Source organism: Lepidochelys kempii, chromosome 5 (assembly GCF_965140265.1).
Source record: "Lepidochelys kempii isolate rLepKem1 chromosome 5, rLepKem1.hap2, whole genome shotgun sequence".
NCBI lineage: Eukaryota > Metazoa > Chordata > Testudines > Cheloniidae > Lepidochelys > Lepidochelys kempii.
The window spans coordinates 118382932-118455020 of NC_133260.1; positions in this window are offsets into that span (position 1 = coordinate 118382932).

The following is a 72089-nucleotide window of genomic DNA, read 5'->3' on the forward strand; positions in this document are numbered from 1 at the left end:
TTTAGGGTAAATGGAATTGTACTTTCAATAAGCCACCATTTGTTATACAGGTGCACAACCTGGGTGTGACACTAGATCTTGGACTGCCCTTGGATGTCAGGAGATAGTAATTGTTTTTCATGCAGGCCTGGTGACAAGAGTGTGACCCTTCCTCACCAACATGGACTTTGGCAGAATTACCCAGGCCTTTCCAAGATTTCATTACTGGAATGCTGTAGGAGCTACATATTGAAACAATTCAGTAACAAGGCAGTAGAGAATGTGGTGGCCTACTGGAGTTTCACACCAAGAGGAAATAACACCAGTTCTCAGGGAAAAGCACAGGCTATCAATGATTTCTGGGTGTAATTCTACGTATTGGTTTCAATCTATATAGCCTGAAATAGTTTGAGACCTGGTTACCTGACTGAGCACCTCTTTCCCCAAGCCATACTGTTGCAGTTATGGTGCATCAGTTCTCCTGATTATTACAGCTAGCTCTTTAATGCCTAGATTCAGCAAACCATTCCTGTTCAGCAAATTACTTATGCGTAGGCTTAACTTTAAGCATGTGCTTAAATTACATTGACTTTAATAGGACCTAAGCACATGCTTATGTCTTTTGCAGAACCAGGGCCTCAGGATTGAAAAGAGAAAGCCACTCTGGAAATACACTTCTGATTGATTTATTCTATTGCCAAATAATATCACCACTTGATTGTTTTATCTACTGTCTTGGTACCTTTGCGTTCTTCCTGGAAATATATGTATGTGTGTATGGAGACAGAGACTGAGAGATAGCTATAGATATAAAAACAGGAACTCATTGCTATTCAATGAAATTCCCCCTACAGGATCAAAGGAATTTTAATACTTCAGTATTGGAAGTAGCAGCAGCCTCTGAGACACATTGCCAATAATATCTCCAAGAATACACCACCATTATTTTTCCTTTAAACTATAACCCTCCAAATTCTTCCACAATTTTATTTTCAACTGTTAACTTCCCTATTTGTAGAAAGTCTAGAGAATATCAAGTCAAAGGATTTACTGAAAGTTACTCTTGCTGTATATAGCAATGGTGAAAAATCATCAGAGATAATTTACACTTTTTAAAAATTGTAAAGGTTACATGGATATTACATACAAAAGTTCAGAAATTTAAAAGATAATCATAAACATGTGCTTTTCAAATATTAGCTGCAAAAGGGCAACTTCAGTTCCAAGGCCAATCTCATTAGCAAGAAAGAAAATGAGCAGTAAGATGAAGAGTTTTTCCTTGTGTTGTAACAAGAGGTCAATGAGGGGCCAGCTTCAACATTTTCCTCATCTACAATGTAAAGGCAGCACGAAGTGAAATCAGACCTTGTCTCAGTTTAAATTCTATTATCTCTAACATTAACATATTTATTTGACGTTAGAGACAGCAGACCCATGGGAGAGCATGCAAAGTGTTTTATTTCCACTTGACTATTTCAGCAATACATTTATATGGCCCCTATTACCATAGTATTTAAGCACCTCACAAGCTTAAATGTATTTATCTTCACAATAACCTTGTGAGGTAGGGAAGAATTATCCCCACGAAGATCTGAGACACAGAGAGAGTAAGAGAATTGCCAAAAGATCACACAGAATATATGCGGCAAGACAGCAAACTGAACCTGGGTCTCCAGAATCTCAGAGTAGCATCCTAACCAAAGTAACATCCTGCCTTTCTCTTCCTTTGGCTAAGCCTTGTCTGTCCTTTGGGACTGACTGCAGAAAGGGTCCGGTTAGACTAGAAGGATGGGTGTGTGTGTGTGTCTGTGTCTGTGTCTGACTAGGAATTGGAGGAAGTACAGATTAATCTGAAACATAAAAGGAAAAGTGGTCCCTTACAGAAGCCCTGGTACTGGTATTATCAGAGTTAAGGTTTGGTTGATTTTTTCCATTACAAACCTCTTTCCTTCAAACCTTGTAATAATGTTGCTCTCCAATTACGGCTGAAAATTTGGTCTATACATTACCAAATCAACCCCAGATTTTTCTTTAAAAAAAAAAAAACACTGGAAAAATTCTTATTTTTTGAAATAAGAAGGTGGCAAGGGATTTGATTTAGAAACAGTCTAAGGCAGGGGTGGACAAACTTTTTGGCCTGAGGGCAACATCTGGGAATAGAAATTGTATGGCGGGCCATGAATGCTCACAGAATTGGGGTTGGAGTGTGGGAGGGGGTGAGGGTGAGGGTGAGGGTGAGGGCTCTGGTTGGAGCTGCGGGCTCCGGACTGGGGACAGAAATGAGGAGCTCAGGGTGCAGGAGGGGGCTCCGGGCTGGGGCTGGGGATGAGGAGTTTGGGGTATAGGCAGGTGCTCTGAGCTGGGACAAAGGCAGATCAGGGCTGGGGCAGGGGGTTGGAGCACAGGGGGAGGCTCAGATATGCAGGCTCCGGAGGGTGCTTACCTCAAGTGGCTCCCAGAAGCAGTGGTATGTCCCTTCTCCGGCTCCTATGCGGAGGCGTGGCCAGGCAGCTCTGCATGCTGTCCCACCTACAGGCACTGCCCCTGAAGCTCCCATTGGCTGTGGTTCCCAGCCAATGGGAGCTGCAGGGGCAACACTTGGGGTGGGGATAGCATGAAGAGTGGAGTCCTCAGGTGCCCCTATGCATAGGAACTGGAAGGGGGCCATGCCACTGCTTCCGGGAACCATGTGGAGCATCCCCCGACCCGGCTCTGCAGCAGGAGCTTGAGGGCCAGATGAAAATGGCTGGTGGGCCAGACCCGTGGTCTAAGGGGCAAAATGTAAAGATCACTGAATACAAACAAAAATTAAACACTATTCGATGTCTAAATCATCTACATCAAATTCCTCCACTTTTTTCCAACTATAATACACCATTTACGTACCTCAAGTGTGGGAGTGAGAAACCGCGTTGCTGAAAATATGAGGTTGAGAATTCCAAACAGGGGAGTCAGACATGCAATTTTAAATGGAAGACTTGTTTGTAGATCTGCAAGACTGCTTGGAAAAACCCATCTTACTTGCTCCTATGCTAGTTGGAATGCACACTTTAGTTCTATAGGATGTTAGAGGGTAGACAGCCAAAATGAACATCCATGAGAGAGCATAAGGGGAGAAGCAGAGAGGGAAGCTGTTGAAGGACTGTAAAGATTTAGACCAAGATAACGGATATAACAATATGAGAAAGAGAAGAAAAATACAAAGATAAGGATTGAGAAGTATAAAGGAGATGGAGATGGGGACAGCAGAGCAGCTCACAACAGGAGTTTGCCTGGGACTGGTAAGTATCCGAGTGTGTGTTTGTTTGCTTGCTGAGGAAGTATCCGAGCGTGTGTTTGCTGGGAGGGCAGTGTGAGAGCCTGAGTGAGTGTCTGATTGGCTGCTAGCCTGCAGGGGGCGGGCATTAGAGTGCCTGTTTGTTTGCGTCAGGGAAGCCTGGCTGTTTAAAAATAGCCAGAGCTTCGCGAACCAGCTGAGGGGCGGTGAACCAGCTGAGCAGCGGGGGACAGCAGAGCAGCTCACAGCAGGAGTTTGCCTGGGAGTTCGCCTGGAGTGAGCCCAGTGAGGCTTATGTCTTGCAAACTGCTCTGAGGAAGCTCATAGTAGGAAGGTGATATGGAAGGGGGGGGTTCAGCTGTTGTGACCTGCACTGGATGTGCCATGTTTGTCTTTCTTCCACAGGACAGAAGCGACTTTTTCTGTACAAAGTGCAAGCTGGTCTCCATATTGGAAGAGAAGATTGAAGGTCTGGAGCAACAGATAACGACCCTGCATTGCATACGAGAAACTGAGGATTTTCTGGACAAAACTCAGGATTGGCTTCTAGGGGCACAAAGCTCTAAAGATATAGAGCAGGTTGCACAGAGGAGCCAAGAGGCCAGTGAAGAAGCTTGGCAACATGTGACCTCCAGAAGAGGTAAGCGGAATGTCCGGGTTCCAGTAACACAGACACAGGTAACTAACCGCTTTCATGTTCTCTCCACAGGTACCGTTGCGGAGAGTGGACCAGATGATATGTCTGGGGCGAGAAAGCAGAAGGAGACTCCGCTGGTTGGAAGGCATGAGATGCGATGTCCTGAGGTTGAAGGTTCCACGACCACCACTCCCAAGAGGAGAAGGCGGGTGGTGGTGGTCGGGGGCTCTCTCCTCCGGGGGACTGAGTCATCTATCTGCCGCCCTGACCGGGAAAACCGAGAAGTCTGCTGCTTGCCAGGGGCGAAGATTCGCGATGTGACGGAAAGACTGCCGAGACTCATCAAGCCCTCGGATCGATACCCCTTCCTGCTTCTCCATGTGGGCACCAATGATACTGCCAAGAATGACCTTGAGCGGATCACTGTGGACTACGTGGCTCTGGGAAGAAGGATAAAGGAGTTGGAGGCGCAAGTGGTGTTCTCGTCCATCCTCCCCGTGGAAGGAAAAGGCCTGGGTAGGGACCGTCGAATCGTGGAAGTCAACGAATGGCTACGCAGGTGGTGTCGGAGAGAAGGCTTTGGATTCTTTGACCATGGGATGGTGTTCCATGAAGGAGGAGTGCTGGGCAGAGACGGGCTCCATCTTACGAAGAGAGGGAAGAGCATCTTTGCCAGCAGGCTGGCTAACCTAGTGAGGAGGGCTTTAAACTAGGTTCACGGGGGGAAGGAGACCAAAGCCCTGAGGTAAGGAGGAAAGCGGGATACCGGGAGGAAGCTCAGGCAGGAATGTCTGTGAGGGGAGGGCTCCTGCCTCATACTGAGAATGAGGGGCAATCAACAGGTTATCTCAAGTGCTTATATACAAATGCACAAAGCCTTGGAAACAAGCAGGGAGAACTGGAGGTCCTGGTGATGTCAAGGAACTATGATGTGATTGGAATAACAGAGACTTGGTGGGATAACTCACATGACTGGAGTACTGTCATGGATGGTTATAAACTGTTTAGGAAGGACAGGCAGGGCAGAAAAGGTGGGGGAGTAGCACTGTATGTAAGGGAGCAGTATGACTGCTCAGAGCTCCGGTACGAAACTAGAGAAAAACCTGAGTGTCTCTGGATTAAGTTTAGAAGTGTGTGCAACAAGAGTGATGTAGTGGTGGGAGTCTGCTATAGACCACCAGACCAGGGGGATGAGGTAGATGAGGCTTTCTTCCGGCAGCTCACGGAACTACTAGATCGCATGCCCTGATTCTCATGGGTGACTTTAATTTTCCTGATATCTGCTGGGAGAGCAATACAGCGGTGCATAGACAATCCAGGAAGTTTTTGGAAAGCGTAGGGGACAATTTCCTGGCGCAAGTGCTGGAGGAACCAACTAGGGGGGGAGCTTTTCTTGACCTGCTGCTCACAAACCGGGTAGAATTAGTGGGGGAAGCAAAAGTGGATGGGAATCTGGGAGGCAGTGACCATGAGTTGGTTGAGTTCAGGATCCTGACGCAGGGAAAAAAGGTAAGCAGCAGGATACGGACCCTGGACTTCAGGAAAGCAGACTTCGACTCCCTCAGGGAATGGATGGCCAGGATCCCCTGGGGGACTAACATGAAGGGGAAAGGAGTCCAGGAGAGCTGGCTGTATTTCAAGGAATCCCTGTTGAGGTTACAGGGACAAACCATCCCAATGAGTCGAAAGAATAGTAAATATGGCAGGCGACCAGCTTGGCTTAATGGTGAAATCCTAGCGGATCTTAAACATAAAAAAGAACCTTACAAGAAGTGGAAGGTTGGACATATGACCAGGGAAGAGTATAAAAATATTGCTCGGGCATGTAGGAATGATATCAGGAGGGCCAAATCGCACCTGGAGCTGCAGCTAGCGAGAGATGTCAAGAGTAACAAGAAAGGTTTCTTCAGGTATGTTGGCAACAAGAAGAAAGCCAAGGAAAGTGTGGGCCCCTTACTGAATGAGGGAGGCAACCTAGTGACAGAGGCTGTGGAAAAAGCTAATGTACTCAATGCTTTTTTTGCCTCTGTCTTCACGAACAAGGTCAGCTCCCAGACTGCTGCGCTGGGCATCACAACATGGGGAATAGATGGCCAGCCCTCTGTGGAGAAAGAGGTGGTTAGGGACTATTTAGAAAAACTGGACGTGCACAAGTCCATGGGGCCGGACGAGTTGCATCCGAGAGTGCTGAAGGAATTGGCGGCTGTGATTGCAGAGCCATTGGCCATTATCTTTGAAAACTCGTGGCGAACGGGGGAAGTCCCAGATGAATGGAAAAAGGCTAATGTGGTGTCAATCTTTAAAAAAGGGAAGAAGGAGGATCCTGGGAACTACAGGCCAGTCAGCCTCACCTCAGTCCCTGGAAAAATCATGGAGCAGGTCCTCAAAGAATCAATCCTGAAGCACTTGCATGAGAGGAAAGTGATCAGGAACAGCCAGCATGGATTCACCAAGGGAAGGTCATGCCTGACTAATCTAATTGCCTTTTATGATGAGATTACTGGTTCTGTGGATGAAGGGAAAGCAGTGGATGTATTGTTTCTTGACTTTAGCAAAGCTTTTGACACGGTCTCCCACAGTATTCTTGTCAGCAAGTTAAGGAAGTATGGGCTGGATGAATGCACTATAAGGTGGGTAGAAAGCTGGCTAGATTGTCGGGCTCAACGGGTAGTGATCAATGGCTCCATGTCTAGTTGGCAGCCGGTATCAAGTGGAGTGCCCCAAGGGTCGGTCCTGGGGCCGGTTTTGTTCAATATCTTCATAAATGATCTGGAGGATGGTGTGGATTGCACTCTCAGCAAATTTGCGGAGGATACTAAACTGGGAGGAGTGGTAGAAACGCTGGAGGGGAGGGATAGGATACAGAAGGACCTAGACAAATTGGAGGATTGGGCCAAAAGAAATCTGATGAGGTTCAATGAGGATAAGTGCAGGGTCCTGCACTTAGGATGGAAGAATCCAATGCACCGCTACTGACTAGGGACCGAATGGCTAGGCAGCAGTTCTGCGGAAAAGGACCTCGGGGTGACAGTGGACGAGAAGCTGGATATGAGTCAGCAGTGTGCCCTTGTTGCCAAGAAGGCCAATGGCATTTTGGGATGTATAAGTAGGGGCATAGCGAGCAGATCGAGGGATGTGATCATTCCCCTCTATTCGACATTGGTGAGGCCTCATCTGGAGTACTGTGTCCAGTTTTGGGCCCCACACTACAAGAAGGATGTGGAAAAATTGGAGAGAGTCCAGCGAAGGGCAACAAAAATGATTAGGGGTCTAGAACACATGACTTATGAGGAGATGCTGAGGGAGCTGGGATTGTTTAGCCTGCAGAAGAGAAGAATGAGGGGGGATTTGATAGCTGCTTTCAACTACCTGAAAGGGGGTTCCAAAGAGGATGGCTCTAGACTGTTCTCAATGGTAGCAGATGACAGAACGAGGAGTAATGGTCTCAAGTTGCAGTGGGGGAGGTTTAGATTGGATATTAGGAAAAACTTTTTCACTAAGAGGGTGGTGAAACACTGGAATGCGTTACCTAGGGAGGCGGTAGAATCTCCTTCCTTAGAAGTTTTTAAGGTCAGGCTTGACAAAGCCCTGGCTGGGATGATTTAACTGGGAATTGGTCCTGCTTCGAGCAGGGGGTTGGACTATATGACCTTCAGGGGTCCCTTCCAACCCTGATATTCTATGATTCTATGGTAAGAATAGACAGAGGATAACAGAGATAGCCAGAGAAATATCATAAGAAAGACAAAGAGCAGTGGGCATTAAGCATAATCAAGGTCTATACAACCAAACCTGAGGGCTTGTCTTCGCTACCGGTGTAAGTTCACCAGAGTTACGCTACTCTAGTTATGTTTTTCATGTAGCGTAGTCGACGTAGCTTCGGTCGACTTAGCACCGTGCCTTCGCTGCGCCACGTTGATAGGAGACGCTCTCCAGTCGACTTCCCTTACTCTTTTCGGGGAGCTGGAATATCGTGGTTGACCGGAGAGCGCTCTGTGGTCTTCACTAGATCTGCTAAATCGACCCCTGCTGCATCAATTGCAACAGTGTTGATCTCCCCATAGTGAACACAAGCCCTGAGTAACAAAAGTATGAGAAAGGAAGGCAAAAAAACTGGATGAACCATAGCAATGAGGATCACCACAAAACTCAAGCATCACCAAACAAACTGGAGTCATTGTGATCCAGGTTCAAGCCAGGATTTCTGCTAGCTGCACCCTCCTCTTCAAAAAGACCTTTCCGCCGTAAACATGTCACTCCCAACACTGATGCCTCCCTCTGCTCAAACACACCAACCAAGCAGTTTTTACCCCCAAAAGAGAAAAGTGCCATAGAATCCATAAAGTCCCACTAGGGACATCATTATTGTTATGATTTGACACAACAGAAACAGATGCTAGGATGATGGACGGCAGTATAATACCCTAAGGCAGGTAGGTAGTGAAGACAGTGGCAGGGGCCTTGTGTGTGGAAGGTCTACCCAGGAGGAAGGTTGCAATGGTGGTGGAAAGCAGACATAGCCTTCCCTTCACCAGGAGTGCTGCAGAGAGCCAGAGCTCCATGAGAAGCAAGTGTGCTGGCTGTAAGGAGCATGTGAACAAGGCATGGTGATTTAGCTAGACTTCACAGCATCTTCTGCCATCAGGGCTCCTGTCATAAATATAAAGGGAAGGGTAAACCCCTTTGAAATCCCTCCTGGCCAGGGGAAAGCTCCTCTCACCTGTAAAGGGTTAAGAAGCTAAAGGTAACCTCGCTGGCATCTGACCAAAATGACCAATGAGGAGACAAGATACTTTCAAAAGCTGGGAGGAGGGAGAGAAACAAAGGGTCTGTGTGTCTGTCTATATGCTGGTTTCTGCCAGGGATAGATCAGGAATGGAGTCTTAGAACTTTTAGTAAGTAATCTAGCTAGGTATGTGTTAGATTATGATTTCTTTAAATGGCTGAGAAAAGAATTGTGCTGAATAGAATAACTATTTCTGTCTGTGTATCTTTTTTGTAACTTAAGGTTTTGCCTAGAGGGGTTCTCTATGTTTTGAATCTAATTACCCTGTAAGGTATCTACCATCCTGATTTTACAGGGGGGATTTCTTTACTTCTATTTACTTCTATTTTTATTAAAAGTCTTCTTGTAAGGAACTGAATGCTTTTTCATTGTTCTCAGATCCAAGGGTTTGGGTCTGTGGTCACCTATGCAAATTGGTGAGGCTTTTTATCCAACATTTCCCAGGAAAGGGGGGGGGGTGCAAGTGTTGGGAGGATTGTTCATTGTTCTTAAGATCCAAGGGTCTGGGTCTGTGGTCACCTAGGCAAATTGGTGAGGCTTTTTACCAAACCTTGTCCAGGAAGTGGGGTGCAAGGTTTTGGGAAGTATTTTGGGGGGAAAGACGCGTCCAAACAGCTCTTCCCCAGTAACCAGTATTAGTTTGGTGGTGGTAGCGGCCAATCCAAGGACAAAGGGTGGAATATTTTGTCCCTTGGGGAAGTTTTGACCTAAGCTGGTAAAGATAAGCTTAGGAGGTTTTTCATGCAGGTCCCCACATCTGTACCCTAGAGTTCAGAGTGGGGGAGGAACCTTGACAGCTCCTAATAAATTTGGCTTTCCCCAGAAGAAACCCCCATTTATTTTAGGATTATGGAAACAGGATATTTTTTTAGATTAAGGCACTGGAGTGAAATTCAGGGCCTGTGAATTCAGTTTCCAGCTGTGACTCTTAGGCACCCCAATATTCACCACTGTCATGTAATTAGGATATGTTTTGCATAAAGTATGCCTTGTAAAGTATCATTCTAAGAGTCTTGGTCTTCTAGACATTAATATCTTGTTAGATTGTATGTGCTACCATTGTATGTGAAGTTATGAAGTTTGGCTATAATGTATGTGTTACTGAAACATGTTCTGAGGTTGAAAACACCCACAAGCAGCCTTTCAGGTACAACAATAAAAAGGCCAAACAATGTCAATGGCTTACTGAGGACATGCACACAAGCACAAGCATTGCCCCAGGAACTGGGTACAACAGAAACCTCTCAGAGATAGCACCACACAATGGGAAATGTTTGTCCCAGCTCACAGAAAAAGAGCTTTCCAGCAAGTGGGAAGGAGATACAAAAGGGGGAAAGGACATCATGATGGTACCTCACCCTCCTAACTACAACACACCTGAAAACCCTTGAGGAATAAAGAGTGAATTGTGGGAAGTGATGGTCCCAGGCTAGAGGGATTTCTAGTCTGTGTATGAAAACTGGGAAACCCAACCTGCAAAGCGAAGGCAGCTTGTGCCTTAAGAATCTGCCAGCCTGTTTATCACTCAGGGTGAGAATTTGCGAATTCATATCCTACCTATCTAGTATGTTAAGGTCAGTTTGCATTTTTGTTTATTTAGTAGGTAATCTGTTTTGATCTGTTTGCTATCACTTATAATCACTTTAAAAATCTAACTTTTTGTAGTTAATAAACTTATTTTATGTTTTAATGCAAATCTGTGTGTGTTTGATTAAGGTGTCTGGGGAAAATCTCAGCTTGGTTGACACAAATGTGCATGGTCCTCTTCACATTGAGGGAGAGGCGGACCGGGGGTTAAACCTGTATACTGGCCAGATTTGACCAGGGCAGGATGGTACTACTCGGAGGTCCTAGGCTGGTGGTTAGAGAGCCTGCATGTAACTGCAGCAGGGTATGTCCCTACCTGTGTGAATGCTGGGGAAACTGCAAGCTTGGAAGGCTTTCAGCTTGTCACAGCAACACAGTTTGAGAGGGAGCCCAGCCTGGGGGGTCAGAGGGCTCAGTGGTACCCCCGTTCTAGGTGGCACACCAGGGGAACCCATTACACTGGCTTTGCCATAGACTTCTTGTGTCACCTTAGCACAGTCACAAACTCTTTGTGCCTCAGTTCCTAATGTCTACAATGAAATAACAGTGTGCCTTATTCTCCTGTTTTTGTCCGTCTTTCCTATGTAGATTCTGATGTGTTTGGAGCAGGACTCCTCTTTCTGTGCATCTGTCCAGCACCCAACATAGGAGGGTCCTCAATCAGAGCCTCTAGGTACTACTGTAATACAAACAATTAATTTTATACCACAGCAGTCACTGTAGTATCCAAGAATGAATGGTGGTACCACCACCATTTGTCTTGCCTGATGGTGATTTTCCTCTGAAGCAATACCAGTCTGGGTGTCTCTAGCCCACAACAACTGATCAATACAATAAACGCTAAACACTAAAACAAGGACGTTCTCAGTGATGCGTCACAGACTTTTTAATATAGCAGAATTACTTTCCAGAGATACAAACTTTTCCAACCAAAGCCCTCCGAACTTTCCATTGGCTTTCCCTAATACACCCACATGGTATCATCAACCTTAAAAAAGTACCATGTCCCAGTTAGATCTAAAATGAGGAGCAACTGGGGGAGAGGGGGAATCACCACCCTATCATATTCCTTAGCTTGTATAAACTATGAAGTGCTCCAAGCCAAGATACAACTGACATAGGACAAGTGTGTGAGAGAAGAATATTGCAAGGTTCTTTTGAAAGTGTTGGTTTCTTTTAAGAAGCATGGAGAGGCTTATGAGGAAATTGAGGTGAGGACGGAACATAAAAAAAGAATAACAATGTACTGAAGAATACACTCACATGTGCACATAACAGAGTTTTCACATATGCTCACCTACATCTATCTAACATCCTTAAATCATCAAAAGGTTTGCTTGATGAAGGGTTTAAGTTCTGCAAGGTTTGGCCCTTTTGTCATTCTTCCTGTTTCACTTCTTAATAATAAAAGGAATTACCAATCATGTCTTGTGATAAAAGGGAACAACTCCCCAGGTTATAATTCTAATTCTAATTAAGGAGGAATATCAATAGGGTGGCAGCTTGTCACAGCATAATAGTCTCCAGCAGTTACATACAAAAAAATGGTAAATGACTTTGCATTTAAAAGCTGCATGTCAATTAAGTGCTCAGGAAAGTTACTCATGAAAGGAAAGGAGCAACGGCCTGGGAGAGACTGAAATAAGTATATTTTTACTGCCACACCAAAACCGGAGTTTGCTAATTCAATATCTGTTTATATTCCATATATGGATGCTGTTCCCTTGCACCATTAGGTGGTCTTCCCCTCACAAGAAAGTCATCCTCATGCCACCAAGACACACTGCAATGGACCACTTTGTAAAAGCTGCTTCTCAGTCCTCAGAGAAACGGGAAGCTTCCTCAAGGCCAAGCATCTAAGATGTGTGTGGTGGGGGTGATGTTCAAAGGCATCAGAGTGGAAACTAAGGACCATGCTGTGGCTGGTCCCAGTGTGGATACAAAAGCGGTTGGGGCCAGGGGGACAGAAGGATGGAAGAAGCCTTTCCTCATTGGTACTTCAGTCTCCAGAAGGTAGCCAAGCCATAGCCCCTTCCACACACTGGTGATCAGATAATGCTCAGACCCCTCCTCTTAAATAGTACCACATCCATTGCACTTTGTCACAGTTTCAGGGCAACCGTACCTGTATTACCCCCTCAGGGGCACACACTTCAGGCTCCCAGCTGTTCCCTCTCTTGTGTGAAGCATCTCACTTCCTCCGGACCAGTGTTAAGGCTCCCTGGATTATATTGTCATATTGTCAGCAAGCCAAATTGCCTAAACAGGCCAGTGCCTGCACTTTGCTTTCGCTCCAAAGGCCGTGTATGAGCAATGTATTACCCACTGTTAGAAGGAGCCATGTGGTAACTTACAAGCACCTTTATTCTTATGGCAAAAGCACTACAGAGAAAACATTAAAACAATTAACCTCCTATAATCATGGTAACAGCTCACCAGAGTTAACCCATCAGCCTTGTGGTTAAATCCTTCCAACTCTTCAGAGCTGGGCTCTCAAGGCAGCAGCCACAGAGCTTCCTGCAGTGGGGGGAGGTTTCTGGAGGTGGAAGTGGGTCTGATCTCCCCGAGAGCAGCCATACAGTGGAAGAACAAGTCCTATCCCTCCCCAGCCTAGCCACTAGCAGCTGGAGCCTGGTGAATGGTAGGAGCCCCTGGCTGGGGTGCCCCCAACCTTGCCCTTTTCCTCTCCAATATCTAGATTTCATGGGGGAGGTCTGATTTCACGGTCCGTAATGGGTTTTTCACAGCCATAGATTTGATATGGCCCTATACATAACCATTCATTTAAAATAATGGAACCTAAAGATGCTGCATGGTGTTGCAATATCTGTCACATCTCCCCCACTAGAGAGGCTACATATAGTCCTGGCCCACAATACATAAAAAACACTTAACATCATCAGGTCTTTCAAGGATATTGCAGGAAATTGCCGTATATGTCACACACTTATCAGAAACTCTGGAGGGAAGCTTCATGGAGTTTTCTCTAGGGCACTGCAACTCTGTATCAACCTCTACTTAGGCTGGACTATACCTTAATGGTACAATTTCACTCCAATTATTGAGATAAAGTACTGATCCTTTGACAATGACCTATAATATGGATTTTATTTCTGTGCTATCAAATGATAGAGTAGATGTAATCTTTTTATCTGATGGATATTTTATAGGTTATAGTGACATTTGCTCATCCTATCATTACTGATTTTGCTACTGTCTAAAATAATGTATTTTGAGTTATACCTAGATTTTATGTTTAAATGAAAAAGAGTCCTTGCAATCCGATGTAGGCAAGTAACTTGGAATGAATCATTTATATTACAAAATTTCATCTCTCTTTTAAAGAATTGTCTGCCAGCAGATTGAATAACAAGTAAATTTCAGAAAGCTGCAAAGTTATTTTACAAATAATTTCTGCTACTACTTCTGGATCTGTAGGTTACTTTCTATTAGTTCATTGTGAGCCTTTGCTAATTGACATTTGAGCTTATCAGGTAGTTCCGACTGGACAACAAGATCACATGGAACTCTCTCAATGTACTATTAATCAATTTTAAACAAATTTTGAATTAATAGTGAAGTATTTGCACTAAACATTAGGTTTTTTTCCCTGGACATCTTCAGAAAGCCTCCAGCTCAGCAAATGTGTAAGTGCCTTGCTGAATTAGCAGCTAAAGTGAACACAAAATGGCACATTTTTTTTTTTTTAAAGATAAACAGTTTTCCACAAACCTTATCACCACATGCCCAGTTCTAGTTCAAATCCAATCTAATTCATTGGGTGGGGATTTGTGTTCGGGAAATATAAATAACTCTTGAGAATGTGTGCAATATTATCGCGGTGTTTACAATTGATGGGCCTGCTGCCACACCACTATTTTAGTGTAAGTGTCATGGCTACTCAGTGTTGTGGTACACCAAGCCTTTGAAGGTATTCCATGCAGAGCCAGGGGTAGTATGCCTTGGAGTTAAAGCACTGAATATGCTTCATTTGCCAAGCCCTATAGGTGCTAGGATGGAGGGGTCCTAATATAAGCTAGGAACGCATCAACTAGAAGTAACGGAGGAGGAAAAGGACCTTGGAGTATTGGTTGATCATAGGATGACTATGAGCTGCCAATGTGATATGGCTGTGAAAAAAGCTAATGTCGTCTTGGGATGCATCAGGAGAGGTATTTCCAGTAGGGATAAGGAGGTTTTAGTACCGTTATATAAGGCACTGGTGAGACCTCACCTGGAATACTGTGTGCAGTTCTGGTCTCCCATGTTTAAGAAGGATGAATTCGAACTGGAACAGGTACAGAGAAGGGCTACTAGGATGATCCGAGGAATGGAAAACTTGTCTTATGAAAGGAGACTCAGGGAGCTTGGCTTGTTTAGCCTAACTAAAAGAAGGTTGAGGGGAGATATGATTGCTCTCTATAAATATATCAGAGGGATAAATACCAGAGAGGGAGAGGAATTATTTAAACTCAGTACCAATGTGGACACAAGAACAAAAGGATATAAACTGGCCACTAGGAAATTTAGATTAGAAATTAGACGAAGGTTTCTAACCATCAGAGGAGTGAAGTTTTGGAATAGCCTTCCGAGGGAAGTAGTGGGGGCAAAAGATCTATCTTGCTTTAAGATTAAACTCGATAAGTTTATGGAGGAGATGGTATGATGGGATAACATGGTTTTGGTAATTAAATATTCATGGTAAATAGGCCCAATGGCCTGTGATGGGTTTTTAGATGGGGTAAGATCCAAGTTACCCGGGAAAGAATTTTCTGTAGTATCTGGCTGATGAATCTTGCCCATATGCTCAGGGTTTAGCTGATCGCCATATTTGGGGTCGGGAAGGAATTTTCCTCCAGGGCAGATTGGAAGGCCCTGGAGGTTTTTCGCCTTCCTCTGTAGCATGGGGCACGGGTCACTTGCTGGAGGATTCTCTGCTCCTTGAGGTCTTCAAACTACAATTTGAGGACTTCAATAGCACAGATATAGGTGTGAGGTCTTTTTTAGGAGTGGTGGGTGAAATTCTGTGGCCTACATTGTGCAGGAGGTCAGACTAGATGATCATAATGGTCCCTTCTGACTTAAATATCTATGAATCTATGAATCTATTCCTTCAGTTTAGCCATATGTCTGAATTTTTTTTTTTTTTTAATTTAGGACTGGCAGGAAAGCTGCCTGTTGCAAATACTCTAGTTAATCAGTAACAATTCTAGCTAAGGCATAATGATTCTTAGTTCAATCTCAGGGTCTAGTCCCTTTTAGCTATTGCCTGAGGTGGTCACTCGCTGTTTTCCTGGGCATGGTGTGTCTCCGTGAGGGCCCCTCTGCATTGTTCCCTTCCTCCGGCCTGCTTCACAGCTTAGTCCCCAAAGGTCTAGGGCACTTTGTCTGCTATAGCCTTCTTCGGGTGGCTGTAGGTTTGCCAACTTTGTAATATTTAAAAACCAGACACTCCAGCAGGACTGCCAGAAACAACCCCCCCCCCATCCGCACCCTCTCTCTGAGGAACCACCTCTGGCCTTTCCCCCAAGGCCACACTCCTGCCCTGCCCCTTCCCTGAGTCACCCCCCCCCCCATTTGCTCCTCTTTCCCTCCTCTCCCTGCATGGGTTAGGAGGGACTTGCCTGCAGGGCTGGGACCTGCAACTGCCCAATGCAGGTAAGAGATGGCCCTGGCTGAGTAGGGGCTCTCTGCCTCTCCTGCCCGCAGTTGCTTTAAGAACTTAGTTATCCCCTGGTTCTGTGTTATGAGAGTCTTTCACACCCTTCTCTGTTCAGCCCTCTGGGTGCAGGGCCTAGTCTCTAGTGCTTCCCCACAAGTTTGGCACAGACCCGAATCTGGTTGCAATGCCTGTTCCCTTGTGTGGCTTGCCCCAGGGTTCCTCAACCATTTCCCCTGCAATCTGCTTCCCTGTGCTGCTCCCAGGGCCTTCCCCCAGAAAGAGTTTTTTCCTGGACCATGATCTTTCATAGATGTTCCATCCCCCGCCCCCTTAGCTAGGGCAGACCGATACCCCCCTCATGTCCCCCCATAAGTCCATAGGTCAGTGGGGAGAGGGTTAATGGAAAGGGTGGCTTTCCTCTGATCAGACTCACCACTCTAGGCCCCAGTTCAGTGAAGCACTTTGGCACATACTTAATTTTAAAACCCGTGAGTAGCTCTTCTGAAGTCCATGAGCTTCAAGTTGGACATGCACTTAAGTGCTTTGCTAAACTGGAGCTTTAGCTCTGGAAGTATGGAACTACTCACATAAGTAAGAGCTCATCAGAACGAGCAAGGGTTGTACAATCTAGTCCCTAGTGTCATTTTATAAAAGAGTATTGTCTTCTTAAATACATGAACTCGACTCCACCTGGCTAGAATGGATTAGGTTTTTTAGGCTCTTACCAGTGAATAATGGACAGCCGTACAAACTCCCGATTCTCTGGCACACATTCCATAAGGTATGCTAGACAATGCCATTACAACAGGGTCAAAGTAAGCATCCTGCTTTGTGCTGTGCTGAGAGTTATTACTACTGTTCACTTGTAATTTAGACTCTGGTCATCAGTCGTAGCTGGCTCACTATTATCCATTGTCACACTCAGATCTGAGAGTTTCTCTCAAGCAACTTTTGCTTATTTTGAACACTCCATTTCCAGCCCTAGCAGTGGATGAGCTTTGTTATTTTGTATTAATTAATCAATGTCACAGGAGGACTAAAGTGGTACATCCTTAAATGTTAATACATATTACATTCATCAATCACTATGAATACCATGTTCCCTTCTGTGTACACAGAGGAGTTCTGCCTGTTGTGTGCTTTCCCCACAGCATCTCCTGTATCCTTAGGGAAGTCCCTTCACAGAGATGCCATAGGTTCCAGCTTTGTGAAAATTAAAAGGAGAGCTGGGGACAGGAGAGTGGGAGATGGGGCACCAGCTTAGTTCCTCTGGGTCCTTCCTTCTTCACCTTTAGGAAAACACAGCAGAAGTTATGGCAGCTTCAGACAGTATTTACTGTGTGTCACCTTCTTCATGCTACAGAATTCTCCCTCGAGGGTCTTTTTTTTTTAGCAGTCAGCTGAGGTTGAAGTATGGTTTTTGCAGGAGCGATGCTTGGAAGGGGTGTCAAGAATGGGCAGAGCATGGCAGCAGAGCAAAGAGCCATCTCCGAGGAAGTCCCTCGCATGCTGCAGGTTTCAGGAGATGCAAGTATTAAAAGGGGAAGAGCACCTGGCTTGTGTAAGGAGCAAACCACTCCCATTCCCCTCTCTCCCAGCCCCCAAAGCAAATTTAGATAAAACTCCATGAGTTAAACTGGTGGAGTTTCTCTCTCCTACACAGAAATAGGAGAACAGGGCAACATGGGTCCCAAAATTACAAAAATAGAGCCTGTAAATTACAATGCAGCATACAGAAAATATTCTGGATCATTAGAGCCTTTTTTATAGCACTTAGTTTCCATTAACTCTCAATTGTTTCGTTATCTCACTGTCATTTTTTAAAACCTCTAAACATTATAATATTCAAGCTGCTTTTCTGGCCCTCATTTTCAATGTTTATTTGTGCAGAATGTACTGGAATTTTCAGCTGAAAAATATCACAAAGCTCCCTCAACAGAGGGCTTTTAAAGGGAGATAGAAAATTGACTAATCCTCACTAACCACACCTATTAAGAGAGACTGGCCAGTGAAGTACATCACTCTCTTCTTTTACAAAGAGGGAGAAAATTTGATGATGTACAGGACTCCAAAATATATTATAACATTTCAGAGAAATGTTGGGGGAAAACTTAATAGTGTTTGGTTTCTTTATACACTTGTCATGCCTTTCTTGACTACTGTTTATTTTCTAGTCCAAGGTGATGGTGATATACAGCTGAGTGTCATTTGTGTTCTGTGACATTTCAGACCATGCTGGTCCAACAGGTCCCTCTAGTGGTTTCATAGACATGTTGAACAGGATAGGGGAGACAGGGGGACTCCACACTTAAGTCCTCACTTGAGGTCTGCTAGAAATGAGAATATCATACACTTATGCTCTTCCATCTCTGGACCTCTCCATGACCCTCTGGATTGTCCCCAAGATGAATGGTTGAAGCCATCCTAGAGAGACCCCACTGATCACCTCCCCGCTCAGAATATGAGACATAATGCATATGTTCCGTATACTAGATCACACAAAATTGAGACATTTATCCTCAGTGTAATTCCACTGCATTAGTTACTGAATTTTGGACCCTTATCTATATCGTTGCTGAGGTCACTTCAAACAATTAGTGATGTGGGAGACATATTGGTCATCTTGTCCATTCCCTTGCTCATGAGGGTCTGCTGGTGAGAATTCCAAAAGTGCCTCAGTGATTTATGAGCACAACTCCCATTGACTTTCAATGAGAATCACATCACGTGTTCAAAAGCACTGTGTTGCTTACAGTTCCAGTTCAAAAAAGTATTTTAGCACAAGATAAAGTAGCTTTGACTTCAATGGGACATACATATATGTTTAAATAGCTGCTGAGCAGGTACTACCCAAGAAGGTACTACCTTTAATACACTTAAATAGAAACATTTTAAAAACGTATATTATAACATGTTTGCCATAGAAATAGAATATATAGAGGACCTGCTTACACCAAATTGGCATAAACAGAATATAGTACCTCAAAAACATACATGCTCAGATGACCCCATGTATCATGGAATCTTCTCACCTTTACTTAGTTATTTGATTTTTTTTAAAAAAAAACCTAAAGATCTTTCTGCTTCTCATTTGGAAGTCTTCCTCCCCACTCCTGCTGCTTTACAGGATATAGAAGCCAACAGCAAATATCAAGGAGTACCAAAAGGATTATTTCAAAATAATTAGGTTTGCAGTCAATACCTGTGGTAGATTTTCACACCAGTTTTTAAATCTTAAGTAATGCAGTTTCTAAATTATTCCAAGGCACTTAGCCATTTTAGCTGATTTCTGACAACATATAAAATAGTAAGTAAAGACAAAATTCTGAAAATGTGCATTTGCTCCACAATGGTTCCTCCCCTTGATCTTACATGTATATGGAAAAAAGCCCAATAAAGAAGCAAAATATAACCAGGTGATTAGTGTTTTGCTGATATTTTATATAAGAAACAAGGAGTTGGCTGTGAAACAGCACAGGGAAAAATTAGGCTTAAAAATGCCAATATTTTAACATTTCTCAGAGATGACATATTTCAGAAGGACAATCGCTTTTTAAACTGTACAACATTTTTCTGAATGTGTCTCCTCCATATATTGTTTTACTGACTTGAGATATTAGAAATAAGAGGCTGAAATTGTGTGTGCTCTTTGGACAAATAACAATGAGTATATATTTATTCACCTTTTAACATATAAACATCATCTATGCTGGATTTTAGGTATCCATCACATATAATTAAGAATACTATGCAATCTAATTAAGACAAAAAAGACCAGTAGCAAGCCAGTAACTCTCCTCCACACAAAAGAAGCCAGTTCACAAATCTAAAACTTGTCCACTTCATCTCCTGCAAAACACTGATCCACTTAAGTAAAGTGGAAGAACATCTCTACCGAAACCTCACAAACGTCAACACTTCCAAAATGACTGCACGAATAAAATACGCGTTTTGGTGTCTTATAGGTAAGGTTGCAATTTAGTCACGGAGGTCACAGAAGTCACAGATTGTGATTTCCAAAGATCTCCGTGACTTCAGCTAGCCCCAGCTGGGAGCTGTAGGGTTCCCTACTACAGGCTGCAGCAGGCAGACCTCTCGCTGCTCCCCACCATCGTGGGTAGCAGCGGAAGGAGCTCCGGAGCTCTCCGCCACCGCGGGCAGCAGGGGGTACCCCCGACATTCAGAGACCCCAGTGGAGGGGGACCCGGGAGCTCCCAGTCCATCCGCAGCTGCCCAGGGTCCTTATTTTATCATGGATATTTTTAGCCAAAGTCAGGGACAGGTCACGGCTTCCATTAATTTTTCACTATTGCCCATGACCTGTCCATGACTTTGACTAAAAATATCTGTGACAAAATCTTTGCCTTACTTATAGGTCAATCTGGGGTCCGATCCTGCAAACATTCAGGCATTTGTGTATCTTTACTCGTGATTAGACTGCAATTGTACTACTGATATAAGTAAAGCTATATGCATGGTTAATTGTTTGCAGGATTGAGGACTAGGCCAGTTGTGGACCAAAGGAAGGAGCAAGTTCCAAAGGCAGGGGCCTTCAGGAACAATGTTCTTCTAACAGTTCATTCCCTACAGGATTCCAGTTTGGCTGCCTTCTCCCTGATTGCAAACAGTGCCACAGATGCACATCTCATGAAGCACACATTAAACATACCAAAAAAAAAAAAAAGCACTATAGAATACTGTAGTTGCAATTACTCTTGTGAAGGGTGTGATTGTCTTAAGACGTACAATAGATATGCTCACCTACAGGTAGGACAAGGGTTCTGCTACGAGTCATCACTACATTACAGCTATGGGAATAATACCATGTTCTTCACTGCAATACTTTTTTTTAGAGGTAGTGTCTCCATTCATCATGGATTGGTTTTTGTTTTGAATGGTGGCTGTTTTGTGGATCGGTGAAGAGAAATTAGTATTTTATTTCTGGGTCGGATAGATTCTACTCCCATCAGACATTGCAGTGAGCGAGAGGAAGTCTATACGGGAAACGTGTCCTGCTTGCTGACCTATTATTTTTCACAATGACAGTGGTAACATTTTTATTTTGAAGACGCCGATTGGTACTGACATTCTAAGTGGCATTACAATAAGCCTCACTATAATACGCACTCACTTTTTTAAAGTTATATCTTTAAAAAAAAAAAATGCAATTCAGCCAGGCCTGTGGGATCTTGATTGTAAAGCAGAAGCTGGAGTACTTCAAAGTGATAAAAGGAAAAAATAATGTTATGAAGTTGCAGGCAGGAAAGAGCGTCCGTGTTTGTCTTTAAATGTATTTGTCAATTAAATTCTGAGACAGCCATCCCTTATGCTAGGCTTTGCACATTTATCAGAGTCATTCTTATGCTGTCAGTGTGGGAATCACCTTTCATACATAACCCAAAACACAATTCAAGTACATTGTATTCAATATAAAAAAACCCTCCTGTGTGAGTTAGATTGGGCCATAGGCATGTAATAATCAAACTGCGTTAAGATTTATTTTGCTCACATTATGAATGTGGGAAAAAATATGAAATAGGGATTGAACTTCTGTTCGGAAGGGCCATGAAAGAGTTAGAATAGCTCCACAACAACAGCTTGGAATATAGTTTTGTTCTTTTCACACTCTCAATTATTTTCGAAGGGTATGTCGACACTATCCTCCAGATTGGCGGGCAGCGATCGATCCAGCGGGGGCCAATTTATCATGTCTAGTCTAGACACGATAAATCGACCCCCGAGGGCTCTCCCATTGACTCCTGTACTCCACCGCCGCGAGAGGCACATGCAGAGTCGACAGGGGAGTGGCAGCAGTCGACTCACCGTGGTGAAGACATCACGGTAAGTCAATCTAAGTATGTCGGCTTCAGCTATGTTATTCATGTAGCTGAAGCTGCACAACTTAGATCGATCCCCCCTCACCACCAGTATAGACCAGGGCAAAGTCTAGTTTCAACAGTCATTTTTTTTCCCTTTGAAAGGTGGTATTTTTCTTAGCTTGGCTTCCTGGGACAGAACATAAGTGCCTTATTATTGAATTCCTTTTCTTTTAGTTTATTTGTCTGCCAGCTGACCATGAGAGATTATAGATATACATTATTTTTCCCTACATTATTGCGACACAAACAAAAGTTTTTTTGACACTTGTTCAAATGAATACAGGATGACAATTGATTAGGTTTTCATTGCTCCTTTTGAAGCACAGTTAATTTTCAGTCTGGAATGTTCCTCCCCCCTCACCTTGGGTACAGGTGCCATTGTTGGTTGAACATATTCCTGGAGGTTTCGTCAGATGACAATCTTTAATTAACAATGGATCTTTAATTCCAGGAGAGTCCAGGACAATCCCAGAGGGTTGGCAACCCTGCCTTTGGGAGACAATTTCCTTCATTATGCTAAAACACTGTAATTCTCAACAAATTAAATCAATCCAATGGCATGGTCACATCTGCGCATATGCTGACAAACAAACAAACTACGTGTGTGTCATGTAGGTCGCAGAAAGTCATAGAATCTGTGACTTTCCATGACATCTGTGACTTCTGTAGTGGCTGGCGTGGTTGACCCCAGGCTGACCCAGCAGCTGCTCAGGTGGCCCCGGGGACAGCCACAGCAGTGAGCCGCTGGGGCGGCCCTGCAGACTGCCACACTGGTTGCTGATGGAGCATCTCCGGGGCCATCCACACCGGCTGCTGCATGGCAGTCCCGGGGACCACCTGAGCAGCGGCCAATGCGGCTAGCCCCCCCAGACTGCCCGAGCAGTGGTTCCAAGGGTAGCCACAGCAGCCTCTGGCCCCAGCAGCAGCCCCTAGCCTGCCCCCCCAAAGTAGTACCCACCCCTTAAGATAGTCACAGGTATTTTTAGTAAAAGTCATGGACAGATCATGGGCTGTGAATTTTTGTTATTGCCCATGACTTTTACTAAAAATACCCGTGACTAAATTGTAGCCTTACTTAATAGCAAAGTGCAACAATTAGGATTAATATTAATGTACACACACTTCTGTCCTCTTACAAGATGTATCACACCACTGTAACAATGCCTCACGTGATCCAGCAACAGAAAACATCCATTGCCTCAATTTCTAATGCAACTAGGCCACTGTGGTGCTTTAGACCTGTTCAAAAGCTGAAGTCCTCTCTTTCTGGGGATAAAACAAAAGTCCAGTTGAACAGTCTTCCAACCCCTTTCCAGGCTCAGTAGCTCCCATCCAGCCCTTTGCATGCACTAAGGTCCACTTCCTTAGCCCTCCTGACTTGGGTTCTAAACATATATTTTCCCATTGTTTCAGGCATTTCTATATCAACTCATTAGGTGGTGATACAGGGCTCAGGTATCTTGCACAATCTGGCAGGCCCTTTGTGCATTCTCACCTCTCACCTAGATGGTCAAGGTCCTGCTGAGCTGCAGGAAGGCTGCACGCATTCTGCCTGCAGTTTTGTCTTTTAACTACTGTGGCACTTTCTGAGCAGGCAGCCATGTGTGCGCTCTCTCTCTTGCTCCAGTCCCTGCCATGGCCCCAAACAAGTTGTCAGGTGGTGGCACTAGCATGGGAGGAAGAGGAGGAAGAAGAGGAGCTGCACCACCGCAAGGTAACAATACCAGTTCCAGGCTCCCTCACCCCCACTGGTCTGCCTAAGCCAGCTGCATCCAACACCACAAATCTTCTGTGCTACAGTAAATGACTTCCTTTGAGCTGGTTTTTACATTAGCTCTTAACACCCTCCCCATTCCCCCAGGCCCTGTCATCCTCTTCGTCCTTGCTCACCCCAGATCAAAACCATGAAATAAAGGATCATGGATTCACGCAGTTCACTCCGAGTGGTACCTCAGTTTGGTACCATGTAGGAATGGTGTTTAGGAGATACCACCACAGTTTTCCTGCACTCTGAAGGCCAGAGGCAAGCTTTAGGATCAATCTAAGGCCCATCAAGGGAAGCCATTGGCTTAAAGCACAGTCTCCCAAACAGCTGAGCAATGGTGGTCAGGTCTGCTCTGTTAATTGGTGTGAGCTCAGGTAGCTTCTTCCCTGGCTCTAGAAGCTGCTGCTCCTGCCTCTACTAAAGGCTGGTTGCAGACTCAGGTTGATGTCACTTCTACTCATGCCACAAAACCAATATTTTCTTCACAAAATATGTGATAGCTTAGAAACGTTCTTGTAATGAAAGCTGAGATTCTGACGCTCTCACACAACTCAGAATTGGGTTTCTACACCTGTTATGTCTGTTATGCCTGCCTGTTATGCCTAGGCCTTAATCTGTTCCTGTCCATGTGCATATCCGAAACCCACTGAAGGAGAAGAAAGGCTGTACAGCAGTACAGCCGGGTGATAAACAGTTTTTCCTTCCCACAAAAATTTGAGATTTCTAAAAGGTTCCCTGTCCTGAATTGGGTGAAAGTCAAAATTTTCATGAACCAAAAGGTATTTTTTTAATTAGGGTCAAACACCATATTTCATTTTGATTTTTTTTTTAAATATACTAATTAGCTTTGGATTATTTTTGTGTAAAGTTATTTTGAATGGGAAAACCAGAATTTTCATTTGGAAAATATCAAAATGGGATGTTTCAACAATTAAAAAGCTTTTTGAAAAAAGGTTGAGATGAGAAATTCATCAAAACCAACCTTTCTTACTGCGAGTTTCAGTTTTGACAAATCAGCATTTTGGGGTGGAAAAACATGGTGTTGGAAAGATCCCAACGGGCTCAGCCAAGCCTGCACCAGCAGAGTTGACATATTGGAATACATCTGCTGCAAGTGGTGTCACATTATGAGATCTCCAGTTCGGCAAAGCAACACCTTTTTATTATTTTTCAAAGTAAAGCCCTGTTCTGAAGTATAATAGTAATTCAAGATGGTCCATTAGGCATCCAGTTTACATTTAAATCTGGGATTCATATCTGAGGCTGAACTAGACTAGCATTCCCATTCTAGGATAGTAAATTCTTATGGGCTTATGATATATCATTTTGACCTAAGTGTCAGACATCTGATGGGATCAACCTCCCCGGCGAGAGTGACTCTTGTGAGGACAGTTATTCCTAGGAGATTCCACTGCATGCAAAATATAACCAGGAAGTAAGTTTTCTTCAAGGGTCGAATATGACTCAGAACCAAAAGTGTAGAATCCAAATTATTTGGATGAATTTAGCAGGTAGATCCAAATTTTCCAATATTTATGTTAAGTGGATCCTTATGTGTAGATTTCCAGGCTTTCCAAAATTGAATTAACACGCAAAAAACCCTCTCTCCATTGCTTTTCTGAGGCATGTCTCAAAAATGCTACTGTTACATCTTCACTCCAGGTCAACGAAGTTCCCCCAGCCTCATCTCCTGGGAATGAAATGTTAATGCTAATAAAAAAGTTGATGCAAGGAAGCTATTATTGTCATTTTCTGTTGGCCGCTAAACTAATTATGATTCTGAAGATCTAATGCAATGTAATTGGCACAATAGATTTTTTTTTGTTTCCCAAATATTTTGCCAGTCTTATGTGAGCACATTCACCTAATGATGCCGTATAGGAAAACAAATGTTTCATGTTGAGATGAATCAGATTGGTTTGACCCAAAGTACATATTGCTAACATAAAACCACTGATCATCTGAGCTTTCTCAGCCCTGGTCTACACTACAGGGGGGATCGATCTAAGTTACACAACTTCAGCTACGTGAACAATGTAGCTGAAGTTGACGTACTTAGATCGACTTACCGTGGTGTCTTCACCGTGGTGAGTCGACTGCTGCCACTCCCCTGTCGACTCTGCCTGTGCCTCTCGCGGCGGTGGAGTACAGGAGTAGACGGGAGAGCGCTTGGGGATCAATTTATCGCATCTAGACTAGATGCGATAAATCAATCCCCGCTGGATCGATCACTGCCTGCCAATCCGGCAGGTAGTGAAGACATACCCTTAGAGAACTTGTGAAAAATGGAAGAGAGATGGTAAAATGGGTTAGCTATTTGCACGTACCAAATGGGATCTATGAATATTGCTCCATTTTAAGAATATCTGTTCAACTTTCATTGCAAATTCTGCTTCGGAAAGTTAATGAACTAATCTAGCTCAACTCTTACTTTTGTCTCTTGTGTACCGTATAACATATATCATGCTTTTCACAAAACATTGCTGCATAGAGAAATTTGCTAGACAAAAAGCAAGATACACAGTGCTTCCAATTTCCATTCTGTTTATTGAATGAAATCTGTTCTATTTAGAACAAGGATTTTTTTTTAAATATAAAAACAACAAAACTTGAGAGGCTTTTCTCTCCATATTTAGATTATTTCTTGGATGCTGTGATATTGTACAGTGCCATCTACCTCTGAGAATACCCTGAACAACTGTAGCGACAATCTTACATTTCCCCAAATCACATTTACTGCAATATTTAAGAAGTTTTCATCTAACTGAACACATGCTGGAGCAAATTTAATAAAACCGTTCTTGTAAATGCTTCAGTGGGTAGATGGGAAACAAATCAGACATCCAGGGATGATAACATCATTCTGGAAGGGTTCTCGAGGCTAGGGAGACGTTTGCAAGATGCTTTGACTGCCAAGGAGCACAGCCATAATCATTTTAAGGAAAGCTATAGTTAAAGCAACACTATTTGCAAAGGCTCAATGGTGACCAGAGTCAAGTGATATTGATAAGTCTGCTCCTCCCCATCACCAGTGGCCATCATACTAGCTTCTCCCAAGGCATACCGGCTGGGATACAGCTTTTATAATGTGTTATGCTGATGCCACTATCACTAATGCATACTCAGGAGGGGTTTCCTCCTCTTTTCCTCATGTGTTTCCTCACCCTACTAATGTTATTCACAACTAGCTTCTAAGGACAGCAGGCCAAATCATCCTCACACTGCACTGACTTCTTGTCTACCTTGGCAGTAATGTCATTTAAAACCCCCTCACTGAGGCTCAGTTGAAGATACCAAAGCCTACGTTACCAAGCATGAACTGTAGCATGACTGAGACACAGTTAAGGGAGTTGTGTTTAGATGCATGGCATTTTAGTCATGCAAGGGTGAACAACTCAAGTTGCACAGGACGGCTTGACTGCCAAGAGCAGAGAGGGGCAGAGGAGAGATACAGACTGCATATACCCACCAAAGATGGCCATGGAATGGGATGGCACTGCGTATGATGTACCTTCCCCTCCCCCTCCGCCCTCCAATCCCCATCCTCCCTGTCTTGTGCCTCTCTGTGACAATGCCATGTTCTTGAAGCTTCAATGGTTTTGGAGGGCAAGTGACCTGGAGCATGGGAATCAGGGTTCAAGTACTAAATGTGACTTCATCCCCTGCAGATTTTCCTGTGAAAGTTAAAGTTGATGCTGCTCTTTTCACCATTAAACTCCTGTTCTGCACCTTTTAGTTTCCTTCTGACAGGGAAGTAGAGCACAGATGCAGGCAGCTAATCAGTGGCAGAATATCACATGAAGGAGCCACTTTTCCCAGGTAGGGTCTGGTTAGGAAAAGAGGAAAATCTTCAGAGAGATAAGAACTCTGCATGGGAAACTCAAGATCCTTTCCCAACAGATCAAGATAGTTGTGGGATTGGAGCCTGACTCCCCTATGCAAGCCCCCAAAACATGTCTTTTCCAATGAGATGTCACCTCAGGAATTCCGTTCACTGAATCACATGGCATTCCCAAGCAGGTTGCTGCCCTACTGTGGATTTTTCCACAAGGAGTTGAAATGCAATGTAGACTAAATTTTAAGTGCTAGAATGTATCCCCAAAATTATTAATTTTAATCATAATTTATAAAATATTATAGCCAGCATACCTCTGAATTTATCCTTTGACGGGTTTTGTATTGCTCCTTTGAAGCTTGATACAGCTTTCAGAGTCCTGCTGTGAAGAAGCAGCTTTGATTTTGCTATAAAAACAACATCCTTTACTTTCTCATCTGAAGACAATTCAGGGGCAAAATCTTCACCCACATTCCCACCACCCCGTCTTTCCCTTCTGTCACTGTGACACTTGTAAGACTCAGGGTCATCACAACAAGATATGCCGCCATAAAGATTTGGAGCAGTACTTGATCACATGCCTTCATGCACTTACAGCAGTTCCACAGCTTTCAGAAATCAGAGAGAAAAGACAGAGGCTGTGGTTGGTAGGTTTTTGTTTGTTTGTTTTTAAATATGAGCCTTTAAGGCTGTTTTACTAGACTTTGGTTCTCTCAGAGAATGCACACTTCAGCTTTACAACTGTAAAATGCAGTTGGAACTGTAGAAACTTTCCACACCTGCTACTTCTTTTCTGAACTCTCCTGCGCCGCAGCTGCGCCCCCCCCCCCCAGTCAATGTGTCTTGGCGTCTCCCTTGCCATCTTTGTCATTGAGTGGTAGCTTCTTGATGGGAGCAGAGCTGCACTGGGAGCCCTTACATCTCAAGAATCATAGAATCATAGAATATCAGGGTTGGAAGGGACCTCAGGAGGTCATCTAGTCCAACCCCCTGCTCAAAGCAGGACCAATCCCCAATTAAATCATCCCAGCTAGGGCTTTGTCAAGCCTGACCTTAACAACTTCTAAGGAAGGAGATTCTACCGCCTCCCTAGGTAACGCATTCCAGTGTTTCACCACCCTCTTAGTGAAAAAGTTTTTCCTAATATCCAACCTAAACCTCCCCCACTGCAACTTGAGACCATTACTCCTTGTCCTGTCCTCTTCTACCAGTGAGAATAGTCTAGAACCATCCTCTCTGGAACCACCTTTCAGGTAGTTGAAAACAGCTATCAAATCCCCCCTCATTCTTCTCTTCTGCAGACTAAACAATCCCAGTTCCCTCAGCCTCTCCTCATAAGTCATGTGTTCCAGACCCCTAATCATTTTTGTTGCCCTTCGCTGGACTCTTTCCAATTTATCCACATCCTTCTTGTAGTGTGGGGCCCAAAACTGGACACAGTACTCCAGATGAGGCCTCACCAATGTCGAATAGAGGGGAATGATCACATCCCTCGATCTGCTCGCTATGCCCCTACTTATACATCCCAAAATGCCATTGGCCTTCTTGGCAACAAGGGCACACTGCTGACTCATATCCAGCTTCTCGTCCACTGTCACCCCTAGGTCCTTTTCCGCAGAACTGCTGCCTAGCCATTCGGTCCCTAGTCTGTAGCTGTGCATTGGGTTCTTCCATGCTAAGTGCAGGACCCTGCACCTATCCTTATTGAACCTCATCAGATTTCTTTTGGCCCAATCCTCCAATTTGTCTAGGTCCCTCTGTATCCTATCCCTGCCCTCCAGCGTATCTACCACTCCTCCCAGTTTAGTATCATCCGCAAATTTGCTGAGAGTGCAATCCACACCATCCTCCAGATCATTTATGAAGATATTGAACAAAACCGGCCCCAGGACCGACCCCTGGGGCACTCCACTTGACACCGGCTGCCAACTAGATATGGAGCCATTGATCACTACCCGTTGAGCCCAACAATCTAGCCAACTTTCTACCCACCTTATAGTGCATTCATCCAGCCCATACTTCTTTAACTTGCTGACAAGAATACTGTGGGAGACCGTGTCAAAAACTTTGCTAAAGTCAAGAAACAATACATCCACTGCATTCCCTTCATCCACAGAACCAGTAATCTCATCATATAAGGCGATTAGATTAGTCAGGCATGACCTTCCCTTGGTGAATCCATGCTGACTGTTCCTGGTCACTTTCCTCTCATGTAAGTGCTTCAGGATTGATTCTTTGAGGACCTGCTCCATGATTTTTCCGGGGACTGAGGTGAGGCTGACTGGCCTGTAGTTCCCAGGATCCTCCTTCTTCCCTTTTTTAAAGATGGGCACTACATTAGCCTTTTTCCAGTCATCTGGGACTTCCCCCGTTCGCCACGAGTTTTCAAAGATAATGGCCAATGGCTCTGCAATCACAGCCGCCAATTTCTTTAGCACTCTCGGATGCAACTCGTCCGGCCCCATGGACAAGAAGCCCATTTCTGAACTTGTCAGGTGCTGTCAAGATTGCTAAGAACTATCCTTTTGCAAAATCCAGTTAATTCTTGTCTTTATTTTGGAAAAAAAGAAAATCATACGGTCAGCACTTCCCCCCCCTTACTGAGGGGAAAATCCTGCCCTTCCCAGCTACTGCTTAGGGCCCTGCCAACAGCATAACTTGTACGATTCTACTGCCCAAGATGTTGGGATTCCATTGAAAAGTTGCCACTGGGATGGAGGGCAGACCCCATCACATTGAACGACAATGGGGAAAGGAAATAACTGGCTAAAGATGCCAGATCAAACCCCCTCTCTTACAAAAAGTAGCATGGAATTTTGTATGCTCCATATGGAGCATACTGGGCCTTGAATCATGTGGTCTCATCCAAAGTAGAGAGGGAGACTAAATGGGATAGAAAACAAAAACTGCCTTCAAAGACTGAAGGATGAAACCAGTGCTTCTGGGTTTTAAGTTATGGGTCTATTTACTGTTCTCATCTGGCCCCAATTACAAAAATCTCAGCATCTCACAATCTTTAATGCATTTATCCTCATGCATTTCTGTGAGGTAGAGGTAGTGTCAATATCCCCATTTTACAGAGGAGGAACGGGGTGCGGGGCAGGCTAAGTGAATTGCCCAAGATCATCCAGGATGTCTGTAACAAAACAAGGAGTTTCATCTAGGTTTTCCGAGTCCTAGGCAACTGCCCTAACCACTGAACATTAAGTTTCAGGATGCCTCTGTGTTTTAAAGCAGATACTTAAACCATGGAGCCATCCTTCCAGCATTTAGGGAGGAACAAACTGGTATGGATAAAATAAGAACCTCTACAAACTGAACCAATTTTGAGGTTCTGAAATATTCAGAAAAATATTGTTAATTTTAGAAATGGCATGAGGGAGTCTGTTCTATTGAAATTTGAAGCTTCATTTAGTAGACTCAAGAGATTAGATGCCAGTCCTAATATCCCTTGAAGTCCATGGAAAGACTCCCTTTGATTTCAGTGGAAGTTGGATCAGATTCCTGATGAGAGGGAATAAGTTCTGGGTATGCAGCTGAACGGTTAAGCTGCTTCTCTGAAAGGAACCTGAACTGCAAACCTTTTGAGGTTTGCTTATCATTGCTATAATTAAGCTACAATGAACTTTTTTTTTAAATGCAAAGCAAAGCACTAAGTAGAAGGAGCTTTTAAATCTAACTTTCATCAGTGCAAATTTTAGATAAGCCTCAGCACAATTACTTTACATACTCTTTATAATTCCTCCTTCTAGAAGGTAAAATAAAATAGCATTGCAAATAAGTTTAAGATGTTCAGCAAGTGATCAAGGCCCTATTATAATTATAAGGTGAAATTGTATTGTTTAGAATCTGGAATTAATAGAATTGCTTCCTACAGTATGCACCCAAGGATTCTCAATTTGGTGTCTAGTCCCACTGCCAGTTTATCCTAAGCAAGATCCAGCTAAGTGGGAGCCATGAGGCAACTGCAGCCCAAGGGAGGACCCTGTAGTGCGCCTCAAAAATGAAGGTGCCTTGTTGGGGATGGATGAGATCTTCCTGGGGTCAGAACTGCAACAGAGTCATGGTGCTTCTCATCTGGAAGCTCTGCCTGGAGCTCCCGCTTCAGCAGGTCGTGACATAACAGGCAGTGCTGCCTCAATTTACCCTTTCAGAGTCCCCTGTAAACCTACTTCAGGCTCTTTTGTTGAAATACCACCGCTCCTTGGGGCCAGTTTATTACCTAGTTACGGTTCACTGAATCCCCAACAAAAGTCCAAAACATAGTCCATGTCCCACACCCAGTGCAAGTAGTCATTAAAACTCAAGACATTGTCCCTCAATGCCCCACATACCACACACTGGTGCCTTCGGCCATGACCGGACACAGCCAGTCCTCCCATGTGCCAGAACAGCTCTCTCAGCACTTCTGTTCCCAGTGCAAACCCCAACAGCCCCCCTGATTGGAGCACCCCTCACTCCCTATGGCCTTCTCATGGTTCCCCTGAGTCCAGCTCTCCAGCCCTAGCGATGTTATTGGGCAGACTCCTTCACTGCTCCCCAGCCTTCAGCCATCGACTCTGGCTTAGAGCCAGCAGGCAACTCCCTGTGCTGTTCCCTGGCTCAGGAGTGTCAGCCAGCAAACCCCTTCTGTTGCTCTCCTGCTAGGAACTACCTTCTGCTTCCTTCCAGGACTCCTCCAAGTCCCCTGCCCTCTAGCAAATCTCACCTGCCCTTCCTAACTGAACCCATCTACTCTGCGTCACTGGGCGCCCATCTCACTGGGAGTCTGTTCCTCTAAAGGCCCAGACGCCCTCTTCTAAGCCTAATTAACTGGGCAAATTGGAGTTTACTGATAAGGCACTGGTGGGCCTTGCTTGGAAAAGGCTGACATCACTTCCAACCAGACCTTTCCATGGGCAGCCACCGCTCAGATGTAGTACAAAAAGTGCTCTATCAATTGTGCAGTTTCATCAGGCTGTGCTCTTATTTATCACACAACAGCAACCCCCTCCCATGTCCATAAAGCTCATTTGTAAGCCCCCCTTCAGTAGGGTTCTCAGCAGGGCTTTTCCAATGTCTTGCAGCTTGTTCAGCAATGATCATATTACACATACCTGACGTTCTTTATACTGGGCTGCATACAAAATGGCAAGCTGATTGATTTTAAATTGGCATTTCTTTTTAAAGCCTTAAATAGCTTTAGGCCCTGGCACTTTCTGAAACCTCCTGCTTAAACCTCATCCGGATGGGCAGCTACAATCTTACCCCCCCACACACACACACCTTTTAAGAGAGATCTCACTATTGTACCTTGGATCATGTTTTGTGGTAGGCAAATTCACCCAACCTCCAAGCATTCAACTCAATTATATCTTACCACAATTTGTGAACAAAACAAAGAACTTCATATAGCCCCCCTCAAAAACAGAAGCTTCCACAATTACCACTATTGACAACATATTTGTCAGTTTTCCCACCTCGTTTTTTCTGTCAAGGCCTCTCAATTTGTCTCATTCATTTTGACCAGAATTTTAAAAAAAAACATTGTAGGCTGTTATATGATGTCATATACACTCTGAGACGCTTTAACAATAAAATGAGCACAAAGAGCACTTAAGGCCACATCTATGATAGCAGATGATAGCACATCTCTGGTCAACGCACATAATGTTGGCGCAAAGCTGCTGCCATTAGTATATTGTGTTTGTGAGCAGGCATGCTTGGCTGTTTGCGTTGGCACTGCACGTATTCACCAGGAGCGAATATGTAGTTGCAAAGTGCAATGAAACATTAGTGTCAGGTATTCTGCAGCTGTGCGGGGGGGGGCCCTCAAGACAACGGCAGCAGCTACAGATAAAACAAACAGATGTATCATATTTGAAGTCACAACAGCCAGAAAGAGAAATTTCAGAACTTCCTCCCCTTACTACCATTTTTGGCTTGTATATAAAATATCAATGTTATTCCATTATGTTATAATTTAACATTTTATATTAATGTTTCATCATCAAACAAGGCATGTTGATGTTTGCAATATCTAAGTTTTACCAAATTTCTGCTAAAAAAAATAATAAATAAAAATAAAATCAACGTTTTGTTCCAATTTGGAACAGACAAACTTTGGAATTTCCAGCAGAAAAGAAAGTCCATTCTCCCACCACTGCTTGTTGAGACCCAGGGCTCTACAGCACAGCCAATCCTCTCTATGCAGCCATGAGCTAGAGAGCAAGTTGCCTTCTCAGGGTGTGTTATGCCTAATAAACATGTTCATATTATTACATAACTCTTCATCTGCAGTACAGTAGAACCTCAGAGTTACAAACACCAGAGTTACAAACTGACTGATAAGCCAGACATCTCATTTGGAACTGAAAGTATGCAATCAAGCAAAGCAGAAGAGACAAAAAAGCAAATACAGTACAGAACTGCATTAAATGTGAACGAATTAAAAAAAATAAAAGGAAAGCAGCATTCTTCTTCTGCATAGTAAAGTTTCAAAGCTGTATTAAGTCAATGTGCAGTTGTAAACTTTTGAAAGAACTATAACATTTTGTTCAGTTATGAACATTTCAGAATTATGAACAATGTCCATTCCCGAGGTGTTCGTAATTCTGAGGTTCTACTGTATGTTTATTTACATCACTGACAAGACATTCAACAGTCAGTAGTTTTGCCTGAAATCAAGGGACTTGTTAAGAAGGGCTGAGCATCACTTAGGACTTCTGGGCTTGTCCCAAACGCATAAACAATAGAGTCTGCACACGTGGATGAACCAAAATCTAAATTCAATAATTCACATAAACCCTCTGAATTAAATTGCCATGTTTCAAACAGCTCTATTTGCATGAACTGAAACAGGCTGTATTCTATGTATTCCACTCTAAATCGTTCCAAGAAATGAACAAATACACATTTATGAGTTGAGCCTTCAAGATAAATCAGGATTTTGCAGCTATTAATTCTCTTGGGTGGGGCAGAATCTACATGGTGCTTTAGTACTAAATAAAAAAAATGCATTCAAATTTGAGATTTGCAGTGTGATGTTAAATAAAGAGTGTGAAAACTTGCACATCTTGAAAGGTTGCATTTTTTTTGTGTGTATCCCAGAAGCGGAGAGTAACTGGAGAACTTGTTTGAATGTTTTTACTAAGCTTTTTTTAAAACTGATGCACGAAGATAGACAAGCATGAGTCCAGTGCCACTCATCACGTTATAAAGCTTCAGGTACAGTAAGCGTTAGCTGAAGTTTCACAGGCAGATGGAAGGGAGTTGGGGGAATTCTGCCGCTTCAGGACTCCCAGTGATGGTGAAGTTAGTTTTCCCTGGTTTCTGGATGCGGCAAAAATGGGTTTAATTGTTAATAAGAGGCACCCAGCCTGTATCGCTGCAATTAGCCACCTGGCAGAAGGGTTACAGAACTTCACAAGCACTCCAGGCTAGGGCAGGAAGTCCTGGTAGTTATCATAAGGGGGTAGTTGCTCGCCCCTCTTGTTCCTCCCTTCTTTGAATATTAGACTAGCTGATCTCCCTGATGAGTCTGTGAACTGGGCAGATTCACTTAAGTCTCAGCTGAGCATGGAACTTAAGTACATGTCCAACAAAGGATCTGTGTAATCCCACTGATGTCAAGTCCATAAAAAAAATCAATCAAATATTGGGCCCATAATCACAGTTTTATTGTCCAGCCCTTTGCTCCATGTACACATCAACCTCCTAGGGTCTGCCTGGACTTGGAGAAAAGATATTCTTTGAAACTGTGCTGTTAAAATGTGTTAGCTAATAGGGGTGTGTGTGTGTTGAAAAAACACCTTTTATTCTAGTCTAACCAAATCCCTTTTGAGTTCAATAGGAATTTTGGATATAAGAGTGAACACTTCAAGAGAGAAATTTATGTTGGATCCAGTGAGAATATATACAAAGTAAAATGGATTTGGTCAGTATTTCTCTTTTACCTTTGGACCCAATTCTGCCACAAGAAGGCTCATTGAAATTTTGTGGAGGGGGATAAAGATCATCATCATTCAAGGTAACAGAATGTGACAGTTTGATATTAAAATCATATCCTGCTGCTATTGACTTCCATTGGACAGGAATGGGGCCCAATCCTGCTATCTTTGAAACCAGTGACCAAACTTGCATTAATTTCAGTGGTGAAGGAGCAGGTTCTGAACACCTTTCTGTTCCAGCCCTGGTCTACACTAAGAGTTGAGGTCGAATTTAGCAGTGTTAAATTGATTTAACAAAGCCCTTTTTTCCGACTTAAAGGGCTCTTAAAATCGATTTCCTTACTCCACCCCTGACAAGGGGATTAGTGCTGAAATCGGCCTTGCTGGGTTGAGTTTGGAGTACTGTTGATGCAATTCGATGGTATTGGCCTCCGGGAGCTATCCCAGAGTACTCCATTGTGACCACTCTGCACAAGCACTCTCAACTCAGATGCACTGGCCAGGTAGACAGAAAAAGTTTGAATTTCAATTTCCTGTTTGGCCAGCGTGGCAAGCTGCAGGTGAGTCAAGAGCTCATCAGCAGAGGTGACCACGTAGTCCCAGAATTGCAAAAGAGCTCCAGCATGGACAGAACGGGATGTACGGGAACTGATCATAGTATGGAGAGAGGAATCCGTGCTCTCAGAACTCCGTTCCAGTTTTTGAAATGCCAAAACATTTGTCAAAATCTCCCAGGGCATGAAGGACAGAGGCCATAACAGGGACCTGAAGCAGTGCCGCATGAAACTTAAGGAGCTGAGGCAAGCCAACCAGAAAACCAGAGAGGTAAACGGCCGCTCTGGGTCAGAGCCCCAAACATGCCGCTTCTATGTGAGCTGCATGCCATTTTAGCAGGTTCAGCCACCACTACCCCAGCAGTGTTGTTTGACTCCTTCAATGGAGATGGAAGCAACACAGAAGCAGGTTTTGGGGACGAGGAAGATGAAGAGGTTGTAGATGGCTCACAGCAAGCAAGCAGAGAAACCCGTTTTCCCGACAGCCAGAAACTCTCTCTCACCCTGGACCTGGAGCCAGTACCCCCTGAACCCACACAAGGCTGCCTCCTGGACCCGCCAGGTGGAGAAAGGACATCTGGTGAGTGTACCTTTCAAAATAGTATACATGGTTTAAAAGCAAGCATGTTTAATAATTAATTTGCCCTAGCATTTGCAGCTGTCCTGGATATAATCCCAAAGCCTTTGCAAAAGGTTTCTGGGGATGGCAGCTTTATTCCGTCCACCATGGTAGGACACTTTACCACTCCAGACCAGTAGCACGTATTCGGGAATCATTGTAGAACAAAGCATTGCTGTGTATATGTTTGCTGGCATTCAAACAACATCCGTTCTTTATCTCTCTGTGTTATCCTCAGGAGAGTGACAGCATTCATGGTTACCATGGTTGAAATAGGGTGCTTTTCTTAAGGGGACATTCAGAGGTGCCCGTTCCTGCTGGGCTGTTTGCCTGTGGCTGAACAGAAATGTTCCCCGCTGTTAGCCACGGGGAGCGGTGAGGAAAAATGCGACCTTGGAACGAAAGCACGTGTGCTATGTATGTAATGTTAACAGCAAGGTTTACCCTGAAAGAGTGTAGCCATTGTTCTATAAAATGTGTCTTTTTAAATTTCACTGTCCCTTATTTTTTCTCCACCAGCTGCACGTGTTTCATGGATCACAGGATATTCTCCTTCCCAGAGGCTAGTGAAGATTAGAAGGCAGAAAAAAAACGCACTCGCGATGAAATGTTCTCTGAGCTCATGCTGTCCTCCCACACTGACAGAGCACAGATGAATGCGTGGAGGCAGACAATGTCAGAGTGCAGGAGAGCACAAAATGACCGGGAGGAGAGGTAGAGGGCTGAAGAGAGGGCTGAAGCTGAAAGGTGGTGGCAGCGTGATGAGAGGAGGCAGGATTCAATGCTGAGGCTGCTGGAGGATCAAACTCAGATGCTCCAGCATATGGTTGAGCTGCAGAAAAGGCAGCTGGAGCACAGACCACCGCGACAGCCCCTGTGTAACCAACCACCCTCCTCCCCAAGTTCCATAGCCTCCTCACCCAGACGCCCAAGAACACAGCGGGGGGCCTCCAGCCACCCAGCCACTCCACCCCAGAGGATTGCCCAAGCAACAGAAGTCTGGCATTCAGTAAGTTTTAAAGTTTTAAACTTTTAAAGTGCTGTGTGGCCTTGTCCTTCTCTCCTCCATCACCCCTCCCGAGCTACCTTGGCAGTTATCCCCCTATTTGTGTGATGAATTAATAAAAAATGCATGAATGTGAAGCAACGATGACTTTATTGCCTCTGCGAGTGGTGATCGAAGGGAGAAGGGGAGGGTGGTTAGCTTACAGGGAAGTAGAGTGAACCAAGGGGTGGGGGGTTTCATCAAGGAGAAACAAAAAGAACATTCACACTGTAGTCTGGCCAGTCATGAAACTGGTTTTCAAAGCTTCTCTGATGCTCACCGCGCCCTCCTGTGCTCTTCTAACCTCCCTGGTGTCTGGCTGCATGTAACCAGCAGCCAGACAATTTGCCTCAACCTCCCACCCCACCATAAACATCTCCCCCTTACTCTCACAGATATTGTGGAGCGTACAGCAAACAGTAATAACAGTGGGAATATTGGTTTCGCTGAGGTCTAACCAAGTCAGTAAACTGCGCCAGCGTGCCGTTAAACGTCCAAATGCACATTCTACCACCATTCTGCCCTTGCTCAGCCTATAGTTGAACAGCTCCTGACTACTGTCCAGGCTGCCTGTGTACGGCTTCATGAGCCATGGCATTAAGGGGTAGGCTGGGTCCCCAAGGATAACTATAGGCATTTCAACATCCCCAGTGGTTATTTTCTGGTCTGGGAAGAAAGTCCCTTCCTGCAGCTTTTGAAACAGACCAGAGTTCCTGAAGATGTGAGTGTCATGTACCTTTCCCAGCCATCCCACGTTGATGTTGGTGAAATGTCCCTTGTGATCCACCAGTGTTTGCAGCACCATTGAAAAGTACCCCTTGCGGTTTATGTACTCACCGGCTTGGTGCTCCGGTGCCAAGATAAGGATATGGGTTCCGTCTATAGCCCCACCACAGTTAGGGAATCCCATTGCAGCAAAGCCATCCACTATGACCTGCACATTTCCCAGGGTCACTACCCTTGATATCAGCAGATCTTTGATTGCGCTGGCTACTTGCATCACAGCAGCCCCCACAATAGATTTGCCCACTCCAAATTGATTCCTGACTGACCAGTAACTCTCTGGCATTGCAAGCTTCCACAGGGCTATTGCCACTCGCTTCTCAACTGTGACGGCTGCTCTCATCTTGATATTCATACACTTCAGGGCAGGGGAAAGCAAGTCACAAAGTTCCATGAAAGTGCCCTTACGCATGCAAAAGTTTCGCAGGCACTGGGAATCGTCCCAGACCTACAACACTATGCGGTCCCACCAGTCTGTTTGTTTGTTTCCTGGGCCCAGAATTGGCGTTCCACCTCATGAACCTGCCCCATTAGCACCATGATGCCTGCATTGCCAGGGCCCATGCTTTGAGAAAAGTCTGTGTCCATGTCCTCATCACTCTTGTCACTGCGCTGATGTAGCCTACTCGCCCGGTTTCGCTTTGCCAGGTTCTGGTGCTGCATATACTGCTGGATAATGTGCGTGGTGTTTAATGTTCTCCTAATTGCCAAAGTGATCTGAGCAGGCTCCATGCTTGCCGTGGTATGACGTCTGGAGAGAAAAAAGGCACAGAACGATTGTCTGCCGTTGCTCTGACAGAAGGAGGGGCGACGGATGATATGGCTTACAGGGAATTAAAATCAACAAAGGGGGTGGCTTTACATCAAGGAGAAACAAAAACTACTGTCACACAGAATGGCCCCCTCAATGACTGAACTCAAAACTCTGGGGTTAGCAGGCCAATGCTCAACCCACTAAGCTAGCCCTCCCTCTGGTATTCCAGGCAGGACTGAATCTCCATTAAAGTTTTCAAGGTGCCCTTGACAGACCTCACCAAAACGATTGTCAGCCGTTGATTTCATAGAGGGAGGGAGGAGGGAGCAAATGAATACAAAACAAATCTGGTCTATTTCTTGTTTTGATCAATAGGACTGACTGCAGGACTAAAGAGAATGACCTGGTCAAGTCACTCCTAATTTAGTCCCTGTGCTCATGTCTGCCCAGGCACTCCTGACAGACCTTACCGAGGTGGCCAGGAGCACCTCGGACATGACGACAATGGTTTTCAGGCCTATTGCACCATCTGTTGCCACAAGGCAATGGGTTGCTGCTGCTGCGTAACAATGCAGTATCGCGTTTGCCAGCACCCAGGAGTCATATGGTGACAGTGAGCTGAGCGGGCTCCATGCTTGCCGTGGTATGGCGTCTGCACAGGTAACTCAGGAAAGAAGGCACGAAACAATTGTCTGCCATTGCTTTCAGAGGGAGGGAGGGCAGGCCTGATGACATGTACCCAGAAACACCCGCAACAATGTTTTTTGCCACATCGGGCATTGGGATCTCAACCCAGAATTCCAATGGGCAGTGGAGACTGCAGGAACTGTGGGATAGCCACCCACAGTGCAACGCTCCGGAAGTCGAGGCTTGCCTCAGTACTGTGGACACGCTCCGCCGCGTTAATGCACTGAGAGCATTTTGTGTGGGGATACACCACAATCGACTGGATAAAAACGATTTCTAAAAAACTGACTTCTATAAATTTGATCTAATTTCGAAGTGTAGACATACCCTTCATCTCCATCCCTCAGCTTTTTCTTCTTCATCCTGAAACAAAATCTAATCTAGTGTTTATGTAACAACAGAATCTGACACCTGGAGCATCACAGTCTGGTACTGTGGCAATGCACATATGCAAACAGCACATTTCCTGTAAGTTGAAATATGGTAAGAAAGGATAGTGGTGAGGGGAACTTGTTTAATCAGAAATAAGTCTGTAGTTTGCTAATGAAAGTAAAAATCATGAACACAAATTAAATGTAAATGACTCCACGTTTAAATCCTGTGTGTGGTGAAACTTGTGTTAAAATAACCACACAGAGAAAATGTGCTGTTTAACAGGAGCAGTTTCCTAGTATTGGGGAGAATATAGTACTTGATACCATTGATAAAATGCTGTAGCAGCCTCTTAAGACAGGAGGTTTCTTATTAAAGATGATCTCTTGTACATCTTGCATCGTATTTGATTTTTTTCCTCAGTTTGCAGTACCTCTTTATGAAACAGAGTGGTTTATTTTCAGAATATGAGGTATTTTAGCACGAGGAACACAAGGCAGTTCTTGTACAGAATATAAGGTATACATTATTTAATAAATTACAGATCCAGTAGGCCAACTTTTTCCATTTACAGACCACTTATGAGCAAGCTGCAACTGCCAACCATCTCCCTTCCCAACTTCCCCTTCCCTTCTACTTAAGTGTCCAAATGTTTCATTTTGCAGACCTGCAGAAACACTCTATGGGCCACTGGTGATGCATGTGACATAGTTTGAGAACTGCAAGCTTTTCTGAGAGCTTTGATTTCCTTTTATTTTTAAAGCTAGAACATTGTACTGCTTCAAATAGCTCACCGTATTCTGCCTAGAGGCAAGCAGCAGCAACAGAAAATGAAAGTAAACTTTTGACCCTCCCAAGCTGTTTCCCACAGCCAATATACAGTAAAAGCCACAACATTTATACATTATTTCTCAGTGTCACATATGTCACATTTTTAACCCTTGTTCAGTACTCAGGTTCTGGAATGAACGGTGCCATGCATAAACATCTGATGAAATACTGTGCTCGATAAATTGTGGTCTTTGTATTCAGATGGCTGCATTTCACTGAGGTAAAGATGTATTTTACAAGACACAGTTATGCTCAGAAAAGGTGCACAGGCCAAAGTGGGGTTTCAGAAGGCATTATGCCTTCATATGGCATCATCAGTGCCTTATGCATTGTATGATTTCAGCACCTGCAACAGAAATGCGCCTCATTTAACTGTCCCCCACCCCAAAAAAACCAACCCCAAACCAAACATTTCTAGCCATTATGTTTAGGCAGATAACAGTGAACGTGAAAAAAAAAAGTCAACTAATGCATTATTATGTCCCTGACTCTGTATATACCTTGAAGTTATAGTTCTGAGAAGTGTGAATTGCTCCATCCATCTCAATGGGATATTAAGTATGGCTCTTTAAATATCAGCATTGTTAACTACTCCAGGGATGATGATTTTAGCATTAAAAACTGGCTAATGTTCGTATGTTAGAACCCAAACTACCCTCATAGCAATGAAGAACCCTAACTTCACCCTACCTAGTGGTCAAAGCCACAGGTTACTAGTATGAATGCTGAAGGCCATTATAATTTCTATCTCAACTTGCTTAATTTACACTGGCGACAGTCAAGCCAGTTTTAAGTCACATTTTAAGCCAAGGAGCCTGCTTCATCAGCCTGTTTATATTATTTAAATTGCCTTTCCTTTTCTATTTTAATCTTTAGATCTCTTTTCCTTTTCTGTCTTAATCTCTGCCAAAATTATTCCTTAGGGGCAGTGAAATAAGTTGGTAGGCAAATATCTAATCTGACTCTCCTTTGTAAATAATAAATGAATGCCAAGTCTGTGGGCAAGAGAGTCTAAGGGTTTGCCCCTTTCCTTCTGTAAATTGGTTCTTATATTCCTCCCCTGCACTGTCCTACATTGCTACATCCCATCTATTTACATCAGCGGCTCAAACATTCAGGTTTTTTTGTATACACCTAGTACAGTTTCTGCACCACTGTCTCACGATTAAGGTTGTCCTCATAATTTCCTAATTACCAACTCCTTCCCATACATTTATCTTTGGAATATAAATGTTTACCCACAGGACACACATACCCCTTCCATCTTGACCAAGTGCCTTTTCACTCTGCACTCCACTTCAAAGCTCTCTGTGGCAATTTTTGCTTTCATTTCCTCCACGTTTCTACCATGCAGAATTTAGGTCTGGCACCTAAACACTTATTTATGCCACCTCAATTGCCATTAAAGCAACTGATTGTGCAAACGGCACCAAATATGCACCCTCCCTTGATCTGCATAGCTGTACCATTGTACAACTCTGCAAAATGGAGTCCATACGGTAGTATGGGTGTGATTTTCAGAACTGCTGAAAAATTGAAGCAACTGTCTTTGATTTCTGCTGGAGTAGCGAGTTCACAGCACTTCTTGGGCAGGAGTAGCGGGGCAAGAGATATCAGGCCGCAGGTATCTAATTCTTTGCATAGTTGTCTGTGGATACATATGGGCAGTCATTTCCTTCTCTCTGCATGCAGGTGTTGTAAGTAGCACTTTGACAGGTTAGCTCTGAATACTTTAATTTTGCAGAAAGAGCTGTTGGCAGCATATCACTTGAGATTCAGCTAAAGTTTTTACTTTTTTTAAAAAAAAGCAGATTTTACAGCTAAAGAATACATTTTCACATGAAAACAAAAATCTTGTTGTAATACCAAAATGCGTAAATGGTATGATTCATTAGGGAACCAAAACTAAGTATACTAGAAACACCTGTTATTTAATACACAATGATGTCAATTAAAATGAGATTATGATTATTAAAAAGAACAAGGCAGGAGCAGGTTTCAGAGTAACAGTCGTGTTAGTCTGTATTAGCAAAAAGAAAAAAAGAGTACTTGTGGCACCTTAGAGACTAACCAATTTATTTGAGCATAAGCTTTCGTGAGCTACAGCTCACTTCATCGGATGCATACTGTGGAAACTGCAGAAGACATTATATACACAGAGACGATGAAACAATACCTCCTCCCACCCCACTCTCCTGCTGGTAATAGCTGATCTAAAGTGATCACTCTCCTTACAATGTGTATGATAATCAAGGTGGGCCATTTCCAGCACAAATCCAGGGTTTAACAAGAATGTCGGGGGGGGGGGGAGGAAAAAACAAGGGGAAATAGGTTACCTTGCATAATGACTTAGCCACTCCCAGTCTATATTCAAGCCTAAGTTAATTGTATCCAATTTGCAAATGAATTCCAATTCAACAGTTTCTCGCCGGAGTCTGGATTTGAAGTTTTTTTGTTGTAATATATCAACTTTCATGTCTGTAATCGCTTGGCCAGAGAGATTGAAGTGTTCTCCGACTGGTTTATGAATGTTATAATTCTGGACATCTGATTTGTGTCCATTTATTCTTTTACATAGAGACTGTCCAGTTTGACCAATGTACATGGCAGAGGGGCATTGCTGGCACATGATGGCATATATCACATTGGTGGATGTGCAGGTGAACGAGCCTCTGATAGTGTGGCTGATGTTATTAGGCCCTGTGATGCTGTCCCCTGAATAGATATGTGGGCACAGTTGGCAACGGGCTTTGTTGCAAGGATAGGTTCCTGGATTAGTGGTTCTGTGGTGTGGTATGTGGTTGCTGGTGAGTATTTGCTTCAGGTTGTGGGGCTGTTTGTAGGCAAGGACTGTCTCCCAAGATTTGTGAGCGTGTTGGGTCATCCTTCAGGATAGGTTGTAGATCCTTAATAATGTGTTGGAGGGGTTTTAGTTGGGGGCTGAAGGTGACAGCTAGTGGCATTCTGTTATTTTCTTTGTTGGGCCTGTCCTGTAGTAGGGGACTTCTGGGAACTCTTCTGGCTCTATCAATCTGTTTCTTCACTTCTGCAGGTGGGTATTGTAATTGTAAGAATGCTTGATAGAGATCTTGTAGGTGTTTGTCTCTGTCTGAGGGGTTGGAGCAAATGCGGTTGTATCGCAGAGCTTGGCTGTAGACGATGGATTGTGTGGTGTGGTCAGGGTGAAAGCTGGAGGCACGTAGGTAGGAATAGCGGTCAGTAGGTTTCCGGTATAGGGTGGTGTTTATGTGACCATCGTATAAGCACTGTAGTGTCCAGGAAGTGGATCTCTTGTGTGGACTGTAGCTAGATGAAGGAACATTCGCACAGCATTTCCACTAGAGCTGGGCAAACCGTTTCTGTGCACGAATTGTTTTTGAACAGACGTGCTGTGATTGTCAATGGAACCAAAAGGAATTAGATGGCCAGTTTCTACTGACTTTCAATGAGAGATGAGAACCTCACTCCCTTTGAAATTCACAGTGTAAGCTATATCAATGAGTTATTTTAATTATTTCCATTATTACATCCAAATGAATTTCATTCTATGGCTTGTTTGCATCATATATAGCCATCGGCCGGATCTCTAGGTGATCCTTAGTCACATAGTATTACTTATGTTCTCTGACTGGATATTGAAGCTGTCCAGGGTGGTGGTCTGAGCAAATCAGTGGGCCTTTGATTCTTTCAGGGGGAAGTTATTTAAGAGTTAAGAAAAACCACCTGCTAACTTTACAAACTATTCCTTCTCCCTTGCACAATTAAGGAATTTCTGGACTACTTCTAGCCATTCTTGCCTAAAACAGCACTTTGCCTAAAACAAAAAGAATTATGGTATTGTAATCTTAGAGGTTGTCAACACATAAAATCAGCTTTCTCTGATCACATTAACACAAAATAATTGTGCGCGCTCCACTTGTGCACAATTCCAGCTGTAAAGGTCACAGAGAAATACTTCTCTAGATTATTTAATTGTCTTTGTGACAGATCTTTGGCCAGAGGAGTTCTGAGGTCCTAGATGAAAATGATGTAGTCAGAGTATTGTCCATCTCATTTCAATGGTTAATGTGAGGACTAGAGTCTGGTATAGGTGGATGCAGACCAACCTCGTTAATATTGTTTTTAGCATTATGTCCCAGCCTACGTTTAGCAATAAAGGTACTGTATTGAAATTATTGGTCTCCAGTTTTTAGAGCCCTGAGCAGATACATAATTTGTATCTGCACCCAATCCTCAAACATGGTACGTGGATATCAAGTGGATGGGCGCAACCAATTTCTCACTAATGTCCATTCAATTAGTCAATAGAGCAAATTAGTGATGCTGTTCATCTTTGTGTTCATGACTCTAGTTGAGAAGTATGTGGTCAAATCCCCAAAAACAGCCTCTTTGCTAACCACAGCTCTGGCTAGAAGGTGGCTGCATGTTGTCTGGTCATTAAGCTCTCTCTCAGGACCCACACACATTTCCTATAAAAAGGAATTTTATTAATTTACTAGGATTCCGTTTTTGGTCAATAAATAATTATGGTACGTATATATGTATGTAGTCTTACATGAGAAGGGTGGGTTTATATTCTTCACGTCAGGTCTCAGGGGAACTATTTATGAGGTGCTGATGAAGCATTGTTTTATATGTCGTTGCTTTTTTATCAGTCATCTCACATAAAGAGCAAGAGGTCCTCATGGTGGTAGAGGGAGAACATGTTTCATTGTCTCAAACTTGACACTTCTGCTCGTTAAAGACCATGTTGATCTGCAATGCGGAAGTGTTGTTTTGGGACAAGTTGATTGGAAAAGAACGTTAGCTCTGGTGTTCGGATATAGATATTCAGGCCTGTTTGTAAAGGCCTCTACTCTAAGAATTTAGGTATATTCTTATCACTCAGCTAGTTATAGAGGTATAAAAGAAAGAATCAAAATTACTGTCTGTCGGTGTAAGGGCCTTCTCTTACTGTGACAGCCTGAGGCCCTGTGCTTAGGCTAAGGCCTTTGGCTAAGCAGCAGAGGCAGCCATAAGCTGGGAGGCGAACGGTCACATCCTCACATTCCAAACTAGTCACATTGAAATAAGGTGCTATTGGGCTGTTAGGAATACAATCCTGTCCTGATAATGCCTATTGCCTCCAGAGAAAGGGAAGTGCCTAGAAGATGTAAAAGGAAACTTAATTTGATAGCATCCTGTCTGGCAAGAACTCACTTATCAATTGCTGGGATGTGAAATCCTCATTTCTGTGTTGTTCTATCATTGTAGTCCCCATTCCTATTGTTTGTCTGTATAATCTCTCTCTGGTTCTGTGATAGCTTACACCCAGCAAAATTAATTATACAGCAGACAAATTAAGGTGGTGGGATATAATTGGTTACATAATCATGTTACAATATGTTAGGATTGGTTAGTTAAATTTCAGGAAAATGATTCGTTAAGGTATAGCTAAGCAGAACTCAAGTTTTACTATATAGTCTGCAGTCAATCAGGAAGTAATGGCGGGGAGAATGGGAACAGGGAATGGGGGTGGGGAAATTGGAATCATGTTTTGCTAAGGGGAGGGAAATGGGAACAGGGACACAGGTAAGGCTCTGGGGCATCAGAGCTGGAAGAGGGACACTAAGGAAGGAAACTGGAATCATGTTTGCTGGAAGTTCACCCCAATAAACATTGAATTGTTTGCACCTTTGGACTTCGAGTACTGTTGCTCTCTGTTCATGCGAGAAGGACCAGGGAAGTAAGTAGGTGAAGGAATAAGCCCCTTAACACCTAGTATTTTTCTTTCCTTTTTACAATAGACAAATGTTTGTGTGAAGCTTGTAAAAATGGCATGTGAAAATGGCAAATCAACGTGTAGTTTCTATCTATGGTATTTATATGGCCCCTATTACCATAGTATCTGAGCACTTGAGTCTTTTAATGCTTTATCTTCCCAATACCCTGTGTGGTTTGGATTATCCCCATTTTACATATGAGGAACTGAGGTACAGACACTTAAGTAACATGGACAAGGTAACATAGGAAGTCTGTGGTGGAGATGGGACTTGAATCCAGCTATCCCCTGTCCAGGCTAGGATCCTAACCCTAGAAATTTCTAATGCATCCAAACAACTTTTCCAACTATTTACCAGTTCTAATTCATATTTTGTGCTAATACCATATCCCACTTCCTTCCAGGGAATCAGCCTCTCATGTCTTACCTCCCTGTTAGAGAAAGGATTGAAATGCTGATAAGGCAATGGTGAGCCACCTGTACATGTGAGTAGTGAACTTCCAATGACAGGGAAAGAAAAACAGGGAAAGATAGTTCTAAGAGTTCAGTGTTTGTGTGATGCAGAGACATTTCTGTTGCTATAGGATTAAGTAGTATTCTGGCTGCTGCAGGACACACAAGAGCATTTTGGTGACTGAGTTGCATGATGAGTCATGCATGAGTAGATACCATCAAGATAATAAAAGGAGCCAAGTGAGAAAAGGATTGAATATAATGACCTTGTATTCAGTTTTATTGTTTCCTTTCATCAGTTTAAAGCACATTAGCTTACAAAGGGGCAGCAACAGATATTGTAGCAATAAAATTCAAGCAACGAAGCTCTTTAGCATTTATGAAGAGATTATGCATAGCAGAGGCCAATGAGGACAGATAAAGGGTTCAACATTTCAGACTTTATATATTTTAAAACAAAGACGTTGACTCCTATAGACAACTAGTTATGGCAGCTATGAAAGAGGAAGACTATGACGACAGTCTCTGTGTATTGTCTCCAGGCTCCTGTCTGTTGCTCTGGCTGGAAGGATCATCCTTGTAATTGAGGTTTAACCAGTCCCATTTAAACCAAAGATCTTAGTAGGTTTGTATTATTCTGAGGGAAAGCCAAGGCTCCACCCCACCCTGCAGACTTTGATATGAACGTAATGGGCTCCAGAGAAGAGTGCCTTGCAAACATTTACCACCTACAAAACACAATTGTACCATGATCCCCATTTGATTGGGGGTAGGGGTAAGGGCACTAAGGCAAAGGTAAAGGAGCAGTTTGAATAGTACCTGGCTCCACAAACAGGCCCATTAAAGTCAACAGGACCAATCACAGAGTAAGGTACTCAACCAGGCTAAGGATATCAGAATCTAGCCCACTGTCACATACAAACACTGGGGCTGAGGCAAGGATAGAACCATGGTCTCCTAAGTCCTAGTGAATGCCATAGCTGCAAAATCATTTTAACTCTTAACTAGGAAAGAAGAAAAATCTTTCAGTACTTAGGACAATCCTCATTATTACTCCCATGTTTGCTTTACTACTTAATATCCTCAACACATATTTGAGGTATCATCCGTGAAGTGGATGGGTAAGGTGATGTCGAGGACTCGAACCCCCAGATGGTACGGTTCGTTGACTGACCGGAGAGAGACAGGCAACACCAGCAAGGTACAAACACAAAAGCTCTTTATTGAAGAGTGCAGCCCATCTCCAAAGAGAGCCAGCAGCCTCTTAGTAAAACTAATAGGCTTTTAAAGACAGTTCCATCATGTCACAGATTTATTCATAAAGCAGGCCACCCCTCCCCTATGTTAGTTAAAATCCTCTCTCTCTATTATGCATGCACTTCTACCCCCTTATTGTAGATAACTTTTAGCAAATTGTAATGCTTCACTAACTTTCGTATTGGTATGGGTGGCAACCATGAGATGAGGAGTTAAGAACAGACATAAAAACAAAAACAGGGAGTGGGAAACAGTGCCTCCTATCTCAAACTGTTCCCAGAACATTTGGTACAAAAATGCAGGCCTCCCCTTTTTTCTTACTCCCTGCAACTTAAACAAGTATTCTTTTATTCTATTTATCTCGTTCAGGGACTTTCCCAGCAACCTTTATTGGCCTGACTTTGGTTCGGTTGGCATAACTGCTTCATATTTAATTTCTCATCTAACAGTGAGAGACTCCACCTCCTGCTAAATAGTTCCCCTATGTCTCCCTTTCCTTTCTCCTTCTTTCGAAGGGCATGATTCTACATCTTCACATAGATGGAAAGAGTTCCTACTTGCTTTGTTCTCCATCTGAAGTTCATGCACAAAGCCACTCCTTTGAACTAAATTCCTATAATGTAACCTCAAGACAACTGCACTCTCTCATATTTATGTTTATATATCGAAGCCTTCCAGAGTGTGTGTTTTGGTTTCTTTTGAAAGGAAGCAGGATTGTTGGCATCCCCTAGGAGGGGAGACAGTGAGAGCCTGAAAGGTAAAAGGGGGGAAAAAGTCCCCTGGGAGTAATAGCCCAGGGTGAACTGAAGAATTCTTTTGTTTTGCTTAAGTTTGAGACAGTAAAATAGCCGAGAGAGAGACTGCACATGTGGCAGTGTGTTTGGGAGCTGGGGGAAAGCTCTGCCTGGTTACAGCACCCAGAGCGCTATCAAACAAACAGTGTACATATAATTTCAGAACCAATTTTACAATACCAGAATTGTGTGAATATATGTTTTGCACCTGTGCTCTTTCCTGCACTCAAACCAGCAATCCTGGTTGTCAGGACACGAAAAGCCCCTACAGGGACTACATATCTGGGTCTGCCTTGTGTGTTGTTTTGTTTTACAGCAGGTGCAGTTTGTCTCGGCCGTGATTTGTTCTTTTACTGGGCATCTTTTCAGAACGCGTGGCTGACTCCTCACTAACTCATCTTAGAGGCAGATAATCTGGCCTGAAGTGTCGCAAGCTCACTGGGTTTTTTGCCTCTCGAGTTTGAAAACTCTCCACAAGTCAATGGAAAGATTCATATTGATTTAAATGGGCTTTGGATCATGCCCTACATGATCTATGCTCAGCACTAGACCTGGATACATGCTAAAAATAGTGTCTTTGAACATCATTTGAATTTACAAGGGAACTTGCTTCATATGTCCTTGTTTATTTAACTGACTGTTCAGTTCATCTTAGGATATGCCTACACTGCAATAGAAATCCATGGCATGCCATGTCTGGCCTTGGTCAGCTGACTCTCAGGGCTTGGGCTTCAGGGGTACAAAACAGTGTAGACACATTTAGGCTCAGGCTGTATCCTGGGCTATGAAACACTGCAAGAGGTGGGTCTCAGAGCCCGAGTTCCAGACCTAGCCTGAACAGCTACACTGCTCTTTTTAGCCCAGAAGCTAGAGCCAACGGACCCAGGCTCTAAGAGTCAGTGCTGCAGGGTTTGTTTTTGTAAGAGAGATGTACCCTTACATTTCCCCCCACACACACCCCCAATCTCCCATCTGGGTCTGATCTATGAAGATTGAGTCTGCTTCAGCTACCAGTGATGCAAGGTCAATATTTATCCAACGCTGTAGATGTGCCCGCTTTTGACAATGGCGTTGGAGTTCAATCCTGTTGACCACCAAAAGATCAGTAGTTACATTTTGCTTTCCACAAACATTGGAACAAGTGAGCTTCATTGACACAAATGTTGATAGAAACTGGTGGTCTAATTTTTGCATGCACAAGGCTTTGAGCCACAGGTGTTTGCACATGCATGCTGCAAGAAATTGCTTTGAGGGTTTATGGAGGGGGAATGTAGATAATTATTTTGGGACAAAATGTGAACAAAACGTTACGTATAAGCAATTGCTGATGTTGGGTAGAGCTGGGTGAAAACTCCTGCACTAAAACTTTGTGAAAGATGCAGTTCCACTGACATTGAAACTTTTCTAATTTGTTTCAATTCCAATTTTCAGCCGAAAAACTAAAAGCTTGTCAAACTTTCATTTTGATATTTTCAGACTAAGAGTTTAATTTTATTTACATTGAACTAAAAAAATGTGAAGCAAATAGACTTAAAACAAAATTTTACAATGGCTGAAACTGAAACAAAATTTGGTTCAATCCAAAACACAATTTCTCTGTTTGATTCACAATTTAAATAATCTTTTTCACTTCAACCTACAATGCCTTCCACCCCACACGCACACTCATAATTACCAGTGAACTGAAAAACCTTTTCCTCACACAGCTCTAGCTGGGGGTGCTCAGGTCTATGTCTGGTAGAACTGTCAGTTTGGAAATGCCAGAAAGAGGCCAATCACTTTCCTAGATTGTGATCAGATCAGATCTAGGAGAAAGATGCAAGATCTACTCCTGACAAATGCAAGGGTGAAGAGGGAATATCATCCCTGGAATTGAAGACATTGCCTGGAAAAGGGAAACAATAAAAAGCAGGTGGAAGGGGTAGAGAAGAACCTTAATGCTCTATTTGAGTTTGCTGTTGCTAAAGCTAGCCACTGAGTTACATCCAACTAATCACGGACTACTGAAGAGCAGAGAGCTGGCAGTGGTGTGTCTTAGCAGCAGGGGGAAATCAAGCCTCATGATCTCATCGCTTTCTGGAGGCAGATCCTGCTTCTACGCCTGCTGCAAAAAGACACCATAACCTAATATGGCACATCAGAGCAAGCAGTACCAATGGCAGACACAACCCCTTGGCTAGTTCAACTTGCAAAAGAATGCCATGTACGAAGCTTAGTTCATTTTTGTGAAACTGACTAATTTTAAATTGACTGTCACTTGAAATACATCTAGTATTTGAGTCACAATTAGGAATTTTTTGCTTGTTTTTAAACACATGGTCAAATCGTTGGTACAGGAACCAATTATTTTAATCAATAATACATAAACTGCTATATTAATGTTACTTCATAGGGTAAACACTTCATTTTCAGCTGCAGTGGGTCCTTTACCTAAGGAGAATCCAACTCCACAAGGAACTATTTAAAAAGCTGATTGGTCAACAGATTGACTAAAGAAGTTATCAAGGTGCTGCCAAGCTCACACTCAGGATCCCCTGCAGCAGAACTTCCAAATTAGTACTAGGAAGGCAGTTCTACAAAATATAATTTTCAGTTTTCCATCTTTAATTAGTGGGTCTATGCATGCTGCATTTCCTACAGGAGAGAGAGAGAGAGAGAGAGAGAGATTTGCTCTGCACACAGTAAGAGAAGAAGATTATATTACCACCCACACGATATTCTAGGTATATCGAGATATTCCAAATAAAGACAATACAATTCCAGGCCCTGTGGAATTCAAATCTTTATACAAAGACTACCTGGTCCACAGCTTGCTAAAGTAACTAAAGAGACTGCCATTAATGGCAGTGGGATTTGGATCAGGCCCAGATGGTACCCTTAGAATCGCATGCAGATGGAACCCTTCACATGTAATCATCTACAACCCCACATAAAGTGAGATCAACTACCTCCAGAGCATCATCCACCCACCCCTTTCCCTGGAGCTCAGAGCCGTTTCTCCCTAAGTCTGAGGATCTAGGAGGGGGAAGTGGCAGTAAAGGTTGGGCTGAGACAATATGCATTATTCCACGCTGCAACCAGCCCCACAACTGAGTAAAGTTAATATTGCTGAGCCTTTTCTATACTGGGAATCCCTCTTAAGAGGTCCAAGCACTGGCAGAGAAATGGCTGATATGGCAGGTCCAACTGAGCTACACTTTCAGCTCTGTCCTTGCTCTCTGAAGGGATCTGAGAATGACTGCAGAGGCCCAGGGCCTCTCCATGGATGGATTTCCCCTATGGAAAAATTCTATGGACATCAGAGTAATATTTTTAATTTTACTCCCCTCAAGCCATCCTACAGAATTTAACTGCATCACTGCTATGGGATTCTATAAGATAGTTCAAAGACCTTGTGTTCTATTGAATCCTATAGATGTTTAGAATGATTTCTATAGAAACCTCTTACTGTCTCTATAATCCTATTAAAAAGTCTATAGGACTTTTCCCCATAATGACTTCCACCAGTGTATTCAAGGTGGAGGTATGGGGATGTCAAAGAAATTCTGGCTACAGCCCACAGAAAGGAAAAAACAAAAACAAACAAAAAACAACACACACACACACACACACACACACAATCCTTCCCCTCCTGGGAGACTTGAGAGGAAGATCAGACAAGAACCTTAGTTTCCAGGCCCCTTGGTGGGATGATATGGCTTGTTCAGAAGAATTATAAGGTGCCTGTTTTAATTCACAGCAAAATCCTCAGGACCAAACCAATGTCCATGTATGTAGCACTCATTGATGGATGAATAGCAAGAAAATGCTATTTACAGTGCCTTTCAAGCTGACCTCTTGGTGAACATTTCTGACAGATACTCATGCAAATACACAGATTTACAACACTTTCCCATGAATAGACCTGACAAATGAGAACATTTGTGGCTTTTATTAGAACCAATGTTCACAAAGCCCTCTTTGTATTACTGATACCCCCTTCCGTAGAGACCCCTTTAACAGTAGTCCGAATCCACAGAACTTATTTCAGAATCAGAGCCAATACGAAGAATTTGAGCATCACCTGGGAACATGGTTTTCTTCTTGGTAAAGTAAGTAGATTTAACAGACATGGAACAATGCAATATTGCATGATCAAAATAGGCTCCTTCTTTCTAAGTTAGCATGAACATTGTACTGATTAGTGTAATTGCACTTAATAAAAACCCCTATATCTTTGCAGCATATTCACTAATCAGATCTCAACCTCCACTGAAATAATTACACGCTTGATATAACAAATCAAGATGAGTCCTGACCTTCTGCATTTAATATACTAAAAATAAGAAAGGCTCATAATAGTCACTGTTTAACATTTGCTACATACTGGGATCTTGATTTGTGGGGGGTTTCTAGGCATTCAACCTTTGTGTGTCTCTGCTAGTGCTTTTGTTGCCGGAGAAGAATTGGAACATTTAGGGAAGAAAGCAACTGGTAAGGTCTGGATGGGCAAGTCTGAGCCCTCCAGAAGCAATAATGAGAACAAAACCTTCTCATTTTATTGAGCACATCTCTGCATTTATGATCATTTAACATTTGTATTGAGTTAGTGTATACAGCCAGCCAAGTCAAAGCCTCATTGTACTGATATATAGTAAATGACACTCCCTGCCCCACAGAATGCACCAGTATGCTTACAAGGCAATCTTATTACTTGCTTATGTTTGCATCAATAAAAGGATAAATCAAACGAACACTTCAGGAAGTGTGAGAGTCCCGAGGAGAGCAACAAAAAGGATACATGTTTCAGCAAACCTGACATGAGGGAAGGTTTAAAAAAAAAAAAAAGACACCACACACACACACACAACTGGGCATGTTTATTCTTGAGAAAATAAGACAGAGGAGATCTGATAGTTTTCAAATGTGTGTTAAGGGCTGCTGTAAAGAGGACTGGGACAAATCGTTTTCAGTGTCCTCTGAAAGTAGCACAAGTAGCAATGGAGTTAATCTGCAGCAAGGAAGATTTAGGTTAGATATTAAGAAAAGCTTTCTAACAATAAGGTAGTTAAGCACTGGAATAGGCTTCCATAGGGTGCTGTGGAATCCCTCATCACTGAAGATTTAAGAACAGGTTAGACAAACCTGTCAGGGATGGTCTTGGTACACTTGGCCCTGCCTCAGCACAGCGGGCTGGAATTGATGACATCTTGAGTTCCCCTCCATTTCTAGAATTCCATATTAGTCTCTTGAGAAACTACAGGCTTGAGTCTGCAAACCCTTATTGCCATGAGTAGTCCTAGCTCACAAGTAGGATTCCGACTTGTCACAGGAATAAGAACTGCCTACATAACAGAGGCCCACATATATAGTGTAATGTCTATACCACTGCCAACTAATGGAGAGCATCACAACTGCTTTGCTATGCATCATAGGGCCTATATTTCTCAGTTAAAGCAGATTCTCCATTAACCCAAGTGGTAAGGATACTTTTTAGATCAAGATGATGTTGATTCTCTCTCTACTGCCAGCATTAAGTTACAAATGGACAGAATGTGTATGCAGCATAGGAATAACCATATTGTCCTAGGTGGCCACTGATATTACAATATTTTGTTTGAAAAAAACAGATTCAACTTTAATTCTTAATTGAATAAGACATAAGGCACTGTATGGAAGGTTGTCTATGCCAAATGCCAAAATAAATAAATCAGTTTTGCAGTGGAAAGCTATTGTTTGGCCAACAATGCACAGCATTCTGAACCCGACACAGATTTGCCATGTACTTTTGTTTTAAGATAATGCTCATTTTGTTTATTCATAGAATTTGTGAAGGACACATGATGTAAATTGTAACTACTATAAACCCTCCAAGTAAAGCATGGATCTAATTCATTCTTAGAGAAAAAAAATACCCTTTACATATATGATGGCCTCAAGCACTCTGTCTGGCATTTTCCATGAACGCTAAAGACACACTTATGTTTTTGGTTTTATAAAAGCTCATTACCAAATACTAACTCTATCTTCAGTTTTCCACTAAAAATCTAGTTGTTTCCTCAACATCTCCCAACCAGCTTCAAAAAGTCCTCTTTTTGAGGAGCCAGGAACAAGTGTTCTTGTTGTTTTGTGCATTATCCAGTGCCACCTTCTTGGATTTCTAGCACTGAAATGGTTACGGGAGATCCTTTTTCACTCCCCCACCCTCTTCCTCCCTCCTGTTATTTCTTTTAACTATTGCAGGGATGCCTCAGAATAAAGAATTCTGGGTGGTTTCCCCCCCTACAGTTGAAGTTTGATTCTTTTGTTGTTAAGTTACAGCTGCAGCCAATCAACATGCAACACATTCTCCTTTTCCGAAGCGAATCACATTAATATTCTTTATCTCATTGCTCAGAGCCTCCTAAGGACAAACATACCATAAAATGTTCTCATAAATCAAATTTAAGTGTACTGCAGAAGTAATGGGGATAGTAAAAATGTCATGCTTTGGCAGTGGTTTAGTGGAGAATGACCCATTTTCATATTAAAGTGATAAAATCTGTATGATAAAAACGATAAAAATTGTAACATATTTGCTTCTGAGAAACCAGGGGAGTGTTAGATCAAAGTTGCAGCACAAAATTCAGTCTGGGTAATTTGGAAATGAATAGGATCCATGAAGAAACAGGTAAAATTAGAGTATTTACTTTTTTACCCTAGGGACTGGGACTGTAATGGTACCCCTCCGGGCTGGGGGATTAGATCTCATCCAAAGTCTAGCATCCCCTTCCATCAGTCAGTCACTCACCCCACAGCCCCTCTTGCTCTCCAAGACTGAGGGTGCTATCTTCATGACTCAGTCCTCCAGCTAGGTTACTTTATAGTCTTCCCCTTCCAGGGTATCAAAGTCCCCCTCCACAAGCTGTTGACATGTCATGTCAGGCAGTCTTCGGGTCTACTTCAGTGCCACTTTCCCAGTGGCTAGTAGGGGAACGCAGGCTTGCCCACCTACTATTCTGGGTTCCAGCTCAAGGACCCTATCATCAGCATCCAAGGTCGACACAGTTTCAATCCCCATCACTCTTCCCCTGGACTTCTTCCTATTCAGTCTTCCACAACCTTCCTTCCCACTCCTCTGGGTAAAGCCTTCCTGCTGGGCTAGGCTTGGCTCCCAGAACTTACTCCTCCTCTGGGTTTCCTCCTACCCACTTCTCTGTGCTCTCCATTTCCTGACTTTAAGCTAGCCTAGCCTGCTCCTGTGCAGCTGGGCTTCATCTTCAATCAAGCCAGACTATACCCCCTCTTGCAGCCTATAAGTTTAATTAGCCCCTTCAGTCTGGAAGGGGTTGAGTTGGCACAGAACAGCCCCATCACATGAAGACTTTTGAATTATTTTCAATCTGCTGTGAATATAATGTGGCAACTCACATATGACCTATTGTAAACTGAATCCCACTTCATAATGAAAAGCGCACAGGGAAAAAAGGATCTCATTGAATAGACAGTCTCTGAAGTCTACCAAAAACTGACAGGACAAACATGATCATCTTCTCTTTTTAGTAGTAGGTGTCTCCCAGGCAATGTGGATGGGCCAGTTGACACTGTCACAGTGGAAGAGGAGTGGGGGAGCGGGGAAACAAAAAACATGAAACAAACTAGCAGCCAGCCTCAAAGAATCTTCTACCCTTCATATAGTGCTGTGATATCCATCATTGTCCAATTAGATGGATCTTTGGGTCACCAAAATGACAGCAGTTACCTTATGAAGCCTGATTTTGGTCATCAATGTAACAATACTTTTGAGAGCCTCTAATTAAATGGCATGCATACTCTCCATTACCAAATCAATAGTAAATTACCATATGCACACAGACAAGAAAACTAGTAGCTTTCTCAAATATTTAATTGGATACAAATTGTAGTTGATTGATAGACAGAATGAGAACTGTAAGAACATTACAGTATATAACTGCAACTCTGTACCCATAGGCGGCAGTTCCATTTTAAACATCTAAAATTACATATTTTATCAAAACACTGTCTTGCAAGTTAAAAAACTTTTTGAAAGTGCCTGACAAATTGACATAGCTCCTCTGGTTCTGCCAGTTTACAGAAGCAGAGGATCTGGTCCAATTTATCCATGCTCAGAGATAATTTTTTGGTTTTAGGTAGTTTGTTGGAGCATGAATGAGTTGTTTTCAGCCATTAAGAATATTATTCAAGTACTTTTTCCCTCCCCTTAGAGAGCTAAAAATATATTGATGCAGAAGGGTGAGCTTGGAGTTTTGTTTTTTTTTGTTTTGTTTTTAAATAAAGGAATCTGGTTTTGAAACAAAGCAGTAAACATTTTAAAATGATGCGTTGAGCATGCTGTATTTATCACTTTCCTTATTAAATTAAGGATATACCAAAATACTAGGTTCAAAGAAGTGGTTTTCTGAGACATACTTTTTAAAGCTGCCAGTGGTTTGGGAAAAGGTAAAAAGGGAGATTGGACTTTGAGAGCTTTCAAAGTATCTTACATAAAATTACTTGTAATGTTTAAAATTTTAGGCCTAAAAAGATACAAATAAACCAGACTTCCTATACGTTATGCTTCATTGGCTGCTCTGTTTTCTGCTTGTGAATGATTCTGCTCCAAGGTGAATCCAGATCTCCAGTTTGGCATCCTCATCCTAGGACAGATTTTAGAATGATTTTAATAATCTTAATTAAATATGAAGCAAGCTCTTAAAAGTAAGAGTCAGTTTTGGAAAAAAAGTGTACTGCTTTTCAGTGGCTGGGAATGTTCAAAGTTGAGTCAATCTTTAATAAGGCTAATGAGAATCTTAGGGATAATGGTAGCATGACAAATGGGAATGAGGATATGGAGGTAGACATTACCATATTTGAGGTAGAAGCGAAACTCAAACAGCTTAATGGGACTAAATACTCATCCAAGAGTATTAAAGGAATTGGCACCCAAAATTGCAAGCCCATTAGCAAGAATTTTTAATGAATCTGTAAACTCAGGAGTTGTACTGTATGATTGGAGAATTGCTAACATAGTTCCTATTTTTAAGGAAAGGGGAAAAAGTGATTCAGGTAACTACAGGCCTGTTAGTTTGACATCTGTAGTATATAAGGTCTTGGAAAAAATTTTGAAGTAGTTAAGGACATTGAAGTCAATGGTAACTGGGACAAAATACAACATGGTTTTACAAAAGGTAGATCATGCCAAACCAACTGATCTCCTTCTTTGAGGATGTAACAGATTTTTTAGACAAAGGAAAAAAACGCAGTGGATCTAATTTACTTAGATTTCAGTAAGGCATTTGATACCATGCCACATGAGGATTAGTTAAATTGGAAAAGACGGGGATCAATATGAACATTGAAAGGTGGATAAGGAATTGGTTAAAGGGGAGACCACAACAGGTCCTACTGAAAGGTAACCAGTCAGGCTGGAGGGAGGTTACCAGTGGAGTTCCTCAGGGATCGGTTTTGGGACCAATCTTATTTAATCTTTTTATTACTGACCTCGGCACAAAAAGTGGGTGTGCGCTAATAAAGTTTGAGGAGGATACAAAGCTGGGAGGTATTGACAATTTAGAGAAGGACCGAGATATCATACAGGAGGATCTGAATGACCTTGTAAACTGGAGTAATAGTAATAGGATGAAATTTAATAGTGAGAAGTGTAAGGTTATGCATTTAGGGATTAACAAGAATTTTAGTTATAAGCTGGGGATGCATCAATTAGAAGTAATGGAGGAGAAGAACCTTAGAGTATTGGTTGATTATAGGATGACTGAGCTGCCCATGGGATATGGCCGTGAAAAATGCTAATGTGGTCTTAAGATGCATCAGGAGAGATTTCCAGTAGGGATAAGGAGGTTTTAGTAGTTATACAAGGCACTGGTGCAGTTCTGGTCTCCCATGTTTAAGAAGGATGAATTCAAACTGGAACAGGTACAGAGAAGGGCTACTAAGATGATCTGAGGAATAGAAAATTTGTCTTAAGAAAGGAGACTCAAGGAGCTTGGCTTGTTTAGCCTAACTAAAAGAAGGTTGAGGGGAGATACGATTGCTCTCTATAAATATATCGGAGGGATAAATACAGGAGAGGGAGAGGAATTATTTAAGCGCAGTACCAATGTGGACAAAAGAACAAATGGATATAAACTGGCCATCGGGAAGTTTAGACTTGAAATTAGATGAAGGTGTCTAACCATCAGAGGAGTGAAGTTCTGGAATAGCCTTCCAAGGGAAGCAGTGGGGGCAAAAGATCTATCTGGCTTTAAGATTAAACTTGATAAGTTTATGGAGGAGATGGTATGATGGGATAACATGGTTTTGGTAATTAATTGATCTTTAAATATTCATGGTAAATAGGCCTAATGGCCTGTGATGGGATGTTAGATGGGGTGGGATCTGAGTTACCCAGGAAAGAATTTTCTGGAATATCTGGCTGGTGAATCTTGCCCATATGCTCAGGGTTTAGCTGAACACCAAATTTGGGGGAAGGAATTTTCCTCCAGGGCAGATTGGAAGAGGCCCTGGAGGTTTTTCGCCTTCCTCTGTAGCATGGGGCATGGGTCACTTGCTGGAGAATTCTCTGCTCCTTCAAGTCTTTAAGCCACGATCTGAGGACTTCAATAGCTCAGACATAGGTGAGGTTTTTCCACAGGGGTGGGTGGGTGAGATTATGTGTCCTGTGTTGTGCAGGAGGTCAGACTAGATCATAATGGTTCCTTCTGACCTTAGTATCTATGAATCATCCCAGAGTAATAATGTGTAAAGGTCATTGATCAGGATGGTCACATGAATACCTTTGATTTGCCAACATCAACAAAAAACACTTCCAATTCTCATCCTTTACTCTTATTTACAAAATGTTTAGGGCTAGTTCAGACAGTGCTGCCAGATTTCCACACTGTCAGGCCCCCAGATCCTGCGGAGCCCTATCAATGCTACTGTCACCTTTACTGCTTGTGCTCTTGCACCTTAGGTAATACACAAGCTGCTTCATGGAGGAAGAGCAGTAAGGTGGTATGGAGCTGAGCCCCTTACAGTACAGCTACCCTGCAATAAAACACTCCTGGCTGGCCCATGTCAGCTGATTTGGTCTTGTGGGGATATAAAATTGCAAAGTTACTTGTTTGGGCTAGGGTTGTAGCATCCGATGAAGTGAGCTGTAGCTCACGAAAGCTCATGCTCAAATAAATTTGTTAGTCTCTAAGGTGCCACAAGTACTCCTTTTCTTTTTGGGAGGAGAGCGTCTCAGAGCTTGGGCTCCAGCCCGAGCTGGAACATCCACACTGCAATTTTGTAGTCCTGCAGCCTGAGCTTAAGTCAGCAGATGTGGGCCAGCTGCAGGTGTTTTGCCGCAGTACAGCATTACCCTTTGGGAACCAAGATCTGTCCCCAGTATCCTGGCTCTGCCAGAGGTATATTGCAAGTTCTTTTCCTCTTGTTAAACACTAAACACTCTTCCTCCAATTCCATTGACAGAAACCATTCTTCTATGTATCAGAAATGAGTCTGTTTCAACATACCTCTAATGACTACCATCTTCTTCTCTGTGCCCCAGCTTTGGCTTCCCTTTGACTGAAGCAATTGCATAGCAGATCCAAAGGAGGCAGATTATGTAATAGAAGAAAATGCGACTCCTCTATTATAGCTAATTATCTGCCCAGATCCCTCCCACCAACTTACCTCCTCCGTGAGCCTATGTCTAAAGCAAAACTACTGCAATTTGGTGGAATGCATTTAATGGAGGTATGCCAATTTACTCCCTCTGAGAATCTGGCCCATAATTTTAAAGTAAACCATAAAATTCCCTGTCATAGTGATTGTGGTTTAAATGTTTAGAGTAATGGAGCATTCAAACCTTAGACCTCACAAATAATCATGCTGGCTTTGAGGAGCGCAGCCTGACAAACCTGCCACAAAATCTTGCTCAGATGACACAGACAATGTCTTCACAGCAGATTTACCCACCCACCTGTGCTAGAACTGGTACTTCTTGACTATGTCACCTACTATGTTTTTTGCAGAACCTAGTGTTTTCCAACAGGTCAAGTAGGACTTGATGTCTCCAATGACTCAAGAGACCCTCGGGACTTGTGGTGATGTCACTACAACATGACCTGTCAAAAAGTCTCAAGTACAAGTGCATGATGGTGATTTTGTATTGAAAAAAATGAAAGTTGGTTTCTGAATATATTTACAGTAGTCTTTAATGTAGTAGTCTGAGAAAATGCTTATTTAAACAAAACCAATGTATAAAAGTTGTGTTTGTGTTCTTTATGTATGGTACTATGAGAATGTGGTAGAAAAAACTCAGTTCTGGGTACATGGGAGGAAACAAGTTTGTACATACGTACGACTGTATATCCTGGGCAGGGGTGAAAGGATGGTGGATTGGTGTCACAGGCTTGACAAAAAATACTAAAGCTGCCCCTAACAAAACAAAAACATGGACGCACACCCTTCCCCCAACTCCTGGACGAGTGTACAACTGCTCTCCTTCAGTTTCCTCTGACTGGACCAGAGAGAGAGAAGGAGGATGCTCATATACAACATAGCCACTTCCTATGATAAAAGGAGTACATCCAGTGGCTGCTGACCTATGGGATAGATTCTACCAGTCAGAGAAACAGAACCTAGACACAGTATCCAACTTTCATGTAGTAAATAAGCACCCTGACTTTCACAGTCAACGAAAAATCAAGCTAATCCCATTTCAAACACAAGGCCAAACGAAGCCAATCCCTAAGAACCCCCAACACTGTGACTAGATCACCCAGGTGTGCAGTCTAGGACTGTGGTGGCCCCGCTGTGCACCCCGACTCTTCCCACCCTTGCCAGAAGCTGAGCACAAACAAAAAGCAACAAGCCAACAAGAAACTCACAAACCAGTTAAGCCAAAAACAAGCCCAATTTCTGTATTTTTTTTCTCATGGGTTTGACATGTCTGAACCTAGACCTGTGGCTTATGTGACCAATCAAAACCAAAACACATTTAAATAGAAATAGAAATTTAAATTGCAGTAACATTCATTCAAAATTTTATTTCTTGTTCCATTTTTATGTTGTATGTGAAAACAGGCATATTTGGTCAAAAATCCTTGCATCATAAATATTCCTCCCATGTGCAATAATGTTTACATAACCCACACTTATAGTTTGGTCTTTGTCCATTGCCCACTCTGCAAAGTGGCTAGACCACCTAGAGTTGAGAGTCTACAAGTGGCTTTGAGCTACACAGAGGTAGGTCTTTATCTTAAGCACTAGAGATTCCATAGGTCTGAAGTTAGATCCCTGCTGCTGAACACCCACCCAGGGGTAGGGCATTACATTTGTTGGGGGAGAGCTAAGTTTGTTGGGGGAGAGTGGAGTTTTGTGCTCTCTCTCTCATGTGAATGGTCTAGTGTGGTTTCTCATTCTAGCTCATTCACAGAAGTTACCAGGCTCATTGGCACTTTTTTTTGGAAGTCTTAGCACAAAGACCCTGCATTTCATCAGCATTCAAACTCAAGTACCCACTTAGAGCTATAAGCTTTACTGACAAAGCTGAGTCATAGAATAGAGAAGCTGGTCTTCTGCTGTATGTGGCAATATCTATTCTGTGGATAATGGCCATCAGTCTCTAGAGTCTAGCACCTATCACACACTGAATTCACTTATAGTTCATTGGCTCCAAAGCGAGTGGGAGTTTTGGTATTTACTTTAATGGGGGCAGAAGTAGCATCTTAAAAACCTCCAAACTAATCATTTTTAGCACGTCTACAGTGATCTTAACTCACTTCATGTCTTCACATTACTAACCAGGCTAGTAAAGAGTATTTGTTAACCTTCTTTAATCAAGATCATGAGAGTAAGGAAGGCTATGAATCAAATAGAATTTAAAAGTTTCTGGTGATTGATAATAGAAATATAGGTGCTAAATATAGTTACAGTTTACCATGTTTCCTATTGTATAACATTTTAATGAGAGTTCTTATACACCAAGATTGGCACAAGCTGAATGAAATGAATGTCATAGTACATTGAAATATTACCCTCTGCATAGAAAAAAATAAACACTTTTGAAGAAAGGACAACTGGATCCTATCCTTCCCCAGCAATTATCTTTCAAGATCAGTCATCCTGTGAGAGCTGAGAACTTGCCAGGTTCGTGCATACTTGAGGGGTATGGGCAGATTCTTCCTTGATTGATGTGACACCTGTAGCTAGCAAATATTAGCATCCACTGTTTGTTTTTTCTGCCAGGGAGACAAAGGTAAAATTCATAGCCAAAAGCAGACAGGAAAAGGTGACAAGCATTCTTTTAAAAGCAGGAAAAAGTGTGCCACTGGGTTTGTGCACAGAAGGCATTGTAGCAAGCTGACTGCTGCAAATGGATGCTCAATGCAAAACAAATACACACACTGAACATATATTCTCTTCTCCCCAGATCAAGTGATTTAATGTATTTCCATAGCTCTCTCGGAGTACTGTTTCTCAGTACCATGCACATCCTTTCCATCATCCCTCTTTTTACTTAGCTATCTTAAGTAGAATAAGTCTTGTTTTTCCTCCAGGAGAAGTGTTGGTCGGTCATCTTGGGGCTACCATGACTGACTGACAGGTAAGGCAAGCCAATGAGCCTTAAATATAAACCAACTTTTGGGGATAATACATCTGCAGCAGGAATTCCACAGCCCAGGTTCTTCTCAGAATACTGGCCCTGGGTATTCGTTAGGGGAATGCAACATTGCTGGTGGGGACTTAACTTGGAGGCTGTCACTTTCTTTTAACTGGGCACCAGCCCACTGGGAGCTGTAAGTATTGGAGTTAGGACCTGGATATAGATCCACAATGGGATAGGCAGCTAGTATTGAGCTTACAACCCATATGTACTGTGCTTACTCATTAGTCTGCCTTGCCTAGTAGCTATACCAATTGACAGTTGAAACAGTGATACCTTTGGTGTGCTCTTCAGTTAACCTCAAGTAGAACGTATCATTGATCTATTCTGGAGGTGACAAGATCACAGATCACTTTGGGTAAGCCTACATTCAAAAAGGGAAAGTCAGTCTATCAAAAGAAGGTCCACCCTTCTCTCAAGGAGGGACTTTCAGACTGTTAATTGGAGAGATCCTGCCTTTCTTCAGAAGATGCAACATCAAAGTCCTCTCTTCCCTGGCTTGCCCACAAGTGAGCTGTTCTGCTCCCTTTTAACTCCTCTGCCAGTTTGTGCATCTCTTGCAGGTGGATCAGGGAAGGGCTGGGTGAGCCCAGAGCAGCTCCTGAAGCCCTTGTTGCCCATTATGGGAGTTTGTATACCCCCATCACACCAATGCACTTAACCTTTTGATTCACCACAATTTTTGAAACATTATTTTGGGTCAAACTGAAAACAGTTTGATCATTCAGAATTCCCAGAAAACCAGAAAGCGTCTGTTATTCACACTGCTCTACATAGAATTAATATGGTGTAAACATTGGTGAAAGAGAGAGACGTTCTTAACTTAATTTCAGACTTCACCAAGACTTGATATGCTGCTATCAATATATACACACACACACACACACACACACACACGTAATATATGCAGGTAATGATTTAAGAATATAGGACATGCTGCTGGAAAACTATTACATTGAAATGTGTTATTTGTTGTCATCTAGCTTTAAAAAAAGTGTACAGGATCCAAATTTTGCTGACCCTGGTGGTTTTCCAGAACAGATTGCTAATTTTGTTTTTTAAGTGTTGCAAATAAAGTGTGTACTCCTATGCTTATATTTTATATTTAATGAGCTGCCATGCTAGAAATCTGAGCTGACTGCAGACATCTTTACAAGACCAAGATGCTTCTCTTGGGACAATTTCTTTTTAAGTATTATTTCTAAGCTATTGTATACAGCAGCTGATGCCCCATTCAAGTCTGAAAAAAAAGAATCTGTAAAAGTCTGCAATTAAAGTGTTGAGCTCATCATGAAAAAGAGTAACTGTGGAGTTATTTAAATAAATTAAACAGGGAGTACAGGTTTTTCCGTGCTTAAAATAAATTTAGCTTTCCTAGGTGAAATGGTTACTCCAGGTTTTATGAAATGAGACAACTATTTTGGAAGGCATTTCAGCACATGCCTAACTTTTAGATAGGAGGCCCAGTTAGTAATTTCTTGTGTACAATGTTTGTTGGTAAACTGGGTTGCAGAGGCCCTAGTTCAGGAAAACTCTGAGATGCACTGGATTAAGGGCCAGATTCAGATTTTATTCATCTTCACAATGGTATTGGTCCATTACTAGATGGAAATAGTAGAAACCACCCTACAAGAGCTCATAAATATTTATGTATTTGGGAAAGACAGGAGGTAATATAGTAGAACAACACTTTCTATTCCACTAGTATCCTCAGGAGATGAGTGAACAGTTGCTATGAGAGACAAGGTGGCTGATATAATCTTTTATTGGGATCAATTTCCATTGGTGAGAGAGAGACAGGCTTTCAGGCTTCCACAGAGCTTTTCAAGTTAGACATTTTTAAATAAGCAGGTCCAGATAATTTGCACCCAAGAGTCTTAAGAGCTGGCTCACTTGCTGAACCATTAATTTTGATTTTCAGTAAGTCTTGGGACACTGGATGTTCCAGGAGACTGAAAGAAAGCTAATGTTCCAATTTTTTTAAAGTGTAAATAGAACAACTGAGGTAATTATAGGCCCGTCAGTCTTAAACCAATCCCGGGCAGGATTTGAATAATTAAATAATTAAACGAGGGTAACAATTAATGCCAGTCAACATGGGTTTATGGAAAATAGATTCTGACAAACAATATTTTTTTTGTATGAGATTACAAGTTTGGTTGATGAAGCTAATAATGTTGATGTAACATACAGAAATTAAAGACAGACATTTGAGTTAGTACAGCATGACATTTTGATGAACATAGCACACATTAAATGGATTCAAAGCCAGCTCACTGACAGGTCTCAAAGTGTAACTGTAAACAGGGAATCATCACCATCAAGTAGATGTGTTATTAGTGGGGTCCTGCAGGGATTGGTTTGAAGCCCTATGCTATTTAACATACTTATCAATTACTTGGGAATAAAACAAATAATTGATAAAGTCTGCAGATGACAAAAATTGGGGCAGTGGTAAATAATGAAGAGGACAAGTCATTAACAGAAGGATCTAGCTCATTTGGTAAGCTAGGTACAACCAAATAAATGATGTGTTCTAACATGGTTCAGTGTAAATTTATTCATCTAGGCACAAAGAATGTAGGCCATACTTAGAGGATGGGGAACTCTATCTTGGGAAGCAGTGACTGATTTGGGGGTCATGGTGGACAATCTGCTGAATGTGAGCTCAATGTGATGCTGTGGCCAAAAGAACAAATGTGGTCCTGGGATGCATAAACAGGGGAAACTCTGGAGTAGGAGTAGAGAGGTTATTTTATGTCTGTACTGGGCACTGGTGTGGCCACTGCTGGAAGCCTGTGTCCAGTTAAATTGAAGGGGCTCCAGAGAAAAGCCAGGAGAATGATTAAAGGATACAAAACCTGCCTCATAATGATAGATTGAGCTCCTGGAGTCTCTTTAGCTTAACAAAGAGAAAGTTAAGAGGAGACTTGATTACGGTCTATGAAGAACGTACATGGGGAACAAATATTTAATAATGGGCAGCTCTTCAATCTAGCAGTGAAAGGTCTAATTTGATCCAATGGCTGGAAGTTGAAGCTAGACAAATTCAGACTGGAACTAAGGCACACATACATTTTTAACAGAGAGAATAAGTTAATCATTGGAGCAATTTACCAAGAGCTTTGGATTCTCCATCACGGAGGAGTTTTAAAATCAAGACAATGTTTTTCTTAAGAGTTCTGCTCTAGGAATTATTTGAGCAGGGATGTCCCACCCTTTCAAGAGGAGATTTCTCTCACCATTTTTCTGTAACTAGATAATGAACAAGTGGTTGGAGTAAAATGGAATTTCACTCCATTCCAAAGGTCTGTTTAAAGCTTTAGTATATAGAGAGGGATCATGGAATTTCAACTCAGCCCTGAACAGCTACAAACCAGGAAGAGTTGTTGATAAAGGAAGTGTCCATGCTGCTAAGCAAAGTCTTTTAGTGGATGCAGTCTTCTCTGGGGAAATGTGTGTTTGCTAGTGAAGACCCCTGGCATCCCCAGTAAGTAGGTAGGAGTTCATTGGGCTCTTGATCAAATGTTTTCATCTGTGTTTTGTTTATTATTAATACACACGTCTAAGTTACCAGTCAAGACAGAACCTAGCGCACATAACAATTCAGCAATACATGGACATCCCCTACTTACGAGATCACATTCTCTCCCATGACTTTCCAAAAGAAACAATTACATTGTTTAAGTAATTGTTAAAGATCTGTACATACACAAGTTTATATGAACATACACAAGGCCACATTGCATGGTATTTAACTTATTCCCTCTGAGGTAGTATTATCTGAGAAAGTGACTGGATCAGTGTTCCCCCTCCCCACCCCGGATTTTAACATTTCAAAACAGCATACACAGCAAGTTGTTTAAACAGTCATATAATAATCATAGATAATAGTTTAAATGTAATTTTCTATTCCTTCTGGTGTTGTATATTTATACTACTCCCGGGACCTCTCAGTGATGGGAAAAAATGGGTTATTTTCACAGCTGTAACTTACATGGATAAATTTTCCCTTCTGTTGGGACACATGATGTATTCTCCCTTTCCAGCCACAATTCATTTTAAAATTGCCTCATGTTGTAGTCAAATGTAGTTCTACTAAATTAAAAATAGTAGATTCAACAATTGCAGCGGTTCAGATTGGTTACGGAGAGAAGGTTCTGTCTTTTTGGACTCTTCCAGTTTCTATTCCTATAGAAGACATCCACAACTTAGAGTTAACATTGTTCAACTATTTCTCTAATCAGTGCTCAACTCTCAGTGCACCGGTAGCACAAATGAAATATGAAGTAGTCAAGAGATCCCTAGCTGGACATCCCATTCCTATTCCATCACTGCTGCAGCCCCATCTTAAGGGAAGTATCTGTGGTGGGGCAAGGCTGTATCTGGAGAACGCTATACTCCAGCATTCCCTGGCTAGAGGACAAGAGCTGCTCTAATGTATGCTAGAGCTGGGGCTAGTGGTTCTCTTGCATCCGAGCTTCACCCAGCAGCAGCTCAGAGGGCTTGTCTTCACTATGGCTGCAATTGATGCAGTGGTGTCGATTTAGTGGGTCTAGTGAAGACGTGATAAACCAATGAGAGAACACTCTCCCCTCAATGTAATTAATCTACTTCAATGGAGAGGTGGACGCTATGTCGATGGAAGAGCATCTCCCACCAACATACCATGGTGTAGACACTGCATTTAGTCCATGTAAATTACATTGCTCAGGGGAGTGCTTTTTTGTTTAAAACCCCAGGCAATGTAATTTATGTTGACTTACATGGTAGTGTATACAAGGCCTCAGCAGCTAAGAATCTGAGCCACAGGCTCTCCTGCTCAACACCCTCATTCCCTTTCAATCACTACATTTAACCAGTCAAAAAAGAAAAAAAAAAGAAAAAAGGTCAATGGGACTGTCAAGGTTCCTTCCCCTCTGAACTCTAGGGTACAGATGGGGTGGACCTTCATGAAAGACCCCCCCCCCCAGCTTATTCTTACCAGTTTAGGTTAAAAACTTCCTCAAGGTACAAACTTTGCCTTCTCCTTGAACCCTATGCTGCCACCACCAAGCGTGTTAAAACAACAAACAGGGAGAGAGCCCACTTGGAGATGTCTTCCCGCCAAAATACCCCCCCCCCGCCCCCAAGCCCTACACTCCGTTCCTGGGGAAGGCTTGATAAAAATCCTCACTGATTTGCATAGGTGAGAACAGACCCAAACCCTTGGATCTTAACAATGAAAAAGCAATCAGGATCTTAAAAGAATTGTAATTAAAAGAAAAAGTAAAAGCATCACCTCTGTAAAATTAGGATGGTAAATACCTTACAGGGTAATCAGATTCTAAACACAGAAAATCCCTCTAGACAAAACCTTAAGTTACAAAAAGACAAAAACAGGAATATACATTCCAGTCAGCACAACCTATTTTACCAGCCATTTAACAAAAGGAAATCTAGCACATTTCTAGCTAGCTTACTTACTAATTTAACAGAAGTTTTGAAGAGCATTCCTGATCTGTTCCCAGCAAAAGCATCCCACAGACAGACCAACCCTTTGTCCCCCCCCCCCTCCAACCCCAGCACCCTTCCCTTTATAATTTATGACAGGGACTATTTGGGGAGTAGGATTCTAATGAATGAGTAAGGAAACAATCTGAACTCCATTTATTTTACTTTGACTGGGGTTGTAGACATACGTGTACTGGTAAAACTTTCCAATGTGTTTTTTATTATAAATAAAGTTGGAAATATTTTTCTTTAAAAAATTCAATGGCTCTCAGGAGTAACCGACAAATTTGGAGAAAAAACCTCATGATAGAGTTTGTGTTTTGAATGCAAAACTATGGAGTTTGTACAGATCCTCTTAATACAGAGAGGACATTGGCAGAACCATAAATATCTGTAGAAAAGTTGTACTGTGAGTCTGAGCCATCTCCTTGCTATTGCAGGATTGTGTACATTCACAGTAAGTTCCTAGTGCACATTTACTAGGATTTGCTCCAGTATTGTTTTAAGTGTCTAGAGCCAGAGGTCTCTACCTCTGTCTTTTGGAGATTTTGCCACCTAAGAGATCAAGCCATCAGGAAGTTTCAATAATGCCAAAATCTCTTCCTAATTTCACGCCATATACACCATACTAAATCTTTGTATAGTGTTTCCACTCTTCCAATAGTTACAGGCTTATGTTCCTATTTAGTGGTCTCTTGCCAAGCTGTACACATTTCATTATTTTTCTTACTTCAATCTTCTCTGAACTCCCTCTAGTTTGTCAGTATCTCTCAGATAATGAGATGCTGAGAAATGAACTCCATATTCCAGACATGCTCAGACCAGTGGCAAATAGAGCAGGACTATCATCACTTGCCTGTTTTTATTTGTTACATGCAGCCAACACTTGCATTGTCTTTTTTGCTGCTTTACCTCACTGCAGATTCATGATTTGGTATCTTTCACATTATTCACACCAACCCCAGCTGAGATGTATTACCTTACCTTTTCCCAAGGTGATCTCATTGTGTAATTTTTTTGCTCAAGCTTCTAATCTCCCATGGGGCCTCAGACAAAGCGCACTGCAGTCAATGGAAAGACTCCCATCAGTGGGGTTTGGATCAGCCCAAAGCACTTTTGTATTATTCCTCTTTGCTCACAATTTGACACCAACTGAGCAGGATTAGTGCAAAGTCAGTCATGAGTATTCAGGTCTGAGTTAGGAGCATGCTTTCTATAAGAGGAGCAGCTGTATGAGCACTGTCAAGAGTCTGGAGGGTTCTAGGTTCCCTTAAACATGGAAGCTGGTTTCACGCTTCACATGGTATCTAGGCTTCATTCCCTGTTCCTAATCCCTTCTACTTCCAGGGAAGCAAACTAAGGAACTTCCACAATCTGAATCTCAATGTGCTCTCTTCTCCCCCAGGCTTTTGTTTCCCATAATGTGTTAGTTTGTTAGCACAAAATAGATCCTAGCAATGTCCATTTTGAACTTTGGTGAATGCTCTCATTGGGTGTTTGAGGAGCTTCAGGAAAAGACTTGACACTAAAGTGTTCTCTTCAGCAGGAAGAAAACCTTCAGCAGCTGACCAGACTTTTTAATTGACTGAGTGATAAGTGTCTATTGCCCCTCCTCTGCCTTCTCCAGAACCATAATATCTCCATTCCTCAGTTCCTCTTTCTGTACTAGAGTTTCCCTTTCCTGTTGGTCCCTCCAAAATATTCTATCTTCCTCAAGCAATGGTTTGATATTGAATGACTCCATTTATCTTAAATAAATGGGGAATAATGTGCAGCATTCATTTCTGGTGTGGAGGACCCGCATAAAGCAACTGTGTAACCCTACAGCCTTGCTCATGTGTGGAGAGCTGCAGGTGGAATAGCTATGTATATTCCTTATGTGCCATGGAAAGGCCATGAAGAGGTGAACCAAAGGGAAACAGGGAGCATGGGATCCACATTTAAACAGGGTCAGTCTCTTTCACACCTACTAAACTGGAATGCCCCACATCTTGGGCCGATAGCCACCACAAATGATCTTTCCAGCGGTCCTGGGCATTGACCCTGCTGTGTGGGGGCAGTTTAGTGGGGAGAAGGAAAGGGGTATTTCACTTCCCCAACCCTCTCATTCCAATTACACAGCATTTGATTTGACCACTCATCTTGAGAAGACCAAGACATCCATGGATGCTTAAGAAGAAAGCGGTCATTCCTGAGTGGAACTACTGCTGATTCAGGACCAGATTTTCAATGCTCAGCACCCACCAATGGGACAAAAAAATTTCTAAAAGAAATCAGTACTTAGCAGCTCCTATTCTTCTCACTGGGTGCTGCTGAACTCTTGGGGAAAAAAAAAAATCTGTAAGCGAGGTTAGATTTAGTCTTCCGAGGTTATACTTCTGTGCAACAGCACAACATTAGGACACGTAGTGATTAATATTACTGTAACTGTAAGTGCACTATGTCACAAGAGCATTTCCCTTCAATGCCTCTAAGTACGTTAATAAATCATCAACTTGCTGCCGTAATGACATTAATAATACAACAGATGGATTTAGTAGAATGTAAAAGTATTTGCCTTTTGTAGCCTAGGCTCCTGCACTGCATTAGTCTGTTTGAAAATGACAACTACAAGAAGTGCTAAAGATTAGCTATTAACACTAATGGACATCTCAACAGTTTAATATTTTATTAGTCATTTAAGAGTTCCTTTATGTGTTATTGCAATTACTGCTAT